Source organism: Apium graveolens, chromosome 5 (genome assembly GCF_009905375.1).
Source record: "Apium graveolens cultivar Ventura chromosome 5, ASM990537v1, whole genome shotgun sequence".
In the NCBI taxonomy this organism is placed as follows: domain Eukaryota; kingdom Viridiplantae; phylum Streptophyta; class Magnoliopsida; order Apiales; family Apiaceae; genus Apium; species Apium graveolens.
The window spans coordinates 128961605-129033693 of record NC_133651.1 but is presented as its reverse complement, the minus strand read 5'-3'; the positions used below and the strand labels follow the sequence as shown (position 1 = coordinate 129033693).

The 72089-nt window shown below is 33.6% G+C and overlaps 2 protein-coding genes across 2 annotated transcripts; both read right to left on the bottom strand.

Moving 5' to 3' along the window:
- Positions 1 to 39091: 39091 nt before the first annotated feature.
- LOC141661450 (peroxidase 4-like) lies at positions 39092 to 41121 on the bottom strand. The gene is made up of 4 exons (XM_074468461.1): positions 40844 to 41121; positions 40185 to 40376; positions 39805 to 39970; positions 39092 to 39694 (listed from the first exon to the last, which is right to left on the bottom strand). The coding sequence occupies exons 1-4, from the start codon at positions 41060 to 41062 to the stop codon at positions 39303 to 39305; spliced, it is 969 nt and encodes a 322-aa protein (XP_074324562.1). The 5' UTR covers positions 41063 to 41121; the 3' UTR covers positions 39092 to 39302.
- A 7735-nt stretch (positions 41122 to 48856) lies between these two features.
- LOC141724490 (peroxidase P7-like) lies at positions 48857 to 50548 on the bottom strand. The gene is made up of 4 exons (XM_074526649.1): positions 50259 to 50548; positions 49940 to 50131; positions 49678 to 49843; positions 48857 to 49577 (listed from the first exon to the last, which is right to left on the bottom strand). Exons 1-4 carry the CDS (start codon positions 50472 to 50474, stop codon positions 49192 to 49194), a joined length of 960 nt encoding a protein of 319 aa, XP_074382750.1. The 5' UTR covers positions 50475 to 50548; the 3' UTR covers positions 48857 to 49191.
- Between the last annotated feature and the right edge of the window lie 21541 nt (positions 50549 to 72089).

The window sequence follows — 72089 nt, the reverse complement described above, 5'->3', positions numbered from 1 at the left end:
CATACCTGAACCCCTTGTTGCTGATCCCACAATAAACATCCATGGTGAACCAATCATTCCAAAAGAGGAACCTATTGATTGGGACACTATCAAATTGCCTACCTTTCTAACCACTCTTCCACTACCAAAGAAACAGAAAAGAAAACCAAAATCTACACCTCCCATAACCTCTAAGAAATTCACTCAAAAACAAAAACCTAAGCCTAAGTCACCCATTTCTAAAGATGATTATGTTCACATCTGTGACATAAAAGAAATTTCAGACATTGAACTCTATCTGGATGAGCTGGAGGATGTAAGGGGAATAGCTGCCTACAGACAGTTACCAGAGAGATTAGTGTTCAGATATAAAGGAGCTGGGGAAAGAACATGGCCTCTCCACAGGATTCTGGATGAAGGCTACTCTACCTTGATTAGAGTCTATTCAGCTATACAAAAGGATTCTGGCTTTACCAGAACTGCCAAGACTGAAATTCTCAACAAGATAGCCAGTATAAGGAAAACTTGGAGGGAGCCCAATGCTTTACCCAGGACTTTACTCATTCAAGAAAGGGAAATGAAAATTCTCAAATCACCTCATTGGTTGATGGAATTTAGAGATGATAAAGGAGTCAGAAGATTTTTCAGACTTGAAGACCAACTCAAGATTGCCAGCAATGAAACTCTCAAAGAAATGCAATCTAAGTTGGATATCAGTGTTGAAGATGAAGCTGAATTCTTCAGACAACTCCAACTCCAAATTGAGGAAAATGACAAAAGGCTAGGAAAGAAAACCAGGGAACAAAGAAGAAAAAGATGATTTACTCAGACTAAAGGAGTGTCCTTGGAAACACTGTAAATCTTCAATTATCTCCTAGTACATACACTTTTGCAGCATTTTTAAATTTCTATTAGTTTCAATTCATATATCTGTTAAGTGTTTTGTTATCATCAAGTTAACCCTGAATTTATGCCTACAATTCTTATAGACATAAATAGGGGGAGATTGTTAGGAATGTATGTGCATTAGTTTGATGATATGTTTAACAAAATACTTAAGTAGAAATTTAGTGTCTGTAGCCTCAACGGATAAGACCACTTTGGCTATCCGTTGATGGTGTAGCTTTACTTAGAAATAAGTCTAGTGTTGTAGCATATTTCAGTCTCTGTATTTAAAATGTAATTCTTGGAAGTTGAGAGAAACTATGAGTCATGTTGACTGCTAGATGATATGCAGATAGGAAGGCCAATTGTAAATACTTCATGCCTTGTAATTTTGTATAAGTGAAGTGGTATCAACGGATGACTTAAAGACCTTCAACGGATGAGAAGCTAAGCTTCAACGGATGTCTCTAAAGCTTCAACGGATAAAGTCATCAACGGATAACATCCTTCAACGGATGAGTTCATCAACGGATGAAAGCTTCAACGGATAACATCCTTCAACGGATGAGCGCATCAACGGATGAAAGCTTCAACGGATGTTCTGATGAGTAGCCGTTGATAAGAGGTAGTTGTACCTACAAACAGAGGCACATGGGTTGATAGAGACAACTGAGATGTGGTAGCCGAATTTCAGGAACAACAGAAAAAGCAGCCGTTCTTCTCTGGTACAAAGATGCAATAGTCAACAAAGTACTGGAGTGAACAGGAAAAGAAGCAAGTGAAGATCTTATTTTATTACTGTATTTTATATTGTTCTTCACTTGTACACTTGGTAATATATAAACCAAGTAGAAGCTAGTAATTAGAAGAGAGATTTTCCAGAGCTGTTTAGAAAAATATTGAGAGAAAATTCATCTAGTTTGTACTAGGATGCAGCTGTGATCAACATTGTTTAATCACAGATTTTCTAAAATACCATCTCTGGTGGAACAACAAATCCACCAGAAAAGTTTTTAAGGTCTGTTGTGTTCTTTACATTTGTGCTTGAATATATATCTGTCTGTATTAGCTTAAAGCAATTCACACACTTGTTCTTCTTGAACACACAACTTTCATAAACTGCTCAAAACTTGAAAAAGTTTTGAGATTTACATTCAACCCCCCTTCTGTAAATCTCATTGTTAGTCCACTAGGAATAACAGAGGGGGTTTTTACCATCAGGGAGGGATGGTGAGTTGTTGCCCATGATTGCAGAGAAGGGGTGGATAGCTTTTTGTGAGTCACCCGAAGCAGTACCGATGAGCGTTGTTCGCGAGTTCTACGCGAACGCGAAGGCTGAAAAGAATGGGTTTTCTGTAGTCCGTGGGGCTGACGGTTGATTATCATCATGCGGCGATTTGCCGTGTGATTGGACAGCGAGAGAGGAAGCCCGAGGAGGAGAACTGGAATGAAAAGACTGCTGAGGATTTTGACTTGGATTTGATTTGTACGACTCTCTGTCGACCGGGCACAGTTTGGAACCGCAGTCCAGCCAATAATGAGTATCGTCACTTTCCGGCGATCGCCATGAACAGGTATGCCCGTGCATGGAATGCATTTATATGTGCTAATATTTTGCCTTCTTCACATGCACACGAGGTCACAGTTGAGAGAACACAGCTGTTGTGGGGAATTCTGAATGAGGAATACTATGTGGACCTTGGTGAGTTTATCTACCAAGGAATTCTGAAGTTTTTGAGGGGAGCAAAGCATATGAACATCCCTTATGCATCCACGATTACGAAGCTATGCCGAGCAGTGGGAGTGAACTGGCCGGCTCATGAGCAGTTGCAGTTGCCAGCAGCTCCGATAGATTCTGGCACTCTGAATGGGATTCAGGAGTGGACCGGTGGTGAGCCTGAGGAGCATGGGCTGGGTTATCGTCTTCCAGGAGGGCGTCCAGCACGAGGTGCTACTATGGCTAGGCCAGGGCGTGGTGAGGCTGGTTCGTCGAGAGCTCAGGAGGGTGCTGGGATGGGTGATGCCCAGTATAGGAGGCTTTCACGGCGGATGGATGCCATGTATGAGACGCAGAGTAGGTTTGCTCAGGAGCTCACCCTTGCGTTAGGGACTGCTTTTCGAGGACTTGGAGCTGATATCCAGTGGCCAGTTTTTGGTGAGGACTCTGCATACCCGCCGCCTGATACTCCACCCGCTGAGGGTGATGATGATGACTCCGAGTAGGTATACCTTGTGTTCCTTTCTACTACTTTCACTGAGGACAGTGAAGATTTTTAGTTTGGGGGTGGTAGTTAAAGGAATATTGTGTGTGTGTCATTTAGTTGCATATTCATGATAGTTAGTTCATATAGTTGCATAATTTATGCCATATAGTTTTTTTTTATGAATGTCATGTAGCTCATGCATTTACTATGATCCCTTTTGCAATGATTTATCGACTAAATTGTGATATTGATGCAAGTGTAGTGATAGCATTAAAGTGATATTAAGTTGTGTAGGTTGATATGCATGCTAGAAACAAATGTAAATCCACTGAGTCTTAAAGAATGCGTAAGGGCTAGATTGTTGTTATGATTTGGTTGTTTTCAAGGTCAATCTATTTATTATGCTTAGAATTCGATTATAGGTTCTTAGTGATAAAAACATGAAAAAGAAAATTGTTTTGGAGAAAAAAAAATATGGAAGTTGTTGCTAGTTGTGGCTAGGCGTCAAATGGCTAGTAGCCGGCTCGCTTATGTTGCGAGTCTAGGGTTGAGTAAGATGGAGCGAAACGCACTTGCTCAGAAGTTATGAAAAAAAAAATTGCATAATTGATCAAGAGTGGGCTCTTTGGTATTCGAGTTATTAAGTTCTTAGGGGACTTTGTGCCTAGTGACCTAAGGCTTTTAGAGTCTGGGATCCGCTAACCTAACGCTCGTTACATGGATACCATTGTATAAGTCTTTTGTGGACCTCACTCATTGCACGGTCAAATAAGCATTTGAGTTGTAAATAAAAAGCACAATTTCGTAGTAAGCTCCAGAGTTCTTGTAGTGTTGTATATCACTTTGTGCCTAGAATTTTTATTCTTTGTATAATCGTAGGATTGCCTTGAGGATAGTCTGGTCATAGTAATTGGTCTAGTTCCGAAGCATATCTGTTAAGCATTTGCACACACCACGTTTCTGGCTGTTTGTCCGGTTGCATGAGTTTATTGATCTTTAGATGTCTAACTGCATTCGTTGAGATGTGACAATTTGGTTGGTTAATTGTAGTAAGGGGGATCGTTGCATTTTCATATAGATTGCATTCATGCATATTTTTATTTGTTTTGAGTCTGTGACGCTTGAGGACAAGCATCGATTTAAGTTTGGGGGTGTGATAAGTGGCATTTTTTACCACTTAGAACGGCGTAAAATGGCTTAAATTGGTGTCTTGAAATCAAGTATTTTGTGTATTTAATGCGTTTTTCTAGTGTTTATGCATTTCAGGGTATTAGTTGCATTTCGGGGGAGGAATCATCAAGAATAAGCCTTGGCATGTGTTCACCATTGCGAGAGGAAAGGAATGGGCAGATTACGGCGAAGAAACGGAGCAAGCTTGGAATTTTTCCAGTAGGGTCCTGCGCGCCCGCGCAGCAATGCTGAGCGGCCGCGCAGCAGCCTGCGCGCCCGCGCAGAAATGCTGAGCGGCCGCGCAAGGTCGGGGAAAAAGCTGAATTATTTTAGACTTCTACTTCTGTGTGGCTTCCAACTTCTATGTAATCTGAGTTTTATGGGACTATTATATAGGTAGATTTGAGACGTTTTCATGGAGAGTATTAAGGAGATTATGTTTTAGATTGTGTTTTACGCAAGAAGCGAAGGAGATAAGGAAGAAGACCGATTTAGCACACCGCAACGAAGAGGAAGCATATATTCTTGTGATTCTTGTTTCGTTGTAACGTTGGATGCTAGTTTTCTTGCTTTGACTTATTTACTCTTGTGACGTACTCTGTTTTAATATAATTAGTTTAGTTATTATTTTCTTGTATTTGTTTATCATGATTTCATATGAACCCATGATGGCGATGAGTTCTATTATGGGCTAATCGTGATCATGGGGTTACAACGGATTTATTATGGAATTCTTTAGTTAATTGTTTAAATACTTTAGTGTGTGATGATTGCATGATATCTAGTATTGGTTGCGCATATTCGTCTTATGTGCGTCGCGAACATATAAGATAGGGTGTTAATCTCTTGTGATGCGACGGTGGATCTTGAGATTTAGAACTTGCCATGCTAGCATAGGTTCATGTACGTTGTGCATGATTAGTGGGTAACTCTAACAGTTTTATTTGCCCTATGTAATCAAAAGGGATAACTTGTGCTTAAATCGTTGTGTTGTCAATTTCTGTAGACATATAGGAACTCAACATAATTGATGACTATTCAACTTCTATCTTAATTGTGGATGCTTGGTAGAATGGTATTAGTACAATGAAAGTTGGCTTTTATCAGTTTCGTGTTATTCGATTAATGTCATCACTGTCACATGCTAAAGGTAATAACAATGGCTATAGAAGGAAGTAATAATGAAGTTGTGATCTCATGAGTGTTTTATTATTGATAATTTGAAGTGTTAGTTAAGAGGTTAATTAAGTAGTTAATTATAGTTAATATTTGATCAACAATTTTAAGTGTTATTATCTTAACATTGAGAAGTAATCATACATTGGTGAGTGAGTTTAATTAGACAATAATTTAGTCTGAGTCTTTGAGGGAATGAACTAGAAAGTATTCTATATTACTTGCGAACGCGTATACTTGCGTGAATATTAGTGCATGTTTTCGCCCTAACAGGGAGTTAGTAGTCTTTGCACCATGAGGAAGATGAAAGACCCAAGACCAACAACTAAGATCCAAGACCGGCAAAAGCTTAGAAGGACAAAGACCACACCAAGGGTTCTACATCAACTTTGAAGAAATAACGGGGAGTTATTGTCTAAGATAGGTTGTGTAGGTTTACACATTTATTTTGAGGTGGTAACCCGGAGTTACGCACAAAGACAAATATTTGTGGGGTTGTAAAGGCTTCTCCGCCTACAAAGGAACAAGGTTATTATAAGGGAAAAACTCGAGTCCGGGAGAGGAGTTCGGGGACTGGACATACGGGGTGAGCGAATCTATTAGAGGTTGCGCCATCACGAACCAGGATAAATCTCTCGTGTGATATTTTCTTTCCTTATTTTTATTTTCGCATCTATAATCTGCATAACTACTCGGTTAAATATTTAACACGGGATAAAATAATTTAAAATGACATAACAATTTTTAAATTGGTAATTAAGTTATTCAACTCCTTTCTAGCTTAAAATAGTCCTTTTACAGGACCTAACATTATGCTCAGTGTTGTAAAAGTCAGTTATCGGATCTAATCGGTTGAGGCACCGATTAACGATTAATCGGTAATTCGGGGATTAATAAGACCGATTAATACGAGTGTTAATCAGAGACATTTTTATTATTATTATTTAAATCTACATTATACTAAAACAAAGTACATCTGACATCATCCTAACTTATGTGTCAAATTCTCCTTTAAGCGCTTACATCATCAAATCCTAGGTGTCAAACTCTCATTAATTTTGTTGATGTCATCTTCCATTAACAATTCCCTCCTCATTTAATTTACCTTCAATCTCTCTATTTCATTTATTGTCTCCACTAGTTCTCTCTCTTACCAATTTCTCATTTCTCTCTTACCCATTTCTCATTCTGTTTCTTTCTAATTTTTATATTCTTAAATTGATAACCTTTAATAGTTTCATTTTCTTCACTAATTTTATTTTATTCAAAATTAATTTTAGTTACACAAATATTAAATACTATATTTTTTGTATTTAATAAAAAGTTGATAATCAATATTTATAGTTTGAGTAATGTCATTTTTTAAGTTTTTATGTTTATATTTTATTATATTCTCATTAGTATGTAATAAAAATATTCTAATAATATATATTATTCAAATTAACCTATTTCAAAATGACTTTTTAAAAACAATTATAATATAACCGGGTATCGGCCCGGGAACTAATCTAGTATTATGTATATGTTATATATAAATATACTAAGATTATTGTCTTGCATAAAATCTGGGCTGACGTGAATATGGCCCATAGGCTTGCTTCCTTATGGCCCATGTCACTAAAAGAAATAATTGTCCAGTTTGAGAGGGTCATTAGAAAAAAGGCCTCAATTGTCACTATTTGGGGGAAAATGACTCTCAATATCACTTTGTGAAAAGATGGACCCAAATGTCAATTTATAACATGGTCTCGTTCTACGTTTTCAAGTAAAATCAAAAGCGCAAATTCGGTTCATGTTTTCTAACTTTTCTTCTTCTTTTTTTATTTTTTTAAAACTTAATTCATTACTTTAAGTCAAGTTTGGAGATCCTAAACAACACTTGATATTACGTTTTTAACGATAAAACACAACTTGAAAATACATTTTCAATTATTTTTAAATAATATTTTATTTTTCATATCTTTTTATTGACTTTCAAAAACTTTAAAATTTAAAATTAATTTTTAAAAATTCAAGTGTGGGCCCCTATTTCATAATATTTAAATTTTTATGGTTCAAAATCCCCTTTCGGGTTTTAGAAATATTAAAAAATTAAATAATAACACGCCTAATTTAACAATTTTTAACATTTTAGGGTTAAAAATGGACTAGTATAATACTTAACTGGAATATTTAAAACCTTGTTATATAATATAAAAGTAGAGAGAGTAAGAAAGAATTTAAGATTTCATGTATATTGATATAACAAGATAATGTACATGCAAGCCTTTTATAGGCTTCTAAAACATAGGTTACTTGAGAAGTGAAAAGGCAAGAGTTTGTGTCAATTAATGGGTTAAAGGTGAAAGGTCAAAGGATATCTAGAAAGTTAAGAGTCATACAATAATATCATAACACTCCCCCTTGGATGACTCTTACAACTACATGCCTCATTAAAACCTTAATAGTAAAAACCCTGTGGGAAAAACCCTAGTGAAGGAAAAATAGTACATGTGTTGCTCGTGTAACAATGAGTGTATTATATCTCCCCCTCATTTTGGCATGACTATGAATATCAACATAGATCTCGAAGTTTGCGCATTCCAATTTTGTGCACCAATTTCTCGAACGAAGATGTAGGAAGTGATTTTGTAAACAAATCTGTTAGATTTTCACATAAACGAATCTAACAAACATCAATTTCTCCCATTTGCTGAAGTTCATGGGTGAAGAAGAATTTGGATCAATGTGCTTTGTCCGATCTCCTTTAATGTAGCCTTCACGTGTCTGCATGATGCAAGCTTCATTATCTTCATACAAAGTGGTTGGAATTTTTTTGTTGATTGAAAGACCACATGAATCTCGAATATGGTGTACAAGAGACCTCAGTCATACACATTCTCGACTTACTTCATGAAGGACCAATAATTCAGCATGATTTGAAGAAGTTGCTGCAAGAGTCTGTTTTGTTTAGCGCCAAGATATTACAGTCTCGCCATATGTGAATATATAACTTGTTTGTGATCTTCCTTTGTATGGATCAGACCGATATCCTGCATCTGCATAACCAACAAATTCCAAATTTGAGTCTTTAAAATAAAATAAACCTATATCCATTGTTACTCGAAGATATCTAAATATTTGTTTCACACCAGTCCAATGCCTTCGAGTTGGAGCAGAACTATGTCTTTGTTAGTGTATACTGAAAATATTTATTTGAAGTATGTACATTTATTTCTGGCCGGTTTATTTGAGAATCATTTGAATATTTACATGTTTTCTAATATTATATATTGTGAACAATCTAGTATCAAATGGGATACAGAATATTAGATTATTAAATACGGTTATATAATATAATAAGGTTCACAGCACAGGTGGTGTTGGACAATCCACTGGTATGGCTGTAGTATTATTTAGATTAGTTTATATTGACTAATAAATAATACTAGTATACTTTGTGTATATTGAACAGGATCAAATTTAGAATTGTTCCCTTAATATTGATTAAGAAGGAGAACTAAGATTCTATGTTATTATTAATGCTTAGGTTCTTAATCCGGAAATAGTAATTGACACGTGTATATTATTTACATGCTTTGATTTATATATAAAATAATTCTTTTGAATTATATCATTATATTTTGGGTGATGGAATTATATACATGATGGATATTATTTATTGAAGGAATCCATGTCCTGATAATATTCGGGTTAATGATGTCCCCTTGAAAGCTCAAAAAGATTTAATTATGTGAAGCCCTGCAGGTGGAATTTATTCTGGCATAATTAAATAAAGGTTGAGTGGATAATCAAGGATAAAAGATATTAATTAAATAAATTATCAGTAATTTATTTAATTAATGGATATATGATATTTTAAACATGGGGAATTTAATAAGCAAATAATATTGGAACCGAATTAATTAAATTACGGTATTAGGAAAGGTAGTGCAAATATTAATTCTTTAGTGGATTGAATTAATATTTAATTACATTGGGCTAGGCTCAAGATATAATTAGAAGGCCCAACCTAATTATCCATGGTCCCTATTGTAGCCTATATATATTCTTATTCTCTTCTTGCTTCGCAATTGTGTGAAAACATATTGTAGCCACCAAGGAGCAAGAAGAGAGGATAACTTGAGAAGACGGAGGCCACACTTCGCTCAAGGGAATTTGGGAATACAATAGAAGAGCGTGGAATCAACCATTAACAAGGTAATCCTCTTTTCGTAATCTTTATCGTAAAACGTAGTAACACCCTAAGTCCGTGGTTCCCAACAGTCTTGCCAAAAGGTTAACAAAAAATATAATATCAGGACATGTACAATTGGCAAGCTACATTAGTGCACCAATGGCACTAAGATATGGTACTTCTGGACCAAGAAGTTCTTCTCCCTTTTCTCTTGGACGGAATGGATCCTTGTTCTTTTCTAGTGAACGTACAACCATAGGTCTACTCACAGGATATGCTTTATCCATAATAAACCGTTTAAGAATCTTTTCAATATATGAAGACCGGTGGATAAAGATTCCTTTAGATAAATGTTCAATTTGAAAATTAAGGCATAGTTTTTTTTTACCCAAATCCTTCATTTTAAACTCTCTTTTCAAATATACAATCGTCTCATAGAGTTCATCTGGAGTTCTAATGGTGTTTAAATCATCAACATAGACAGCAATGATAGTAAACCCCAATTTTGTCCTTTTAATAAAAACACATGGACATATTACATTATAAGTATATCTATCTTTCAAAAGATATTCACTGAGACGATTGTACCACATACGACCCGATTGTTTCAATCCGTATAATGATCTTTGTAATTTAATTGTGTAAATCTCTCGGGGTCTTGAACTATATGCTTCAGGTATTTTTAATCAATCAGGGATCTTCATGTAAATGTCACTATCGAGTGACCCATACAAGTAGGCAGTCACAACATCCATTAAATTCATTCGGAGCCCTTCTAGAATTGATAAACTTATTAAAAATCTAAATGTTGTTGCATCCATTACCGGGGAATAAGTTTCTTCGTAATCGATTCCCGGTATTTGTGAGAAGCCTTGAGCAATAAGGCGTACCTTGTATCTTACAATTTCATTTTTCTCACTTCTTTTATGCACAAATACCCATCTATATTCAACGAGTTTTACACCTGCAGGTGTTTGGACAATAGGTCCAAAAACTTGGCATTTTTCAAGTGATTTCAATTCTGCTTCAATAGCTTCTTTGCACTTTGGCCAATCATTTTTTCTTTTACATTCATAGATCGATCTAGGCTCATGATCCTCGATTTCCTCAGAAATGTCAAGTATCGCTGCATATGCAAATATATCATCCATGACAATTACTTTTCTGTTCCACCTCTTTCCTGAAATGACATAATTTATCGAGATCTCTTCATTATCAACAATCTTCTTTGGGATCCCATTTTTGTTCTTTGGGGAGGGGATATTGGAACATAAACTGCACACCCAAAAATTTCAGGAAAGAGGTGGAACAGAAAAGAAATTGTCATGGATGATATATTTGCATATGCAGCTGTACTTGACAATTCTGAGAAAATTGAGGATCATGAGCCTAGATCGATCTATGAATGTAAAAGAAAAAATGATTGGCCAAAGTGGAAAGAAGCTATTGAAGCAGAATTGAAATCACTTGAAAAATGCCAAGTTTTTGGACCTATTGTCCAAACACCTGCATGTGTAAAACTCGTTGAATATAGATGGGTATTTGTGCGTAAAAGAAGTGAGAAAAATGAAATTGTAAGATACAAGGTACGCCTTATTGCTCAAGGCTTCTCACAAATACCGGGAATCGATTACGAAGAAACTTATTCCCCGGTAATGGATGCAACAACATTTAGATTTTTAATAAGTTTATCAATTCTAGAAGGGCTCCGAATGAATTTAATGGATGTTGTGACTGCCTACTTGTATGGGTCACTCGATAGTGATATTTACATGAAGATCCCTGATTGATTAAAAATGCCTGAAGCATATAGTTCAAGATCCCGAGAGATTTACTCAATTAAATTACAAAGATCATTATACGGATTGAAACAATCGGGTCGTATGTGTTAGTCCCTTAACAATGTAGCAAGAATTACAGAAGGGGGGTTGAATGGAATTCTTGAACCTTTTTCTTGAAATAAAAATGTTCAACTCGATTATTGATATATTTTTTTGATTAGCACAATGCGGAATATAAACTTAAATGAATCAAAACACAAGTAATTAAAAACAAGAGTCTTTAAAAACTTTCTGGTGGATTTAAACAATTCCACCAGAGATATATATAATATATCGAGAGGACTCTGTGTGCAGAAATGCTCACAGCTGCTTATAAAATAGAACTGCTGAGAATATAGGAAATGCTAAAGATTATGCTTACAAAGATTTCTCTATTTTGTGTTTCTCAGCTATCTTAGTTGTTTTTTCTATTTTCTACTCTCTTGGTTTATATAATACCAAGATTACAAAGTCAAAAAGACTGAACAAATATAAAATATAACAGTCTTAATCTTTGCTGCTTTTTGTCCTCTATTACCCAGTTAATGGGCTTCCACAATGTGTTTGTATACAACTCAACGGCTGTGTGTCAGCTTTCACTGTTCAACTGATGTTTGAATTCTTGATATGATCATCCGTCGACTTTCAGATCATCCGTCGATCACTCAATTGATCATCCATCGACTGCTATGTTAAACATCCGTTGATAGTCATTTGATCATCCGTCGAAGGCTTTGTTAATCATCCGTCGGTAGCTATTTTGACACTTGACTTCATTTCACTTATACAGAATTACAAGACATTACTTATGTACAATTAATCAACCTATTCTGCATATCTAGATAAAGTCAACATGACTTATATGCTACTACAGATTCTATACAAAGTTGCATACATCACTGTGCTACAAACTTATTATTATATAAGTTACTCACTCGATGGATAATAAGTTAATCATTCGTCAGGACTATAATGAGTTATCCGTCGGGACTATAATTCTTATCCGTCGAGTGCTACATTATTTCACTAAATAAAATCTACTTAGATGTTTTGTTTAAATGATCATCAAGTACACAACATATTCACAACAATCTCCCTAATTTATGTCTACTGGAATTGTAGCCATAAATTAAGAGATACTTGATGAGAATAAAACATCCTAAACATATATCTTTAAAGATAAGTAGATAAAACTGAAAGTGCTTCAATTAAACAAAATATACAAGGTTTGGCTCATAATCAGTTCAAGATGCTCCTCTAGCCTGAGCAGGTTTTTCTAGTTCCTTGAAGGTCTGGATCTTCTTCCAAGCTTTCTGTTGTTTTCTTCAATTTGATTCTGGAGCTGCCTGTGGAATTCTAGTTCATCAGATTCTGAGAGATCTAGCATTTCTTGCATCTCCAAGAGAGTCTCATTGCTAGAGATACTCAATTGGTCTTCTAGTCAAAAGAATCTTCTCACACCCTTATCATCCATAAATTCCATCAGCCAGTAAGGCCTTAGATGCACTCTTCTCCCTGTGTATGGGATGATTAGAGTCTTTGGGAGTGCATCTTTAGCTCTAACACTCCTCAGCTCTTCAATCTTCTTCAATACTAGTCTTCTTGCAGTTACATTGAACCCAAAGTTTTTCTTGAAGGATGAATAGACTTTGATCAACACAGCTTGGCTTTCTTGAAGTATCCTATGAAGAGGCCACTGAATCTCCCTTCCTCCTTTGTACTTGAACACCAACCTTTCAGGTAGGTTTCTGTATGCATCAATTGCCCTTACTTCATCCAGTTCCTCCAGATAAAGGTTTAGATCTGAGAATTCTTTGATGTCACACAAGTACAAGTAGTCTCCCCTGTTGACCTTGGGTTGAGCTTTAACTACTAACTTGGATTTGAGAGGTGACAGCTTCACTTTCTTGACTGCCCTTGATTTTGTCCTTTTTGGCTTAGTAAGGATTGGCAAATTGAAGTCAGGAATTGGTAATTTATCCCACTCTATTGGCTCATCCTTTGGCACAATAGGCTCTCCATGTATGTTCCTGTAGGGGTCCACCACCCTTATGTCTTCAAATACCACAGAGGGCTTTAATGCTTGAGTTTTAGCTTGAGTGGATTCCTTAGGAAATTGATCTTCCAATTCCTTGTCAACAACATCCTGTTTCCTTTTTGTTCTTCTAGCCAATTCTTTCTTTCTTGGGGATTTCTTCTGTTCTTCAATCTTCTTCTTTGATTCAACAGCTTCAGATGGTTGAGAGGGAATTTGTTGAGAAGAGTTTACAGCCTGTAGCTTGGCCAAGATAGCAATCTGTTCTTTCTTTTGTTTAGACTTCTTTGCATCTAGAGTAGCTTGCCTCTTTTCCTGCTTTAATCTGGCTTTTTCTTCTTTCTTTGCTTGAGCAAACTGTGGATGTCCAGCTACCACACAAATTTCCTTTCCATTTCTGAATATCTTAGCAATTCTCCTTTTTGAAGCTGAATCAACTGGATCTTTATAGAAGACAATGGATCTTGATAGAAGCTTCTTTTCATCAGGCTTGGGTGTCTCATACACAGTGTCCAAGGGATTCTTCAAAGATGACTTTGGATAATTTGCCCTTGGTTTAAGAATTGTTTCAGCCTTTTGTGATTTGATGCAGGAAGATTTTCCTTTCTCCAGATAGTTCATGCTCATCTCATTCATACTTATTGGCTTGACATGAGAGTGATGGATGGCTTAACTGGCTCCTCAACTAGTTTAAACTTTTTCTGAATTTCCTTATCAATCTCTTCCCAGTTGATTAAACTCAACTTTCCTTTTTCAGCAACTTTTAAATTTGTTGCTGCTACTTCAATTAGATCTATACCATCTGCAACTGGTGGCTTGAAGATAGTAATTGAAGGTACAATTACTTTGCTGATTTGTACTTGAAGTTTTTCCCCCTCTGTTGGTCCTTTCTCCCCCTTACTTGATTCTCTCTCCCCCTTTTTGTTATCATCAAGTTGAGGAGTTAGGCCTTGTGCTTTAGCCAGTTGCATGAGAAGATTTGTCTGAGTCTGTTGATTTTGAAGAAGAATAGCCACTGAATCTTCAATAACTTGAACTCTATTTTCCAGCTTGGCTAGCTTCTTTTCAGAGTCTGATTCTCTCCTCAATCTTAGTAGTTGATCTTGCATGGTACCATATGGCATTACTGAATCCAGCTTATCAGAGTTATAGGTCTTCAAGTCAGCTATATCTCTTTTCAATTCATCCACACTGAGATTCTGTCTTAAGTGTTGGATCTTCATTAGATGTAGAGAGTCTAGGTGAGCTTGAAGAACAACCTTGGTACCAGCATCTGAAGTTTCCTGAAGGGCCTGTTGAATAGCCATTACTTATTTGACCAAAGACACCTCAAATTGTCCTGGTGTAGATTCCTTTGCCCATGCCCATTCAGGTAAACTTAAAGCAGAACTTGGGCCTTCAGGCCCCCCTAAGTTCATGCTTCCATCCAAAGAACCAGAGTCATCATCATTTGAATTTACTCCAAATTCTTCAGATGGCTCTCCAGCTTGAGAAGGCATTATGTTAACAGCAGCTTTATCTCTTTGAAGAGATTCTGTGGTGTGCACTAAATTCAAAGTCTGCTCTGCCTCCACATTGCCCTGAGCAGCCAACAATTGATAGGCTGACACATGATGAGTAAAAGTGTCAGCATCCAATGAAATGTTATCAATTTCAACTTTGTAATGTTGCTGAAATTGTCTTCCCTTTTCAGCATCATCCACAATCATTGACTCACTAGCAATGGCTGGATCCACCCTTATTTCTCCTGTACCTGCCTTTCTCTCATATTCTCTCTTTTGTTGCATCAGGGTCACACCCTGGCTCCCCACCCTCACACCCTCACCTTCACCTACTAAGGTGGGACTCCTTTCACTCACTTTTGCCAATCCTGAATAAATGGATTGCTGAGATTCACTATTTTCCTCTCCTTTTGCCTGGGAGCAACCCAGCCTCTCACTCAAAGCACTTTCCTCTCTCAGTCCTAAGAGTGATTGTATTACCACTAAATCTTCTGCACTAGAAATAATTGAAGTTTGAAGTTGTGCAGAGACACTCGACGGATAAGTGATATCCATCGGGTGAGTGGTAAAGCTATCCGACGGATAACTGCTGTTAAGCTTATCCGTCGGGATACAATGAGGTGGGAAGAGAAACTATTGTTGATTCTGAGTTGATTGAAGTTATTTGAGGCACCGATGTCACAATAGTATCTGAAAGAATTGGCAAGTGAGCCAACAAATCATCTAAAAGATGATGCTCACTTACACTAGATTTTGGCTTCCCCAACAGAGTTAAAGAAGGGGAATCAGGAATTGAAGTGTTTATCATATCCACTTCCAGTGAGTTAGTTGGTGAGTATGGTGTTTCAGTGGCTTCTATTATAAGAGATTTTGGCTGTGACTCCACATTTATTGGAGCCACATCAATCTGAATTTGAGAAGGTGCAGGGACTGTGTCTTTAGCACCAGTTTGCACTGTGTGTGTGCCCTGTGCATCCCCGGTTGTTTTTTATTTCTTCTTTCTAGTGTAAGTTTGGGGTGAGCTTGTGTCCCTAACCCTTTTGGCCTGTGCTCTTGGATGAGAGCTTTGTTCAATAGCCACATCCTTTTGGGAGGATGCAGCTAGAAGTGAGCTTTTGTCCTTTTTAAGCACTGTAGTTTGTTGGGAAACTGCAGTGTGGCTAGGCTGGGATTCACTCAACTCTCCAACCTTATCCTTGGGGTTTCTTTGATGTTCACCCCTTCCCTCACCTATCTGACCCTCCTTCACACTCCCCTCTTTGGCTTTGGTAGATTTTTCAACTGGTACCTTTTGAGAGATACCAGAGGAGGTTTTCTTTGATTTGGATTTGGAAATTACAGTTGTTTTGGCAGCTTTGGTAGGCAACTGTTTGGTCATTGTCACAGTTGCCATAGCTATGCCTGAAGTCAAAGAAATAGAGGAGATTGGAATAGTTGAGGGTATGGATGAACTTACCTCACTTACCTGAGGTGTCAACATTACAGGGAAATAGATTATTGGCACATCCCTATGGTGGTTGGCTCTATTCAAATCTGCAATGATTCTTCTCTCTTGAACCCAACAAGCTAATTTGTTGTTTGGGTTCTCAAGTGCAATTTCTTGACAAAGATGGTTAGCAAATAGCATAAAAAATCTAGCATAATATATGTTCTTTCCCCTATTGGCTAACTCACCTAGTTTAAAACCTAACTCATATATGACAAGGTCACTGAAATTGTAAAATTTGTCTGTAACTAGCATGTATAGCATGTTAAGCATGTAAATGTTCACAGAATCAAAATTACTGATTTTTCCAGAGAAAACTTTAGTTACAACATCACACATAAAACTCCATTCCTTCCTAAGACCTAATCTCCTAATATCACTTAGCTTATTAGTAGGAAGTGCATAATGCATGGAATTAAGCATATTGATCAAATCAGTGTCAGTGTGTGGTGAAGTTACATTATCATCAGGAATCTTGAAACATGCTTTTATCACATCACTATTGATACAGAATTCATTACCTTTGATGGTCAGAGTGATGGTTTTGTCAGTAGAGTTGTAAATTGCAGAGGTCCACATCTCTTCTACAACTTCACAAAGGATTGTGGGTGATTCAAGCATGGCAAAACTTAACTTGCAGTTCTTCACGAAGTCCATTATCTTGTGATAGTCGTCTGATTGCTGAATGCCCTTGTTGACCAAAGTAGTGAAGTTGTTCTTCTCATTAATGAACCCAGTCTGAGACATAATCTTTACTACAGGTGCCATTGTTAGAGAAGGAAATCTTGAAGAGAAAGAGGATTTTTGTTTGAGAGAGAATGAAATTAACACAGTTGAATTTGAGAATGATAAAAGAAAATGATTAGAATGAAATAAGCTTTTATACTTTGCTCAAAAACAACGGATAAAAATAATAAAGAGAAGTAAATTACCCAATAAAAATTGCCTAAATTAGCCATTTTTAAGAAATAAACTGTAAAAATTTCACTCATTATCCGTCGTGTAATGCTTACAAACTGTAAGTATACTCGATGGATAATGTTCAGGGAATTAACGGTTAAGATTTAGACACTTCGACGGATGAAGATAAACTATTATCCGTCGAGTTTTAAAAGATTCCAGAAAAATAATTGATTTTTATTTGCACATTGTATATCGACGGATGACTTAACTTGATGGATAATGGTCATCCGTCGAGATGCAAATTTTGACTTAGCCAAAAATTCCATCCATGACTAAAAATCAGTTAAATTTCTGGCTACTTTTCAACTTGCAAAATAACTCAGATAGATTCAAGAGTAATTAAGCATACCTAGCTCACTTACCAACCTAGAAAAGGTGGATTCATCCAGTGGCTTGGTAAATATATCTGCAAGTTGCTTCTCACTTAGAACAAAATGTAACTCTACAGTACCACCATTACATGTTCCCTTATGAAATGGTACTTGATATCTATGTGCTTTGTCCTTGAATGTTGCACTGGATTTTCAGTGATGGCAATTGCACTTGTTTTATCACAGAAAATAGGAATCCTCTCAACTTGCAAACCATAGTCTAGCAATTGATTTTTCATCCATAAAATCTGTGCACAGCAACTTCCAGCAGCAATATATTCAGCTTCAGCTATAGAGGTAGAAACTGAATTTTGCTTTTTACTGAACCAGGACACAAGCTTGTTTCCTAGAAATTGACAAGTTCCTGTTGTGCTTTTTCTGTCAATTCTGCAACCTGCATAGTCTGCATCTGAATAACCGGTTAGATCAAAACCAGAATCTCTACGATACCAAATGCCAAGTTTTGGTGTTCCCTTGAGATATCTGAAAATTCTCTTAATAGCTATTAAGTGAGACTCTCTAGGATCAGCCTGAAATCTAGCACATAAACATGTAGCAAACATTATATCTGGCCTACTAGCTGTTAAGTACAGAAGTGAGCCAACCATGCCTCTATAGCTTGAAATATCCACAGACTTTTCAGTAGTGTTTAGTTCAAGCTTAGTTGCAGTGGCCATGGGAGTTTTTGCAGATGTGCAATCCATTAGATCAAACTTCTTTAAAAGATCAAAAATATATTTAGTTTGACTAATGAATATTCCATCACTAACTTGCTTAACTTGTAAACCAAGAAAGTAAGTTAGTTCTCCTATCATACCCATTTCATACTTACTTTGCATCAGTTTGGCAAACTTTTTACAAAGTTTCTCATCTGTAGAGCCAAAGATAATATCATCTACATAAATTTGAACAAGTATGCTAGAGCCATTAACATTTCTGAAAAATAAAGTTTTATCTACAGTACCTCTTGTGAAGTGATTTTCCAAAAGAAACTTTGATAAAGTGTCATACCAGGCTCTAGGTGCTTGCTTCAGTCCATAAAGTGCTTTCAGTAGATAATAGACATACTCTGGAAAATTTGGATCTTCAAAGCCAGGAGGTTGACTAACATACACTTCTTCCTCCAAATCTCCATTCAGAAAGGCACTTTTGACATCCATTTGATAGACCTTGAAATTGGCATGGGCTGCATAGGCTAAGAAGATTCTGATGGCTTCAAGTCTTGCAACAGGAGCAAATGTTTCATCAAAATATATTCCTTCTTGCTGGCAATATCCTTTAGCAACCAATCTGGCTTTGTTCCTTACTACTATGCCATTTTCATCCATCTTGTTTCTGAATACCCATTTGGTGTCTATTGGATTCTTTCCTTTAGGCTTGGGTACCAGCTTCCATACTTTATTCCTTTCAAATTGGTTTAGCTCCTCCTGCATAGCTAAAATCCAATCAGGATCCAATAAAGCTTCTTCTACCTTCTTTGGTTCTTCCTTTGACAGAAAGCTACTGTATAGACATTCTTCCTGAGTTGCTCTTCTTGTTTGAACTCTAGAAGACACATCACCAATAATTAGTTCCAAGGGGTGATCTTTTGTCCATTTCCTTGGTTGAGGTAGATTAGCTCTAGATGAAGAGACCTCAATGTTGTCTTGATGTGTGATTGAGTTTTGATTGCTTGAAACTCCCCCTGAGTTTGTGGATCTTTGATTTGAGAAAGGGTACTTTCTTAGGGTGACCTTCCTTGATTTCCTGCTCCTTTAGATAACCCGACGGATGGTGAATTTTGAGTACCGACGGATGAGGCAGGTTGTCTTCCGACGGATAACACAGATTGCCTTCCGACGGATGAAGCATTATGTAACTCGACGGATGTTGAGTTATGTGCTTCATTGGTGGTAGATTTGTCTGCATTATCCTTAAACACTATTTCTTGATCACTCTCATCATCACTGACCATCTCAACATTGTCGAATTTGAGGCTTTTATGGTAATCTCCATCTTTTAGTCCTTCAATCTTTTTATCATCAAACACAACATGTATAGATTCAACAACAATGTTAGTTCTTAGATTGTAGACTCTATATGCTTTACCAACAGCATATCCAACAAAAATTCCTTCATCTGCTTTAGCATCAAACTTCCCATTTTGATAAGTTTGATTTCTCAGAATATAGCATTTACAGCCAAAGACATGAAGAAAGTTTAGAGTTGGCTTCTTATTCTTGAACAATTGATAAGGTGTCATGCATCTTGCTTGATTAATCAGAGAGATGTTCTGAGTGTAGCATGCAGTGTTTACAGCTTCAGCCCAGAAATATGTTGGTAATTTTGATTCTTCAAGCATTGTCCTTGCAGCTTCAATAAGAGATCTATTCTTTATTTCCACTACTCCATTCTGTTGTGGAGTCCTTGCTGCTGAAAACTCATGCAAGATCCCATTTTCCTCACAAAATGCTCTCATGATATAGTTCCTGAACTCAGTTCCATTGTCACTCCTGATTCTTCTAACTTTGAAATCAGGATGATTGTTAACTTGCCTTATGTGATTGATGATGATTTCACTAGCCTCATCTTTAGACTTTAGGAAATATGTCCAAGAGAACTTTGAGAAATCATCTACAATTACTAGGCAAAATTTTTTCTTTGAAATTGACAATACATTGACTGGTCCAAATAAATCCATGTGAAGCAGTTGCAGAGGCTCTTCAATTGCTGAATCAAGTTTCTTCCTGAATGATGCTTTGATCTGCTTCCCTTTTTGGCAGGTATCACACAGTCCATCCTTTGTAAACTCCACTAGAGGAATGCCTCTAACTAGCTCTTTCTTTACCAGCTCATTCATGGCCTTGAAGTTTAAATGGGATAGCTTCTTGTGCCATACCAACTTTCATCTTGTTGAATTGTTTTGATCTTTAAACTCTTTGTAGATTAAGAGCTTGCTCTGATACCAATTGTTAGTCCCTTAACAATGTAGCAAGAATTACAGAAGGGGGGTTGAATGGAATTCTTGAACCTTTTTCTTGAAATAAAAATGTTCAACTCAATTATTGATATATTTGTTTTGATTAGCACAATGCGGAATATAAACTTAAATGAATCAAAACACAAGTAATTGAAAACAAGAGTCTTTAAAAACTTTCTGGTGGATTTAAACAATTCCACCAGAGATATATATAATATATCGAGAGGACTCTGTGTGCAGAAATGCTCACAGCTGCTTACAAAATAGAACTGCTGAGAATACAGGAAATGCTAAAGATTATGCTTACAAAGATTTCTCTGTTTTGTGTTTCTCAGCTATCTTAGTTGTTTTTTCTATTTGCTACTCTCTTGGTTTATATAATACCAAGATTACAAAGTCAAAAAGACTGAACAAATATAAAATCTAACAGTCTTAATCTTTGCTGCATTTTGTCCTCTATTACCCAGTTAATGGGCTTCCACAATGTGTTTGTATACAACTCGACGGTTGTGTGTCAGCTTTCACTGTTCAACTGATATTTGGATTCTTGATATGATCATCTGTCGACTTTCAGATCATCCGTCGATGACTCAATTGATCATCCATCAACTGCTATGTTAAACATCCATTGATAGTCATTTGATCATCCGTCGAAGGCTTTGTTAATCATCCGTCGGTAGCTATTTTGGCACTTGACTTCATTTCACTTATACAGAATTACAAGACATTACTTATGTACAATTAATCAACATATTCTGCATATCTAGATAAAGTCAACATGACTTATATGCTACTACAGATTCTATACAAAGGTGCATACATCACTGTGCTACAAACTTATTATTACATAAGTTACTCACTCGATGGATAATAAGTTAATCATCCGTCGGGACTATAATGAGTTATCCGTCGGGACTATAATTCTTATCCGTCGAGTGCTACATTATTTCACTAATTAAAATCTACTTAGATGTTTTGTTTAAGTGATCATCAAGTACACAACATATTCACAACAGTGTGTGGTACAATCGTCTCAGTGAATATCTTTTGGAAGATGGATATACTAATAATGTAATATGTCCATGTGTTTTTATTAAAAGGACAAAATTGGGGTTTACTATCATTGCTGTCTATGTTGATGATTTAAACACCATTGGAACTCCAGATGAACTCTATGAGACGATTGGATTGAAAAGAGAGTTTAAAATGAAGGATTTGGGTACAAAAAACTATGCCTTAATTTTTAAGTTGAACATTTATCTAAAGGAATCTTTATCCACCGGTCAAATATTCAGTTTTCAATCCTTCATCAAGGTGGTGGCGAAGAAATATCATGGCTTTTGCCTTATCTTGTTCGGAGGTTTTATTTCCCTCTTTTATAGTGTCACCGAGGCCCATTGCACTAAGATGGATTTCAGCATCAAGAATCCATGTCAAATAATTTTTTCTGGTGACATGAAGTGCGTTGAATTCAAGCTTTGTAAGATTCGACATTTTGATTACTAAAAAGAAAGGATAATACATATTAATATCAAGTTAATGATATATCTTAATTTAGAAGTTCACCAAAATTTCATATTTCACATGTATAATAAACTCGAGTTTTGTAAGATTCGACATTATCACTAATAAAATTCTATTAATTATCCAATAAACATGTATAAGTCTAGAAAATTAGCAAATATACCTTACACAGAATACGATCAAAGAAAACAAGCAATCCACACTCAAATATATAATATACTTATTTATACAAAACATGTTAATATAGTTTTAGCAATTGGCTTCCAGTTCAGGCCCTGAGAATAAGCATCAGGCCCTAAATAAACCAAAACTTTTCAGCACCTCAGGACCTGAACACGTAGCCTCAGTCCTTGAACATTGCAGAAACGTTTTCAGCATACCATCAGGTCCTGAGCTTCCAACCTCAGGCCCTGAATATTACAGAAACTTATTTCAGCACATCATCAGGCCCTGAACCTCTAGCCTCAGCACCTGAACATTGCAAGAATTTCACCCTATGCTTTTCAACTAAAACCGAAATAACTCTTACACAAATAAGCATTCTTGCTCTTATTTCTACATGGATTTTAAAAATGTCTTAGATCAAAATACGAAAGTTTATGTCCTTATAGCAAGGAACAACCTCCACTTGTTATTAACCGGAAATTACATCAAGAAACCATATTACATGTGTCCTCAAATTTTCATGATGACTTTAAAACTTATGAGTAAAAAGGCTATAATATATCTATTCTCCCTTTTTTTAAGAGATCAAAGTAATTAAGAGTACTGAATTATGTTATCATTAAGAATATAGAAGGATACTGCTTTTAAAATAATTTGATTACTAGTGCTCAATATCCTTAATATACACCAGTGCAAAAGAATATATACTAATATATTATATTGCCACAAAATAAAATAATATGGAATAATTAGCAAGTACATTTTTGTTAATCAATCATTCTAATTCACAAATAAAAGTTACAAACCTGCATAAATATATCAGTAGTCTATAGTGTTACAAAAGATGGTAAGTAATGGTATCTTATGCAGAGACAAGAAGTAATGATCACCTTGCACTTGTGTAATAAAGAAACTCTTGTAATCTGCTAAACCAACTTCTCTTTTTTGCCACACCCGGTTGATGACAGATCTTCTTAGCTTTCGTGCTGATAACGTGTTATATACTATAAAAGTAGAGACAGTAAGAAAGAACTTAAGATTTCATGTATATTGATATAACAAGATAATGTACATGCAAGCCTTTTATAGGCTTCTAAAATATAGGTTACTTGAGAAGTGAAAAGCCAAGAGTTTGTGTCAATTAATGGGGTAAAGGTGAAAGGTCAAAGGACATCTAGAAAGTTAAGAGTCATATAATAATATCATAACAAACCTCTAATTATTCACCGTTTTTAATATTTTAGGGTTCACCAATTCTCAATTTGGGTTTTTAAAAATATTAAAATAATTATAGATCCGAATAAAATATGAAAGAAAATACTCGTTTGAATAAAGTTTTAAACTTGAAAATATAACATTGTCTAACATTTTGGGTAAAAAAGCAAAAAAAACGCTGATCCAACATGCATTAACCTAAAAAATAAAGTTTGAAATTGAATTTTGCCTCCCCTAAACATGACTTGAAGCTGCGTTTTCAGTTTAAAAAAAAAATTGAAAACGAAACACGCAACTCTGTTTTTGATTAAACAGAAAAATAGAACACGAAACTCCGTATTGGAGTGAAATTTGGGGTCATTTTTTCCCAAAGTGACATTGAGGGCCATTATCTGTTAAATAGTAATATTTGGGATCAACACCCCTAACCATTTTATATTCTGTTCATCTTCTTCTTTCACGGCCTCCTATCATCACCAATTATATTCCTTTCGAGTCTCGTATAACCAAAATCATCTATTGTTGCCTCTCAAAACCACCGTTTGATTCATTTTTAACATAATCTCACTACTCCATATTAAACTCATATCATTAAACTCAATTGCGACATATATATGTACGTATGTACCAGATACACATAGTCAGCATTTAATTTGTGTTGTTTGATTATTAAGCTTCGAAGATTTGACCAGATGCGATCTGATTTTTCAAATTTTACCCGATTGTAATCGGATTTTGACCGAATTTTTTCAAAAATGATTTTCCGGTCGATTCCGCAGAAATAGATCGCTGGCCTACCGATTGCCGATTAATCGTCAAAATCGGCGATTTTTACAACACTGATTATGCTAAACCTTAAATTTTAAGTACAATATTTAAAATTAACTTTACAAATATGATCCATTAACTTCATTTGAAATTAAATAAAATATTCGCTATTTATGACAGTCACATATTATGTGTATCATTTAAAATATATGTGACAATATGTTGTAGTGGTATGAAAATGTATAAGTGAGTGAAAAGACTCAAGTTCGATTCCCACAAACGTCACTAATTTTATAGGCATGTTGGTCTATTATATATAAAAGGTTTACATACCTCATCCATCTATGTCATTTATGGTATAAAACTCTTATATCTTTGTATGTGTATCATTTATTATATAATGTTTGAAGAAATTTTTAGAGTAATGATTGTAGAGAAATTAAAAATATGAAATTAAAGTGGTCAATATTTGAAGATGAAGTTGAAGTTTTGGTTAAAAATGGCTTTATACTTGGATGGAGAAAAAATACGAAAGCACCGAGAGGAAAAAAATAGAAATGGAGAGCAAAGCAGGAGCCTGGGTGATAAGGGTCGTCAAGGAGTTGATATGCTCACGATATTTCAATGTTTTCCAAACAAAGTTTAGTTCGAGTAATTTTTGAATTACTAGTTATATATATTAATAAATATGTATAAACACATGTTTATTACATAATATTTAGTAATATTTAGTGAATATTTGTGTATAAAGACAAATGAAAATTTATTTATTTTATTTATTATTTTCTATTAATTTTATTAATTTTTTATATTTATAGGATTTTAAATTATAATACATGCTAGATGGTATATATCTAACTTATTTTTTAATTTGTGTTTATGTATTTAAATAATGAATATTTATTCGAATTGAAATAACGTAATTTTAATAAAAATTAGAATAATAAATACTCAAATTTATTTGTTTAGTGTTTAATGTTGTTAAAATTTTAATCTGATATTTAGTTATTAATAAAAAAGAGAAATAAGTAAAACTCGAGCAAAAATTTGGGAATTGTGACAAAAAGTTTGTAAACTGAGTTGTTTGTGATCAAGAATTCGTGAATAATATTTATGAATTATTCGTTAAATCATAATTTGTTATCTGTTCGTGAACATTGCTAGGCTACATAATATTGAAGCCCTTTTGGTACAAACCCGAGAAGGGTTACAAGTAAACGGTCCACAAGATCTGGATGACATAATAAGTCCGAACTACTTGATATATATGGATGGCACATAGCATCCAGACAGTATAATAAATATTGGAAAATCAGATTTGCCGAACCGTTTTAATAAAGATAGGTGTCAGAACTCCTGAAAAAGCCTGACATGACATAACAAATATTCTGCCACATACTCCAAAAAATAGCGAAAATGATTACATGTTACTGTCAGCACATTCCATCCACAGTTTTTCACACGCCAAAAGGATGTTTACACGTAGTCTCCATTAAGCGCCACATGCAAGTTTACGTCATGTGCGCTCCAAGTGTCGTGCCATCGTGTAAAGGAATTATCCAGATTATGAGGTAACACCTCAAAGCCCTAATCTTTCGTCTATAAATATACCAAGTGTTGGACAAACTTAGTATTTTAGACTAAGTTGTGAATCATTTTGAGACTCTATATGAGTGAGACACATTATGTGTTAGTGGTGTGTATTTATTGGAACGTATTCTTCTCTTCGAGGGGATTCCAACGCATATTAACACGCTCAAAATGAGTAAAAGGTGAATGAGAACTGATATTCCAAAGTTTTACCTTTTAATATGAAAAGTGGTTTTGTACCACATCGAGAGTAGCACAAACCTATTCCTTAGTTTTTCTTATAAATACCATGTACCACATCGAAAAGAAAAACAAGTCCTTTCAAGCCTCTCTTTATAAATAGAGTCTTAGGGCACCAGTTTTATTAAGTCAAGGAAATAAGAGTCATCTCTTTCATTCTTGGTCTCTTTAGTCTTAAATTTTTTCAATATTCCGGTGATAGTTCTCGGGCTCAGTTCAAGTTCGCTGAGAGTATATTCGATCTATCGATTATACTAGTATCTCGTTTTATCCTGGGAAGCAGGTCGCTAAACACGGATGGTGCGGGGCGAAACTGCTTTAAGGAGACAGTTTTCTGGACTCGAGATTAAATCCAATCTCTGTTTGTTTTCTCAAACCCTTCTCCTAATTTAATTGTTAATTCTTATATGCTTATGTGATTTAAGAATTAGCAATGTTCTTATGAATTAGTTATATATTCAATATATATAATAATGTCTTTATCGTACAAGATTGATAACAATCTTAAAGCAGTTTTCTTCAATTTTCATACTTTCTTGTGAGTAGACGCAAAGGTCAATTTGATTGTTTAAATTGGATTTATTTATGGGTATATGAGTGGCCATTATTTGCCTCATTAATTAAATTAAATTTAGTGCGTTAATTTCTTTGATCACTTGTTGCCATGTGCTTAAAATTAATATAAATTTGATTTTAAGTGGTGTTTTGTTTAAGCATAACAGGTACGAGGCAAAAGTAAGCACAAAGTTGTTGGATAATTGGTTTCTTATAAGGCTATTGATGCTTTAATGGTTATCGATTTATGATCAACTTATATTCAAGTGGACATATTTGGTGACATCTCTCTCGGGTTGATCATTATAAATTGGTAGATTAAACCCAAATTTATAATTCGTCCATGTTTTCGCTATTAATGGATAGCTTATTATGTTTTGTTAACATGGTGATTGATTTCTTAATTCTGAATTGATTTTGGAATTATTAGTACACTGATACAAGAATCGTATATGCTATAGTTTACATGCGTGTTTGCAAGTTCATAACATGATATTGCTATGCAATTAAATGATATGGCTACATAAATGTGACCCTTCATGATGGAACTTGATTATTTGGTGATTAATTTTTTAATCATTGTTGAGTGATGATAAGGCATCAATTATTATTGTTTAATCTTTAATAATGGAGTTATATCACAAATTTGTAATACTGGATAGAATGCAGTAACATGTTTGTTGTTAAATAATGTGACGAGGTGGGCAGCTGAAGTGAACCAGATTTACAATTGCTCAGGATTCTCCACATTAAAAAACCTAATGGGCCTGGAGTACAGGTTATGGGTCGGCACATAAATTATATTTTTCTGGTTGGATTTTTCCTCCAGTTAAATAGTAATTTCACGTGTTGGTGTCGGTCTGCTGCGGCAGTGACACACGAGCCTATTATAGTGATCCATATGATACTTAATACGGCGAATATTGATCTCAGTAGTTACGCTGAACTTCGGAGAGAATCCGAAAAGTTGTTAACCCTAACGCATCAGTTGATCAAGGATCACTGAATGTGGGGTTATTGAAGATTTATATTCTTCCTTGGGCCTTTTATGGTTATACCAGTAGGTGAGCCAGAAATGTAGGTTCGTGTGAACCATGTAAATATTTTAGAGAAATTCGGTAATTGAATTTTTAATGATAAGAACCACGGGAAGTTCTTTAAACATAATATTAAAATCTTATAGGTTTTAATGAATGACATAAAACCTGCTCAGATGAGAAGTAGTGACACGATACGTGTTTACTGTCTGGTTTGATAGTAAAACATTTATCACTCGTACTCGTAGTCGAGTCAATATTGAAGCTAAATAGAGAGATGTGTGCTCTATAAACTCAAGGGCAAATCCAACTTAATACAGATAATTAAGATGGTAGTGAATAAATTTGATGATGAATAATCACCGGGCAAATTATGTTTGCAACGTGAATATTCATGAGGTCGTTGCACCTTACTCGCATTAAATAAATGGAGTAGATGCAGGCTTGAGTTGCGCTCTGAGAGAGATGCAAAACGATTGTGATCAGCTTAGACTATCACTGAATTTGAGGATATTAGTTACGAAGGGCTAATCGTTCCTTAAACATGATACCACAGAAGGAAATAATTAAATTTCCTATTAGTTTTGGAATATTTTCTGACATTCTGTAAAATATTAAAATTGTGGGGGTATCTAAAATAGAAAATTATTGAATTTTCTATGAATAGTGGAATGTAATGAAACATTCTTGAAAATAATTGAAATGTGGGGGTATCTCGAAACTTGATACCAATACATCTGTTGGTAGCATGAGATCCAAAATCAATTGAGATATTTTGGATGGATACATAGACAATGGTTGAGTCTAATAATATCCGATATATGAATCTAATTTTTGAGATTCGTAAGAATACTATTACAGAGTTTAGGAATGCTTATGCGATAAGCTAGTAGATCCTAGTAGATCTGTAATTAAAAGTCATCTAAATGAACTTACGAGTTATTGGATGAATGTGATGATGAACCTGCAGAGAGCAAAAGACTTGGATAATTGCTAGTCCCGATTGTCTTGATAATTTGCTTGAAGGTGAACTCGTAAATTTAATAGAAGCAATGCGCTTCTCGTATAATTTCTTGATAAGTGAATATATCAAGAGAAAATTTGACTATTACTAAGAGTCAATAAATCAAGATTTTCTAGCACGTGTACTAGAAAATGGATTGTGCATGTTCTCTCTATGTCCTTTGTGGGGGAAAGGATGTTAAGAAATAGAGAGAGTGGTTCTGTTTGACAGAATCTTGTTTAAAAAATGTATAGATCTTCTTACGAGATAGAAGCATTAGGACCCAAATGAATTTTTAAATTGGAAAAATATATCTGGGTCTGAAGGAAGTATAAGGTCAGACTGATACAAAAAATATTACAGTCGAAAGTGATGACCTTATATAATTTATGAAATATTCTCGAGTTTTGAGAATAATGTTCATTAAGATGATACTAAAATTATCGTATTGTGAAATTTAAAAGTGCATCAATGAACATTGAGATGGTCTTTCTAAATAGATATTTGGAGAAATATCTATTTACGTGAACCCGAGAGTTGCTCTAGATAAAGCAAGAGTAGAAAATCTGTATTTTCGGTGATCATGTTGAGTGAAACAACATTGACACAAAATAATGGCATATTAAATTTGATATTGCTATGATAAGCAATGGCTTCAAATAAATGACATGGTTGCCATTTTGAGGACGCTCAAAATTGGTTGCTATGTGAATAAGGATTGCCAGTTTAAGGACACTTTAACTCGGTAATGATGCAAACTGAAATTGCTGGTTTTTTGGGACGCTAAAAGCTGGTAATATCAATAACAAGTGAAGCCTTAAGTAATAACTAGTAAAGTTATTTCATAAATGTGAAATATGTCAATATGAGATGTCAAACTGATTCAAAATCAGAGAATTGACAAGCGTGCATGTGTTATTTACACATGATATGCAAGTCATAATTGATTGCATGTGAGTGATCTGATCATTACGAGAAGTAATGACAAGAGGATCATCTCTGAAAATCTTGATGAGATTGAAAAGTTTTATTTGAAGATTACAATCTTCGTGACTTTAAAAGTTTTAGATGATACATGTCACATGTTGGTGATGTGAATTTTGAAGAGATCAACGAAGCTAAAATTGTCATAGCTGGAATGGATTTATATTTATCCAAGCGTAGATGAACAAGGATCTCTCAAGAAGGATTGTAAGTCTGTTGTACTTTTTAAAATTGTACAAAATTAGACATAGGCTATACAGTTGGTAAACTGGGTAGATGCACGAGTACAATGGAAATTGGTCACTTGGAAGTGATTGCAATGAGATTTAAGGTGTATGATATGTGCTCGTGAGCTTGGACTGCAATACGAAAGATATCTAATTGTACTATATGAATATAGTATGTAAATTAGATATCTGACTTTAAGAACTTAAAAGTCATTCGAGAATACATTTCACACTTAGCAGTCGTGTCATGGAAATCCTAAACTTAGCTCAATTCATGATGGAATACGAGTCTGGTGCATAAAATAAATGCAGTTAAAAGGCTGAGTAGCCACTTTGTAAGGATATTCCTAAATGACAAGGAAAATGTGTCTTCAATATGCATATATCGTGTAATCAATATGCAAATTGGGAGATCACATTATTGTGTATGAAATGGTATGTCTCACATCTATGATGAGGACATAATACCATTAAACAACTATTCTCAACGAGAATTATCATGATTGACTATGTAAAGTCAAATGATAATGTTTGGATCCACTGACCAGATGGTTAAACTGAGTAAATCTGTTTAAGACAAGGGAATCTAGTTAGACCGAGAGATAGTTGTCAAATCATCGAGAGGAATGAGCCTTGCCTATTGCTTAACGGCGTCATGGTGGACACCCAACCTTGCTGACTGGAGATCCCAAGAACTTGGTTCAATGGGACAACTAAATCATGATGACTAAATCACTGTGGGGGTAACCCCTGGCCTATTTCTATGATGATGAAACAGTGAGACCCGTAAGGTACGAGGTTAAGCTTTATGCTTTTAATGATCTTTGACGAATACAAGGATTTCAAGTTTGAATACATAATATTCGGTTGAGTAAACGCGGGTTACTCTATAAGATAAAGATCACCTATGTAAGAGAGAAGTATGGCCGCTTCAAAGGAGAATTGCGAGGCACAATTCTTTAGAAACTCTTGCAGAACCAGGACGATGTTCCAGGGCCAAAATGGACATAATCATGAGAACTGAATGAGTCAGGAAAGATATAGTGATGAGTATGTCATCGTTTACACAAACGGTCGAACAGTTCAAGGACATCGCGTCATACTGTCTACCAGTAAAGTCGATATACTTATTCGAGCGAAGGTTCAAGGAGCATTCTCTACCTATCGTATGCTATATCTGACCGCCGGAACTATCACCAAGTCAAGCTCCGCGTCTGTCTGTCTATGTGGTGTCTATGTGGTGCGTGCTACTGGACCATCAATCTCATTTGTGGGGGATTGTTGGACAAACTTAGTATTTTAGACTAAGTTGTGAATCATTTTGAGACTCTATATGAGTGAGACACATTATGTGTTAGTGGTGTGTATTTATTGGAACGTATTCTTCTCTTCGAGGGGATTCCAACGCATATTAACACGCTCAAAATGAGTAAAAGGTGAATGAGAATTGATATTCCAAAGTTTTACCTTTTAATATGAAAAGTGGTTTTGTACCACATCGAGAGTAGCACAAACCTATTCCTTAGTTTTTCTTATAAATACCATGTACCACATCGAAAAGAAAAACAAGTCCTTTCAAGCCTCTCTTTATAAATAGAGTCTTAGGGCACCAGTTTTATTAAGTCAAGGAAATAAGAGTCATCTCTTTCATTCTTGGTCTCTTTAGTCTTAAATTTTTCCAATATTCCGGTGATAGTTCTCGGGCTCAGTTCAAGTTCGCTGAGAGTATATTCGATCTATCGATTATACTAGTATCTCGTTTTATCCTGGGAAGCAGGTCGCTAAACACGGATGGTGCGGGGCGAAACTGCTTTAAGGAGACAGTTTTCTGGACTCGAGATTAAATCCAATCTCTGTTTGTTTTCTCAAACCCTTCTCCTAATTTAATTGTTAATTCTTATATGCTTATGTGATTTAAGAATTAGCAATGTTCTTATGAATTAGTTATATATTCAATATATATATAATAATGTCTTTATCGTACAAGATTGATAACACCAAGTACTAGAGTGTTGTGGTAAATTCAATTTTACACATGCACCCATATACATGTAGATACAATCTCTTACTTATCTTTCTTCTTCGAAATCCGTTCTCATTCTCACGTCGGAAGTGTCGTAAAACCTCCACCGACATTATTTTGCATGAGCCCACCCCGACAACTTCACCGCATCCCAACCATCTGACGAGGATCAGAGGAGAAGGAAGAAATATGGCGGACTGAGCGTTATTAAACATGTTCGTAGATAATTTTTTTGAATATGTCGATAAGCGAATAAATTTTTTGACTCGATAAAAATTCGAATTTAAATACGAGTTTAATATATTTTTAACGAGTTGAAAGATGAACACTTAAGAGATTAACTCAGTATGAATCATGTACATTAAATATCCTACTCCCTTATACATTAATGTTCAATGTTATTTTTTTTTGATTAATTTGGAAAAGGTATTCTGCTTCTGAGTAAGTGGAACATCCCTCTCAAAATAAAAATCAGTTCAATTTATTTATTTTGACGATTTTGGACCAGCAATTTTGTGACTTCTTCCCACCAATTTCCCCCGTTTATATTTTTCATTTCACGCCATCTTAATAGGGATGGCAATCGGGTCATATCGGATCGGGTATTATAGAATCTATATCCAAACCCGAAAATTTTATCCATATCCGAACCCGACCCGAACCCGAAAAATACCCGAAAATGAATACCCGAACCCGATCCATCGGATTTCGGATCGGATTCGGATATACCCGAAACCTGAAATTTTTTGAATTGGATATTCATACCCGAACCCGAAACCCGAACCCGAAATCTGAAAATTTGTATAATGATTGATATTGCAAGTGCTTGGGATCGAACACGCGACTTGTAGAGAAAGAGTTTTAATGTGTCATCTTCAACCACTCCACCACATCATTAATTTTGATATTATATGTATAGGTAATATTAAAAAAATCAACTCAATTGATACCCAGTTTTTTACATTTATTACTAAAACATATTTTGTTAACCTTATAAATCTAATCACCCATTTAAATGATTGAATAATTACATTTCATTAAACTTTATAATTAGTTAATTTTTAACATAAATATAAAAATATATGTTTAAAAAAATATATAATAATATGTATAAGGTAAACTATAGAATATATATATATTATATAATATTATAATGTGTAATATATAAAATTTTAATATTATATATATTATACATTTAATAATTCGGGTTTCTTTCGGATTTCGGGTTCGGATCGGGTTCGGATAGCGTTTCGGATTTCGGATCGGGTTTCGAATCGGTATACCTAATATCCAAATCCAAATCCAAAAAATTTCGGGTTTAAAAATTAAATCCAAATCCAAATCCAAAAAATCGGGTTCGGTATATCCAAAATTTCGATTTCGGGTTTCGGATCGGATATCCGTCGGATCGGATTATTTTGCCATCCCTACATCTTAACTTATGTGCTTATGATGATACTTTTTTTGTTTGAAGCGTTTGTGGGATATGTCATGTTGCTACCATCATTTTTAACTGAATAGAAAAAATATTATAGCATCAAAATATGTGAATACAAATAAAATAATATATTTTTATTCACATCAATTTTTTTATGTTAAATTTTCCCCAAAAAATATACACAATTACGGCTGCTGATGATCAGGGACTAGACCCAAAATTTAATAAGAATTAAAAAGTCGTTTCCTTTTATTTATTTATTTTAAATATAACTCGGAAAGTAATATATAGCATTATTATTAGATAAATTTCAAGTTTACTGAGAATAGAACATTATTTGTGTTTTTTTAAAAACTTCAATTAATTCTTAAAAAATATTATACTGGTTAGATTTTTGAATTTCGATTAATATTTATGAATTATTATTTACTTGTATATTTTATAATCAACAAGCTTACCATATTAATTAATATTAAATATAGAAATGTATCCAATTTTTGTTACGGATAATCCTCTATTTATCGGATTAATCCGTGATTAGTATCTAAATTTACAGTGCCAATTAATTAGCTATTTTTACAACCAATGTATGTTACATATATATATCTTTATTTATCGAATTATGTTACATATATATCTTTATTTATCGAATTTAAACGTCACTTTTAGTAGGAAAGATAAAAAAACAAGAATTAGCATTTTCTATTAATTTTCAATTTTTGTTAACCGAATTTCTAGTGTGTGATCAAGGCATAAATCTCTTTTATATATAATAGGAGAACAATGTATAATTTATTAAAAAGTCTTATAAAAGATGTGGTTTGTGGGAATCGAACTCAAGTTATTTCATTTAACTATACAACCTCTTACCACTACACTATATTATCACATGTGTTTTTTATCATCTATACTATATTATAATAGACGAAACATTAAAAGTTTGGTAGTCGGTCGGTCGATACTCGCTGAAATTACTTACTTACCCTTATTTAATTAGTAATAATATTACATTATTACATTATATTATATCCTATATATAATAATAAAAATAGGAGAGAACTTACATATATATAATGTACTACTAAAGATCAAAAGAGATCGAATCCTAACAATCATATATATATATATATATATATATATATAATCTATACTATTATATTAAAGATAAAACAATGAAAATTGTTTGGTAGTCGGTCTGGTCAGCGTAATTATAGTAGTATTCAAAATAAAACACTTAAATAAATAGATAAATATTCATAACAAAATTATAATATGTCTGATGGTTTTCGTTAAAACATAAATAATATATAAAATTCATCCGGTCGGGATAAACAAAATTATACCATTGATCCAATTTTAAATAAAAAATTAAAATAACTACATATGATTAGATGGATTTGAAGAATCGGGCTAAAATAAAATAATAAATATTATTGATCCCGCTAAAAACATTATATTATTGAACCAGACTATAACAAAATAAAAAATTAAAAGAAAATTTGTGGGGTCGATATAATGTCATAAAACTAAAAAAAATACATATTATTCATTCGGTATAAAATAATATAATAATCAACGTGTGCTAAAATAAAATTAAACAAAATAGTAAGTATACCTAACTGGATTTGGTTGATATAACGTGCATCAAGCTAACATAAATTTTTTGACATTCACACATAAAATTTTACATTGATCCAGATATTAAAATAATATAAATCTGAATATAGTTAGTTGGATTTGGCCGGTTAATAGACTAATGACAATTCTTATACTATTGATCTCACCTAAAATTTACCTTTTAATTAAATATAATAATATTTCATAAACATACCTATAAATATCAGTAAAAAATATAAATTTCAATCATTATATTATTTTTTAAAACTGTAGTATCACTAACTTATACACCTATGTGCATATTAATAAGTATTATCAAATCATATTATTAAAATTTCAAATAAATAAGTTTCATAACTTAAAGTTTTTACTCCAAATTAAATTCAAACAAATTATGTAATATTAAAATGAATCCGTGCATCGCACAGGTTTTAAGTTAGTACAGATAATATGTAAGTGTGCTAAATGAATATTTTATTTAACTTTAAAGATACTTACTTGAATTCCGCAAAAAAAAGATAGTTAGTTGAATATTTGTACAATTAATTTTAAAGAATTGAATTTCAGATATAAAATTAGGCATAGTACATAAATGGATTATTATCTTATTTATTAATTATTTTTTAGTTTGAAAATATATCTCATATATTTTTAACATATTTTTTATTATAAAAAGTAATTAAAATGTACATATATAATTTTTTAGAAAATATTGAATATAGAATCGCTTATATATAAATAATCCATATTGGTATTACATATTTAGATAAGTTCGAATTATAATGAGTCAATGCATTTTAGAACTTGACCCATTGTTTAAAAAATACTCGAAATTTGACTACATGACCCGGCCGAAAAACATCGTCACATTCTACGTTTAGTAAATTTAAATTACAAGTTCGGTGAGAATATCTTACCAATAATATAATTTTTTTTAATATCTTATGTTAATATAAATTAATGTGTTTGAGGTCTTTTTAGAATCAAGTCAATTGATTATTTATACTTAAAATTACTAACTTCACTGGTAACGCATTATTATTTTTGGGATTTGTCCCAATTTTAAGAATATTTGAAATTTGAAATGAGATATCACTAGATTTGTTAAAACTATGATTATATATTAAATCGATTTATTTTTCACTTAAAAAAAACTAACTTTTTAAAAAGAATTCTTTTAGATCAACAATATTCATTGATCAAGATAATATTGTACAAATATTTTGAATTATTCAAATAAAAGTTATATCTATACTATATTGTAGCATTTGAATTCATTGCATTTTATATTATTTAAGGAAAAAAACATATATTGTTCAATAATTTGAATGAATTAACCAGTTCAACTGATATTTATAAAACTTTTTCGAACTAAATTTTTTTAATTTTAGAAGAATAGTATAAAATGTTATCAAATTATTATAAGAAGAAATATTAGAGTCGTAATGAAAGAAACTTAAAAACGGTTTAAATAACGATATAAATACAATTTTTCTTTCGAATTCTTGAAAAAAATTCATGAATATCAATAATAAGTCTTAAAAATATATAATTCATTTTTATGTTACAACCATGATTGATACTCGGTTGCGTAAAAAAATAGATATGGATTGTTTGTCAGTGATAATGTGAATACCATATATAAATTATAGCAATTTATTTCTTACATTTGAATAATTATAAATGCATGTTATTTAAGTAATCAATTATCTCACTAGATGTTAATAATGATTATACATGTACATAAATCAGATATTTAACATATAAATAATTAAAACCATCATAATTTACTAAAAGATGTAACATACAATAATTTACATGCTAACACACACATACGTATAACTTAATCTTACTTTGTTAATATTAGTGTAAATAAAAAACTAACATTTTCCCATACATACATACGTTGAATTTAAAAAACTAATATTTTTCATTAAAATCAACTTTAATATTAACAATAATGTAAATTTTACATTATTGTATATTATGATTGCAAGTCATTCTGACTTCAGTTATGCATTTTTTATCTTTTAAAATTGAGTAAGTTAATTGTAAGTTAGTAGCTAACTCAATAATAATATAGAGCAGTACATATAGTTTATTTAATAAAATTCAAGATTTTGGTCAAACTCTGTATTCCAACATATATGTTAATTTGTAAACATACTAACGATATTCTAGAGATTGAGTTTAATCGTTTCGTTTTAAACGTACACTTACTACCCTGTTTATATTCATTCATTAAATATAAAATAACGGGTAAGAAAATATAATATAATAATAGTTGAGGGAATATTCACTCCTAAAAGTGAAGAAGTATTCGAAACTCCTAATATTATAAAGGGGGACATGGAGTTTGTTAGAGAGAAATTTTATTTCCATTTCTTCAAAATTTGACTAAAGAGCCTCTATACAGATATTGTTGGAGTTGCTTTACAAATACTATAATTGTATGATGCATAAATAAATTCTAGAAAATGATCCGTGGGTCACACCGGCAATAACCCGTAGTTCATAAATTACATGGCAAATATGACTGGTTTGTTTTCCTTAATAATGATGAATGATGGACCTTGTACACGAAAAGTCTCCGTTTATAACAATAAGTAATTACATCATTAAAATTGTATAAAATTTAGTGGTTAGAAAGCATATGACAAATTCTTTTTTTAATTGAGTTAAAAAATTTGGCTCATAAAAGTTATCCTCGTATATACTAAATTTTTTTAGTGATAGATTCCAGGTAGTTTAATTGAGAAAGAGGGTTCTCAAGAAATTTTCAGTTATGCGCATGGTCGTAAAATTTGGTAATCGATACTAATTATTGATTAGAGATTAATTGATAAATTGGGGATTAATCGGAATAAAAATCAGATATATTTAAATATTTTAATGATATTTAATATATTTACCTAATTTATTATGAAATATATAATTTAAAAATAATTTATAAATATTAATTGGATTTCAAAAAATAGATCGGCCACATTTTTTAAGGATTAATCGGTGATTAATCAATTTTTTTTTAAAATCGGAAATTTTTAGAATACTGGTTATGCGAGATAATTTTAATTTAATTAAAAGTAGCATTTCAGAAAAAATAGCGCTTGTTCATAAGATATTTGTAACCTCATACTATTTACAATCACCTACAAAATATTTCTGTACCCGATATGATTGTGGTATTTGCGTATTCCCTTGCTCTACTTCATGCTGGTATCCCGTCGTAAAAATCGGTAATAGGTACTAATCGTTTTAGATACCGATTATGAATTAATCGGTAAATCAGGAATTAATCGGAACAAAAATCGTGTATATTTAAATATTTTAATAATATTTAATATATCTGGCTTATTTATTATGAAATATATAATTCAAAAATAATTTATAAATATTAATCGGATTTCAAAAAATAAATTGACCAAATATTTATTAAGGATTAATCGTGGATTAATCGGGAAATTTTTTAAAAATCGAGAATTTTTAGAACACTATCCAATCGCACGTGCTAAAACTGGGTATCAATTTTTCTTGATTTCTTTACGGATCTTGTAGATGTAATAATATCCACATTTTTCACTTGGGACTGATAACAAAGTCAATTTCTTGGTAAAAGTAAGTAGATCTTTTTCTTCTTCAGTTTCCCTTGAGTTGGTTGTTTGTTATATTTTTATAAACATAAACAAAATTAAAAATGAGCCCCAATATCAAATCTAATTAAAATATTCCATATCAATTTCCATGTCATTTTGTATAAATTTTTTTATATAAAATTATATACGCCTAACACTATTTTATGTATATTGTGTTAATTCTATGAGTGCACATTAGTTATTAATATAACTTCGTGACAACGTTAAAAAATCTAATTTCAAATGGAGTTCTATATTTTGCAAAAATCCATATAGGCATTGAAATCATACTGCAAACTAGAAGATGCAAAACTGAACTAGAAGAACAAAAGAGAGCCCATATAACTTAAGCAGAGGAAGTGTGTAACAGTTCCCATTGATAATTTTGAAAGAAAATCAAGTAACAGCAGACCAAAAAAAACAGACATCTTGAAACAGAAAAGAAAATCTTTAAAAAAGAAAAATATTCAAAGCACACAGTGACAGTGTACTTAAACCCCTGCAAAATAGTGCATGCATGAGCATTGAGCATGTTCTTTTCTGGAATAAACCTCCAACTAATTTATCATCCTGCAATTCATTCTTATCTCTCCATTTGAACCAGTTAGCGGGCTAATATCACCCATCCGAATCATGGCTGCAGCAAAATCTGAAGCAAAGTTGCCTGGGTTGCTACTATATGTTGACACAATTGAATCAGTTGAGCCTCCACTGAACAGTTGTTGATCGGAGTGGAGTAGACCTTTCTTGTTCATAAGGTTGCTGAAATAGTAGTTGTCGAAAGACGTAGGGGACTGGAGTTCCAGTGGAGTCAAATTGTTGTCACCTGTGCCGTTTGTGCTTGGGCAGTTGCTTTGGATTTTTTGAGCAAATGAATCATCCAAGTTGTTTTCGTTGTATATTCGACCTCTAAAAGTGGTGCACCTTGCTTGCCCGATTGTGTGAGCACCTGATTTGGTCATAAATTTCGAATTAGTTAGCATCTGAGATTGAATAATTGCATACTCCAAAGTGGAAATTGATAGATTAGATGTATAATTTAAGAGAGTAAGAGCTAACCAGATAAAGCGACAAGGTCTTGAGTAGAAAGGCCGAGAGCATTAAATCTTGAATTGAGGGCGTTGAGGTTTGCAGTTGGAGCAGGAATGCTATTATTTGCTGCTCCTTGGCTTGCTGTTCTAGCGTCTCTTCGTCCAAGCTTTACATCCCAGTCTGGCCCTCCAAGCTACAGCATTTTTTCATCATACAGAATTAAGGATACTAGCATACAAGGCCTAAGAAACAGGCAAAAACTGCTCCTGTTTTAAAGATTTGGTAGACTGTTTACGCGGAGAACCCCAGCTTGAAATACATAAACATCTATAAAATATGGTCTTAAATTAATAGAGTAATATCAAAAAAATAGATATGCAATGAAATAAGACATGCTGGAGCCTTACGATTTTAACAGAGTCACGTGCAGTCAGAGCTAGAATGTCAGCACAAGAGACAACACCAGGACAAACATTTTCAACCGCAGATTTTATGCTGTCTACAACCTCGAATCCCCTGGCAGAATTGACGTTTGGAGCTGCTCTTTTCTCTCCTGTGAATGAAGATGTGTCATCGAGGAGAATTGATCCATCGCATCCCTGCAAAAAATATAAAGTAATGATTTAGCTTTAAGAGTTCTTAGTTCGTTCTGATTTAAAAAAGCATCTTGTGCTTGTATTCTACTTCTCTGCCCTTCCAAACGTAGTGATGGTATTTAAACTGTGTCATGATTTTAAGTATCTATCTTTGAAGTAATGTACGAATCTAGTACTTTCAAAGCAACTTTGCCGGTGAGTCTTCTACTCGATCTTCACTACTACTTCTAAGTAGATATTAAAAAATAATAATGAGGAAGGCTTCTATGCATGTATATGCCTAAATGCAATGTTCGTCTCCTCCCTAATCCCGATCAACTATAATATCATTTCTCAAGAAAAAGTATTGCAGCAAGTGATAAATGCGTGTACATGTGCTTGGTGTTTACACATACATACTATTACACAAAAACTAAACTGTATGTTTGCAGAGTCGAAAAATATGTAAAAACGAGGAAGAAGCACATTACATTGACAAAGCAATCATGGAAGAATAAGCGAAGAAGAGATGCACCCATTCGGGTTTCCTTGAGTACGGCAGAATGCACATTGTATTTCACAGTGGGTATAAGGTCAGGGCATGTTTTAGAATAGAAGTCAGGTGTAAGTTGAGCTGATGAAATGCCAATGAAGAGCAATAACAAGTTTAAAATCATATTAACCACGACTAGCGAATAAAATGTAGCCATTACTCTTTATATATGGAACGTTAAAAGCACTGATATGAATGATGATTAGCTAGAGAGAACCAAGTATATATGTTGTGAATTATAAACAACACAGAATGATGGTATTTATAGTGATCACAAAGGTGAATCATTCATTTTCTTGCAAGTTACTAGACAGGGCAGGTTAGCAACTCAAAGACTACAGGCATGGACTTTTTCACAAGAAGCTTTCTCTTCTCTTCAAATTTTCAAAAGCTAATGGAGCAGTTATATATCTCTGTGTCTTATATGGGGTTAAATGGCAGTTAGGTCACTCAACTCACTACTAACTTTCAGTTGGGTCATCCAACTCAAAAAGTTGTCAGTCAACTCACAAATCTCTTTAAAATTTTCACATAGGTCACTTGCCGTTACAGACGTTAAATCTTGGATGGAAAAATGACTCAGCAGTCTGACATGGCTGATTTGTGGCATATGGACCTCATCTAACCCGACCCAAATATTAGAGAACCCAGTATATCATCCCTCTTTTATAAACTCTCCCCCTTTTATACAAAATTAGGGTTCATATCAAGCTCAAAGCATCTGCTATGTCCAGTACGAAAAGCAGTAGTTCGTCAGTTAGAAATCCGTTCGGAAGTAGCAGTAACTCATGGGCGGGTGGTAAACATTACGACCCTGATTTTGAATATCGTTTCAATGGTATCAAATGCAAGTGCGATCTTGTGGCACCATGTCAAGAAGCTTGAAAAGAAGGGACATTGGACCCGGGAAGAAGGTTTTTCGGTTGCAGTCAATGGAAGGCAAGTGTATTTTGCATTGTTATCTTGTTTAATGCTTAAATGTATTTAGCTAACTTGGCTTATAATTTGATTAGGATTCAAGGAAAAAATGTAATTTTTTTCTATGGGCTGATCCTCCATACATCGATAGAGCAAGAGAAGTTGTTCAGGAATTGAAGGCAAAAGTGAGAGTCAAAGATGATCAACTGGAAAGAGCTATAGCAAAGTTACGTTTTGTCGAAAAAAAAATGTTGGTTTTCAACGAAGAATGTATGTCACTTCGTAAGAAAAATGGTGAATTAGCAAATAATGTTCTTAGTAACAAACTAGATGGTAGCAAAATGAAGAAGTTAGTATTGCTTATAATTATAGCTTGGTTTATTTTTAGGTTCTTCAAGTAATGGTGAACATTGGTTAGAATGTTCTTAGTGATTTCATGTAATTTGTACTTCCTTCATGTAATGGATGCTATCAATGTTATCAACATTTTGTTAGTAAAATATTCTACTCTACCCATGTTTCATAATATAAATGCACTGTGATGTGTGTTACCAATAAAAAGTTAGGCCAGAAATATGCAAATAACATAATATAGATTGAAATTGAACAATCATAAGATTCTCATTACAAAGAGTTTAGGTAGAACCTAATAAAGCTACATAATAAACTGGGAACATAAAATAATAAAGGGTCCTAAATAATAAAAGAGTCAAACTGTCAATAACAAAATGTCTCACAAGTTTCCCATTACAAAATGTCTCAAAAGTAACATAAAATAATCACTTCTTTTTTGGTCTTGGAGGTGCAAAGGACTTGACAGACTTTCTTGGAGTTTTTTTCTTGGCTGATTGTGCAACTGTTGGAGGTGTTGATGCAGGTGGTGTGCATCCAGTACCAATGTGGTTCCCTAGACTTGGAGTTGGCATCTATGAAAAAACATAAAATATAAGTACATTATTACAATATGCAGCAAAAGTTTAAAAACTAAGAATACTTACAAATTTCATCCTTTGGTTATGCCCATGTTGTGGTTCTTCCATGTTTTCCATTGTATCATTCACCAGTTCATCCTCACCAGTTAGGATTTCTTCTTGTTGCAACTGCATCTCTTGAGTTACTTCTTCCATAGCAGTCTGCTCCTTTTGTGGTCTCCCCCTCTGCTTTTTTGGTCCCTCTGGATACAAGTGTTTATCTGGGCATTTATCTCTCTTATGGCCTTCCTTCCTACAGAGACCACAATGCATTTTTCTCCCTGAAAAACTCAGTCTAGCCTTCTTACCACTAGATACAACACCCTCCCAACCCTCTCTTCTTCTCATCTTTTTGGGCCTACCTCTAAGCTGTTTCACAATCAAAGGGGGCATAACTGTGTCACCCTCAACATCTTCCCAGAAATCTTCCCCTCTTATTACATCCAAGCAGTGAGAGTAACACCTCATGTATGTCTCTTTTGAGTAGCATTTGTCAATATAGTCAAAAATATCATGTCTAGCTTTCTGAATTGCAACCACACCATGAGCACATGGTATCCCTGTCAAATCCCAGATTCTACAAGAACAGCTTCTATTTTTTAAATTCACAGAACATGAAGTACCCTTACCTTTCACTACATATGTTTCCCTCCCATCTCAAAGCACAGAATAAGCACTGCCATCTTTCACCGCCTCATCTAAATTTTTTTTAGCTTTAGGAACAATTAAGCAATCCCTTCTAGCCATTCTATCTCTATTTTCATGCACTCTGGTCATTATCATGTCATGTATTTCAATGAGCATATCAATAAGAGGCATGTACCTTGCTTTGAGAATCCAGGAGTTGAAGCATTCACTGATATTATTCTCTGTAGAATCAGTTTTTGAATGAGTCTTGAAGTAAGCCTTGGACCACACAGCGATATCCAATTGATTCATCTTCTCAAAGGCACCCTTGGAGACAGAAGCAAGTTCTTTCATGGCAGACTTAAAAGCTTGTGGGTGAGTTGCAGTAGATGCTCTCCAGAATGCATCACTAACTGCACCACTTAGATATTTTCCCTTCAAGTTAGCACCTAGATGCCGGGTGCAAAACCTGTGTTCCACCTGAGATAATAATTCCTTAATAGCCTTGTCCAACCCCTGCATCCAGTCATATAACATGTTAAAAAGTGCATAAATTAAAGTCAGAAATTGAAGATATTGAATTTGACCTTACTGCTTCTTTAAAGTCCTTTTTACAACCAAATATCTGACCAACTTTAAATTTTATATCTTTGGCAGGTGTATGCACATTAAAAACCTCATCTACATATTTCATTTTATCATATCCAGGGGGGGATTAGCATAACAAAATTCTTCATCACTCTCCTCACTACTAGGATAAAAACCCCTGTCTGATTCACTGTCTTCATTACTCTCATACATTTCATTCAAATTCGCTTCCCTCTCATGTTCATCCATCTTCTTTTTTTCTTCTCTACTGGATTTCCTAATCTCTACAAACTCATCATCACTATACTCCCTTTCCATATCAGACTCATCAGTAGGTACAATAACATGGTAGACATACAAAACAATGTTATTACCACATTCCTTACCCAACTCAATTAGTACTGGCTTCGATTCAGCATTAAGCAAATAAATCTTAAGTTCAGGAGTTCTAAAGTACAGGGAATCAAACTCACCAACAGGACCACTAAATAATTTCTTCAAATCATCAATACTAAGCTTCTCAAAATCAATACGCTTATAAAGTTTTCTCATATTACTTGTGTACGATTGATAAGGAACATGCACAAAATGACCTCCATAGTATAATATAACATTATACAAATTATCCCTGTTAAATGTAAGTAAATAATTAAAGAACCCTAATTTACACAGGTACATAACATTCTAATAAAATAGAAAAAAACAGGACGGGTTCAACCCTAATTGAAGCATCCTAATAATTAAAAAACACAAGACGGGTAATTACTTACGTTGTTTCTTCTCCGGTGGTTGCATTTTCATCCACTTCATCCTCTATGTCAGCGTCATCATCTTCAATCACAATTTCGTCTTCATCATTTGGTTCTTCAATTATACGAACTTCAACTCTTGATCGAGTTCGAACCATCTCCGAAATTAGGTTTACAATAGAATGGATTTGGGTGTGTGTACAGTTAGGGATTTTGTTATCAAGTAAGTAATTTTGGGGAATTTTGTTATAAGAGGGTGGGTTATAATAGAAACGGGTTTGTAGATGGGCTGGGTTTGCTAACTGGGCTGGGTCATTTCACTGACGTGGCATGTGATCTGGCACTCACCTGGCACTTATCTGGCAGCAATAGACGGACTTCCGTCTATTGTCAACGCGAGTTAACAGACGTGAAATTTTAAACGAGTACAATGACTTAAATGAATATTTTTAATTCACATATGACCTCAATGAGAACTTTTTGAGTTGGATGACCCAACTGAAAGTTAGTAGTGAGTTGAGTGACCTAACTGCCATTTAACCCGTCTTATATGTTATGTATGACCCTGTCTAAGAACATTTTCATTGTAGTTTTACCATCTTAGACTGTGCAAGGCTTTTTCAAATTATCTTTAATTTTTTTATGAAACGACAGCATTTTTGTATGCAGAAAAAGCTTACTAAACATCTTGTAGATGTACAAGTTAAGTTAGTACAATTAATCAACCATAATTAGATGCATGGCAGGAGTGTTGGACATGTTAAGTTAATTACCATATTTGCTTGGGCATGCCAGAACATCTTATATACAGAAGCAATGCGCTTAGTACAAATCATAAACACCCGGAGACTAAAAATAGATAGATATCTGAGTCATTCAGATAAATAAAGAAATGATTATACTTCTCTTCAGCAATTGTTCCAGTTCTTTTTCTATATATTGACCATGCATGGCAGCGTTGAGCTAGTCAAGCTAGTTCAGTAGCGAGGGAATTGTATCCTTCTATCTATAATATTTAAAAATACAATAAGTTTGACCTTGCATATACAAACGTGTGTTCACATAGTTTATGTTATTATTTACGTAACCAAAATCTCCAAAAAAATGTTGTTTAATATGTTAGATAACAAACTGCTCAGGAAACACGGTTATTCAACAGCTAACTTATATTATGGTCCCAACTGGTGTTAAAAACTGCCGTGCTGGTTAAAAAAGTGCTATCAAAAATTGAGATATAATATATAAAAATAATATTTTTGAAAAGATTTGATGATAAAACTGATATCTACTTCCTGCAAAAGTTAAAAATAGACATTTTAGAAATTACCAAACACCTAACAACTTTTGAGCGGGCTGTAGCGGTCTATAACAACAATACCAAACTGGATACGTTATAAACTACAATTAAAGGGCTAAACTGCAAACTACTACACCTTGACTTGTCAATTTTATTTTGTAGTTGTTTGTCACAAAGTCAAATTTCCACATCTCTGATTAGTTAATATGGCTTAATCATCTATCCTGACGTTAGTTAAAGGTACTCGTTTTTCATCATCTTCTGAGCCGACAATTATCTACTTGTGGTTGTGGTAGTCTACATACATGCATTTGAGCCGGATCAAAATGTTCCTCATGCTCCTTTCTAAATTTTGTTTGTTTTGTCTTAATCTTCAAAAATTTATATGTTGGAAATCCAAATGAAATTATAATTAGTCTAACGGTAGAGACATAAAAAAATTATAAAAAGTTAGTGTTAATGATGACTGATGTGGCTGGATTAATTGAATTAATGTTATTGATATGAATAAAGAGGATCCATTTTTATTTAACAAATAAAAGTATGACATATTATATTTTATAACTATTTTGAACCAATTTTATAATCTTCAATTCCTTGGATTTTTCCGAGTTTTCACCAAGCAACTATGAATAGACCTTGATTGTTCAAGTATGAGATGCATCCCCGCAAAGATGTAATAATTTATTAATCTATTGATGACCTGTTATTTCATAATTAAACATTTGGTACAAGTACTTTATCATCTACTATTACGTAACACGTCTTTTTTTTCCAAATATATCCAAAAATCATTTTCCTTGTCCAAATAAATATATACATGCAAATTTCTTTTTTGAAAGTTTGAAATACTAAATTAATTTAACTGTTTAAAGCTCGTGAGAATACATAGAAAATAAGAATAAGTCCCAATTTAAATCCATAATTATGGATTTAAATTGAGACATGTGACATGTTGTAATATTATTGACTGTCAATAACTTAATACTAGTAAATTAATGCATTCACATAAATTTTACTAATAAAAATATATCAAATCATCAATCACATGATCAAATTTCAAATTTTGGTACCTAACTAGTATTCTCTCCGTAGAAATAAAACAAAGTTAAAAAAGTAAGTAAAATGATAGGACCAATTAATATTTTATGTATAAAGTGAGTATAGTGGAGTAAATACTGAATACAATTATTATTTAAATTATAAAAATATTACTACTTTTAAAAAAATTTAAAATATAAACAACTGAAAAAAATATCCTGAAAATGAAAGTCTAAATAAATGAAAGTGAAAAACCTGGACTAGATGGAGTATGTCATCCAATCCTCCTAATTAAGTGACATTATAATTTCTAATTAAATTGCAGGTAATCAAATATGATTGGAAAAAAGTTAAGTTGATGTGCTAGCTCTTAACTATATCACTATACGTCTAAGCCTCTGCATGTGCTCACAACTCGGAAACATTAATAATATCTGGGGATTTTACACGGAATAACTAGCCTTAGGTAGCTAGTAGCAAGAAGTTTATTATGGGTAGATATTTCTTCTGTCACTGAACATGACTGAACGCGACACCAAGTTACAAAGAATTCGTCAAAATTAAATATGATGTTTATCCAAATATATTAAAAACTCTTTAAAACCTAACTAAATTGATTATATTATGCAAAAAAGTAATTCTTGCATACAAAATTAGACACCAAAAATTATTATAAAATGATATGATATTAGTAATGTGGTATTGTGAAATCTGTTTATTGATTGATATCCATGTCAATATATGTGAGTTTTTTTTTACCTAGTTTTCTACTTCTCTAATCTAGGATTCGTTTAAGCTAAGTTCCAGTCTTGTAGGCATTTATGATTGATACATGTAAAAGAATTAGTCACAACAAAGTTATAAAATAATGTTATAAGTGAGATAAGATATTTTAATTGATGATATTTATGAGAATATAGGAATTCATTTTAATAAAAGTTTATCACATGTCTGTTTGCGCAAAATTTTCAATCCCATTTTAAGGATCCAGCGGCATTTATTCTGTTTATTATAAAAAGTGCATTAAGTTTCTGTACAAATTGAAATAGTAAAAACTGGAAAATGAAAGGCATGCATATAATATCAAATAAGCATGCAGAAGGAAAGATAGAAACCAAAAGGAACAATATACTCCAAAATCTATATTAATCATAAATGGTAAGTTTCAATGTATAGAAATTTTTGGGTCCTTTTATAGGAATTTTTGTGTCTGGATCTCATTTTATTTTAATGTCTTATTATTTGTAAAATCGTTTTTCAAATAAATTATTATAGATTATAATTTTAATTAATATATTCCATATTTCATTTGTTTTTATTTTTAGCATGATTGGAAGATGTTCCAATATATACCTTTTAATTTTCAGACTTAACATCACAATTATTTAGCAAGGATCTTCAAGTACAAGACAGTTTAATTTTAATTTTGATAACATTTTTACAACTATATTAGAAGACACTAATTCTTACTCCCTCTGTACCTTCCAATTGGTGTACATTTTTTTAAAAAGTGTCCGACATAAAAAATATAGTTATGTAACCTATTTTTAAATTATTTTTTTTCTGAATAAAAATTAAATATTTTAATTTTTATTCTGAAAAATAAAATTGTAAAAAAAATATTCAGAACTATACTTTATATATATATTATGCTGTCTCTAAAAAATATAAACAATCCAAAGGACGGAGGGAGTATTAATTTTGTATAAAACCATAAAATTTTACTCTATTACCGTTTTAGTGAGACTTTTTTTAGTGAGTTTACCATTCCAGACATTAAAATTTTATTATCCAAGTGTTCAGATGCAATTTACATGATTTTCGGTTAAATAATAAATTTCACTAATAAAAAATATACTCCTATTGTGTTTCAAAATTTTATCACGGAAATTGTCCATTCTGACAAAAAAAAAGTAAAAGTAAACAAACTGAAGTATGGAATAAGAAACTGAGTTTCTTGCTGGCCACTGGCGAGTATGGTCTTACATGACCATCCTACCCTTTTTAAAAAGGAAATAATACGTGCAAACACAAAAATTACGTAAAGCACACAGATTAATTAACCCTTGAGAAATCATGCAATGAGCGTACACTCTTAATTTTTCTTCCTGCAGTTCTTTCTGATCTCTCCATTTGAGCCAGTGAGTGGGCTAATATCCCCCATTCTAATCATTGCTGCAGCAAAATCAGAAGCAAAGCTGCTTTGGCTGCTACTGTATTTTTTAACAATCGAATCAGTTGATCCGCCGTTAAACAGTACTTGGTCGGAGTGGAGAAGACCTTTATTATTCACAAGATTTTTGAAATAGCTGTTGTCGAAAGCTGTAGGGGATTGGAGGTCCAGAGGTGCCAATTTGTTGTCCCCTGAGGATGTTGGACATTTTTTCTGTCTTGTTTGAGCAAATGAAGAGTCTATGTTTGTTTCGTTGTATATTCGAGCTCTGAAGCTGGTGCACCTTGCTAGCCCAATTGTATGAGCCCCTGATCATAAGTGAATCAGTAATTAGTCTAGTAGGTCATATTTATTGTTTGTAGATAACATATATGTCTCTAAACTAAATAGATCAGAAAAGTAATTAACCAGATAAGGCGACCATATCTTTAGCAGAAAGGCCAAGAGCATTGTATCTTGAAGTAAGGGAACTGAGACTAGATGTAGGAGCAGGAATGCTGTTATTTGCAGCACCTTGGCTTGCTGTTTTCGCATCTCTTCTTCCAAGTTTTACGGTCCAGTTAGGTCCTCCTAGCTGTGAAATTATAAAAACCAGGCTATTATTAATACATGAATGACATACTCATATAACAATTAACATGTACACTGTGTACTGATTCTGAAGACTTACTATAGTAACTGAGTCTCTAGCAGTAATAGCTAGTACATCAGCGCATGACACAACGCCTGGGCACACCTTTTCAACAGCTTTCTTTATCTTGTCTACCACTTCGTATCCCCTGGCAGATTTAAAATTTGGAGCTGCAGTTTTCTCGCCTTTGGATGAAGATGTATCGTCTAGTAGAATTGATCCGTCACATCCCTATCAGGTAACAAAAATTTAGAAATGTCACTATAATTCATACAACTTACATTTTTGATTCACTTAATCATGTAACTAAGTATACAATATAATTTATTAATGTATACTAGAACAAGTTTGAAATTACATTGACAAAGCAATCATGGAAGAACAAGCGAAGAAGCGATGCTCCCATTCGGGTTTCTTTTGCGATTGCAGATTTAACTGCGGATTGCACAGTCTGCAATAGATTTGGACAAGACTTGGAGTAAAAATTAGATGAAAGTTGAGCTGAGGAATTTTCCATGAAGAGAACTAGAAAGACCAAAGCCATTACAGACAATTGAGAAGACAAGGAAGCCATTCTTTTGAAATAGAGAATAGTCCTACGATTACAATATAATCAACTACTGAGAAGTGTGTTATGATCTTAACAGTTTAGGGGCTTGGTATTTATAGGATGAAACTAGCTAGGGTCCTGTCTTAAATGTTAGCAAGGCAGGTTGCCTAACTATATTGAACCAATCTAAAGAATTACTGCATACGCGACCTAATAATCGCAAGGCAATTTTTGTTTGTTTTATTTTTTTTAATTTTACAAATAAGAAAAAGAGAGAGATCCGGAAAGAAGTTTGATTGGTTGATCAAATCAGCTATAATTAAGACATGAAAAGAATATAGCAGTAGTTCTGTAGTACACGACATGATGTGCACATAATTAATTAAAGCTAAAGACATGATTTGATTTGTTTTACCTGTTTGAAAGTTCGGGGAAATTGCTGTTTAAGTTGTGCATTGAACAGGAATTGTCAAAAATTGGGACCAGCATACTCACTTAAACAGCTAAACCATATTTGGTAATGACTTTGGAGACACTGTCAATTCTTTAATAAATTCACACTTTTCTCTCATACGAGTATATAATATAAACTACATACACAGTTTTACATAGATAATAAGCGACTCTGTCAAACGATTATCGCTGCATGCATGCATATATGCAAATTGTAGGTTTAAGTGCAGAGGGTACGTCAGGGTCGTGATTGCAGGGTTTTGAAGTTAAAATATGTATGTGCGTATTACAGAGATTTGCAATTGCCTGCATGAGTGTTGTTTAAAATGCAGAGAGAGCATGAGGCATAAGGTAAAATCCCGAAAATATATTACACCTGCATTAGTATTTATGGTTTAATATGCACAGAAAGCATGAGCTGAAAACCACAGGTCATCTTGTTCATGTTAACATGTTATATGAACGGGGCAGAGGAGGTCGGATAGCCAATTATGTATTTCCAGCATCATCCGATTATTAGTATACTATTATGTTGTCGCTTCCGAACAGTCAAGAAGACAATAACGATAGATAATCTACCATAAATAAAGACTTAATAATCCACACTGACCCCTCTCAAGTTCATGTCAAGTCAAAAATGTAGCTTTTATATCGTTTTAGGCTAGCAGGCTGACGACAGCATACTGATGAGAATGCAGATTGACATTGTCTTTACATGAATTAGGCGTAGATTTATCCCCAGACGACGCGGGCTTAAATATATAATATAATCGTTACTGATTTCGGTTTGTAATTTGAATTGTTTAACCTCTATGTCACCAAATTTTCAAAGCAACACTTGTTCAAGATTCGATACAAAATATGTATTATAGGCAGTGTAATCAATAGATATTTTATATAGATCAATTTCTTCTTTTCGGTAGAAACTGATTTTAACCACTTTCCCTACCACATTAATTTCTTTAAAAAAAATATAGAGTACGTAAGTGTCTTGGACTTTGAATTTTGAATAATATTTAAGTATAGTATGATATCGTAACATATTCTCTAAATTAACACTTTATCGTGTATATATATGCGTGTGAAATTAACTATTACTAAGTTGTGGTCAATAAGTAAATTATAAGTTGCCCGTCGCGTGTTTAAATTTTTTTAAAATAAGTAATTTATGATTTAAAATCAATAAGTGACTTAAAAGTAATAAGTAGATAAATTAGGTAAAGTATAAAAATGGCGGTCTCTCTCCAAAATTAACGGCTCTCTTAGCACTAGCAACGCGAAGAAGATTCAAATTAATCAAGCTAAGGTTAATGGAACTAAGGTGGGTGGTAAGGTTCTTCAGGCAAGAAAGAATAGAGATGAGGTTGGTGAGCAGATTCTCAAGGATTTTGTATCACACAGAGATTTGTTGGACAAAGAGATAAGTGCTAGTTTCTTCATAGGTGGGAAACAAATGGTGACGGAAGCACTTAATCAGATTAATTGGAGGTCATTGAAGGCCAGGGGAAGATTGAACTGGAGAGAGAAGGGTAAAGTAGAAAGTAAGTCCTTGGAAAGCTCGAAAACTTATGCTCAGGTGTTGAAGGATGGGGATAATAGTGTAAAAAATGATAAAGTGGTGTGTGAAGAAGGGGAGTGGCAAGTGGTTCAGAATAAGAAGAATAAGAGAAAGGTTAGCCCCTCTTCAAGTTTCATGATCTTTCTAAATGATATACCAAATAAGGCGCAAGTTTGGGAGATCTGGGAATGTTTTAAGAATACGGGTAAGGTTCTAGACATTATCTTACCTAGGAAGAGGCACAAGAAAGGAAGAAGATTTGGTTTTATTAAGACATCTTCGAAAATAGATGCTGGGACAATAATTTTAAATGCAAATGAAAAGAGGGATTTAGGTTTGAAGATTAAAATGAGTCTCAATGGAAGACAAGGTGTTGGGAGTTCAAATGCGGGAGATAGTAGATTGGAAAATCGGCAAAAGACTCTAGATAGGCATAATGAGGTTAAAGAGAGGCTCGATAACAGAATTAAGAAAGGGGTGGATTTTAAGGATAATAAGAAGAGTGAGAAGGTAAGTAAAGAATATGGGACGAAGATGTTTGAGTACATCGAAGCTGTAATTGACAAAGCTGTTGAGGAATACTTATTTGATACTAAGGTTGCCTATTCTAAAGCTGAAGATACAGCTAGGTCCTTACAGAGCAAAATAAGGGCAGAAGGAGTTTTGGAGATTAATGTGATTGCTTTAACCTCTAGGAAATTCTTGCTTGCAAATATGAGTGAGAAGAGTTGGGAGGATATTGGGATTGAGACATTCAACAAATGTTTAGTAATATAAGATATTTTGGTGAAAAAGATTTAGTTGTGCCAAGGACAGTTTGGTTGCAATCGTATGGGATTCCTATGAATGCATGGTTAAAATAAAATATAAAGGGTTATGCCAGATGGTTAGGGGAGTGGATAAGTTGGTCATATCAGAAGGATGGGGAAATTAAGTTTTTTGATCCGATTGTATGTCTTTCTACTAATAGATTAGAAAGCATTGAAGGAAAAATGAATATCTTAGTTAAGGGCAAGATTTTTCCAATTAAATTTGTTCAGGTGACAGATTTGGAGAAATTAAAGAATAAGATTCAACCTATGAATGATTCTAGCAGTGTTTTGGAAGTTGCTACTAAAGAAAAGAGTAAGAGCGTGGAATTCATGGGTAAACAATCAAAGGTGGATAAAAAGAGAGATTCTAGAGAGGTGGGAGAGTCTTACTCAGTTGTTGAAAATATTGCAGAGAAGGGTAATGTTGCTTTAAGCTTGATAGAACCGAATTTAGAAAAGACATTATTTGAACCACAGATGATGCATTCTTCACAGTCGAAGGAATTGGTTGATAATAAATTGTGTGTGATTGGTGAAGAGGCTTTGGAACTTTGGAAGGAGATCCAAGGATGGATTTTGTTCAACTTAATAGAGGAAATCCTATAAGTTCTGAGTCTTCCTGTCAGGAAGAATTAGAGGTAAGATCTTCTAGTACAGAGATTATAGGCTTAGTTGAGCAATCTCATGGAGCTCTTTTTATAGGAATTGACAAGCTTAAAGTCAAAGGAGTGGGTAGATCAAAGAAAAGATGCAAAAAATACAAGAATCTTTTTTATTTGAAAGGATGTTTTAAATTAGGCAATAGAAGGAAATTTGGTAAGAATAGGAGGTTAGGTCCTTGTTTGGGGTTTGAAGGTGGTTTGGAAAATATCTCAGAAAAAATAGAAAAATCAAAGGAAGAGGTTTCTAGAGAAATAGTGGAATGCTTGAGCAGATGGGATTAGCTGTTGCAGATGATAAGGAATTGGTACTTAAAAGAATTTGTTTAGCTGCAGCATGGGGAATTGTAAGTTATTGATTGTGTGTAAAACTTATTGCTTGTTAGTTGATAAAAGTTCAAATGTCAGTAAAAGATGTTAAAATAATTTCTGGAAGTTGTAGAGGGCTTGGTAATAGAGTGAAAAGAAGAATGGTTAAATACTTGGTTAGAGAAAAGGGGATTAATGTGTTGTGTGTTCTGGAAACAAAATGTGTAAGTTGGAATAAGTTTCGGGAGGGTGCAATTTGTAAATAGTGATCAAGTTGGTTGGTTGGTACAAAACTCGGATGATATGTCAAGAGGATTAGTCTTAACTTAGGATAAATTGTATTGTCTGGAATTAGGAGTAGCTTATAGTAAGACCTGACAGTGGGTTTAACTTAAATGCATAACTACTGGTGATATCTTAAATGTGGTGAATGTGTATGGACCATTGAACTTATAGGGTAAAAGATCCTTGTGGGGAGAGCTCGCAGAGGTTTTGAGACTTGCAGCTAGTGAAATGATTTGTATTATTGGAGATTTTAATAGTATCAAGGATGATGGGGAGAGTGTAGATTGAAAGTATAGGAGAATGAATCTTTTGGGGTTTAAGTCTTTCATTAGGGATGATATCTTTGTGATATTGGGTTTATCAATAAAAACTTTACCTGGTTTGGGCCTTTTGGAAAGTGTAGTTAGTTGGACAGGTTCTTAGTTAATGACAATTGGTTTGCTATGGAAAGATGGGAAGTGTTTGCTTTGAATAGAATGATTTCTGATCATAGACCAATTATGTTAACTGCTAAGCAAGTTAGTTGTGCTCCTAAACCTTTCAGGACATTTGATTGGTGGCTTGAGGAGGAAGGGATTAGGAAAGACATGGGGAGCTTTTGGAAGCATTATCAGGAGAGTGGATGTCAGGAAAACTTTCAACTTATGCTGAAGAATTTTAAAATTAGGTTGAAGCAATGGTGTAAGGGGGCTAGGAATAAGCTAAAAGTTGAGATTGAGCAGTTAAAAGATAAATTAGAGTTTTTTTTTATAATAATCACATTGGGGGGGGGGGTCAAAGTTCTCAAATGTAATGAAGATTTGAATGCATGTTATAATAAGAAGGAATCTATGCTAAGGCAAAAGGCAAGGATGAATTGGAACTTGGAAGGAGATAAAAATACTAAGTTTTTCCATAAGGTAATTCAGAAGAGAAAGTGCATAAATAGAATTGATGAAGTTGAGGTGGGGGGGGGGAGGTGCTAAATGATCAAAAGCAGGCTAGTTATGCTTTCTTTAAATACTTCAGAAGTATTTATAACTCCCAGAAGTTAACTTTATTTGAGCTGGACTCACTCATAGAAAAAAGATTAAGTGAGGAGGAGGTGAGTTTTTTAGGAAGAGATTTTGATTTAATGGAGTTGGATTTGGCTTTAAAGTCTTTCAGCAATGATAAAGCCCCTGGTCCTGATGGTTTCAATATGAAATATATTAAAGAATTTTGGTCTTTTCTGAGAGACAAAATTTTGGAAGGGTTCAACTTTTTTCTAATTCAGGTATTCTTCCCAAGGGTTTTAATTCCTCATTTATAGTCTTGGTTCCAAAAGTGAAGGTACCTTCCAAATAGAGTGATTTTAGACCAATAAGTCTCATTAACAGTTCTGTTAAGATTCTGACTAAAATGTTGGCTACTAGGCTTAGTTCTGTTTATAACAAGTTAATTGGATTGAGCCATTTTGATTTTGTGAAATGAAGGCAAGCAACTAAAAGTATTTTTGTAGTGAATGAGGTCTATCACTCCATAAGATTTAGGATGAGTAGAGGTCTGATTTTGAAATTAGACTTTGCAAAAGCTTTTGATACTGTGAATTGGAATTTTTTTATTTAAAACAATGGAGTTGATGAGCTAGGGAGCTGATGGGTCCAATGGATGAAAGGCCTTTTTAAAACAATTAGATTATCTATTTTGGTGAATAGTTCTCCTACCTCGGAATTCAAGATGTCAAGTGGAGTGAGGCAAAGTGATCCTTTATCACCAATGCTCTTCAATATGGCAAGAGAAGTTTTGAATAAAATGATTACCAAAGCTAGTGAATTGGAGTTGATTGAAGGTGTTCAATTGGGCAGGACATGTAAATGTATCACTCGTCTACAGTATGCTGATGATACAATAGTATTCTTGCAGGGAAATGTTAGTTCCATCTGGGGTATTAAGAGGGCTCTTCAGTGCTTTCAGCTGCTATCTGGTTTGACAATAAATTTTCAAAAAAGTGCCATTTATTCTTGTCATATTCCAGAGAAGGAATTGTTGTCTTTTGCAGGGTAGTTGGGTTGCAAAGTAGGTTCTTGGCCTCTACTGTATTTGGGGAGTCAAATTGGTGTTAGTGCTAAAAGCTATTTTCTGGAAGCCCATGGTAGATAAATTTAAAGGAAAATTAGTCAGCTGGAAGAGAGACAGTTTGAATCAAGCTGGCAGATTGTCCTTAGTTAAGGGGTTAATTATCAAGTAGGTCACTTATTACGTCCAAATATATCAAGTGAGTCACTGATTACAAAACAGACTCAAATGTGTCACTCATTTAAAAATTTGTATCAAAAATATCACTCTATCGTTAGTCGAAATTCTTAAAAGTATTATATATTGAGTTTCGCACATTTTTTATGAATGATATTACATCCAAATGAAAGGTTCCGAGTTCCACTATTTTAGATAATATTTTTAGATTTTTTAAATTTTATCAACTATTTATTTTTATTTTTTTGATTATTTTCTTTGATTTAAATAAAAATAAATAGTAGATAAATTTTTAAAAATCTAAAAATATTATTTAAAATACTAGAACTTGGAATCTTTCATTTAGATGTAATATCATTTATAAAAAATGTGTGAAACTCAATATATAATACTTTTAAGAATTTCGACTAACGATAGAGTGATCTTTTTGATACAAAATTTTAAATGAGTGACTCATTTGAGTCCGTTTTGTAATGAATGACTCACTTGATACATTTGGACGGAATAAGTGACCTAGTTGATAATTACCCCCTTAGTTAAGTCTACTATGGATAGTCTCCCAATTTATTGGTTTGCTTTGCATAAAGTTCCAGTAGGGATATGTAATCAGCTAGAGAAAATTAGAAGGGATTTCTTTCGGGGAGATCAATCAGGGTTGGAAGGAATATAATGTAGTAAGATGCACCTTAAAGCATGGAGCTCAATATGTAAATCCAAAAAGGAGGGTGGTTTGGGGTTAACCACTTTGCATAATAGAAATCTGGTGTTGTTGTGTAAATGGTGGTTGAAGTGGCAAGCAGATAGAAAGATGGGATGGAATGTGTGGGTTAGAGATAAGTATGGTTGCCATAAGGGTGAAGGATTAGAAAGTTTGTTAAATGTTAAATATAGTTCAGTGTTGATGCAAGATTCTTAAAGGCATTCTCTAGTTTTGGTGAGACATGATATTTGAGTTCAAGAAGTTTGAAATGGGTGATTGGTGATGGAGATTCAGCACTGTTTTGGGAGGATATATGGTTTTAAGACACTTCTATTATGGATAAGTTTTTGAGGATTTATGGTATTTCAAAGTTAAAGCATGAAGAAGTAAGCATTTTCAAGACTCTTTGGGACTTCTATGACAGGAGTGGAGAAGTCTTTTAGACTAGGAAGTTGGGAAGCTGGAAAATAGATGAATTGAGAGATTTGAGTTTAAAGTTGATTCGATTCAGCTGGCTTCTATGAAGGATAAGTTGATTTGGGTTCCATTAATGGAGTCTTTAAACACAAAATTGGCATATAATTTATTAAGTGGTGAAAACACTAGGTCTTCTAATGTTCACTAGGAGTTTATGTGGAAATGCAAGGTCCCTGAGATTGTAAAATTATTTATTTGGACAGTGCAGTCAAGAATAGTGCCAACCAAATTGTGGTTAGTCAATAGAATAAAGGATTTCAGTGACTGTAAGTTATGTGCTCTGTGCAGATTAGAACAGGAAAATCAGGTCCATTTATTCTGTAAGTGCATGTTTCCTAGACATATTTGGTTTCTAGTACTAAGCTGGTGGGGGTTAAATGCCAGGGTTTACATTGAAGACTTAGATTTTATGTGGAAGTCCATGAACTTTTTTAAACAGATAAATCTCAAGGAAGTTTGGTCTAGTATATTGATATCTACTCTTTGGACTATTTTGGTTGCATAGGAATCATTGTATTTTTTAGCTCAAAAGTCCATATTGTAAGCAAGTTTATATATTGATTCAAAGAAGAGCTTTGGAGTGGGGTATTGCTACAGGTGTTTTTAGTAAAAAAAGAGTTTCTTGGTGGATTCATAATCCAATGGGTGTGGTTATAACAAGTGAAAAGGATGCATGGTGGGATAAGATTAACAAGTATAAGGCTGATATTGTGGCATTCATAGATGACAATATTAAAAAAGAGGATACAGACAATGTTATGGCTGGAATTGGATGTGTGATTCAAGCTACAATAGGGGAAGTTTTACTGCAATTTGTTGGTCTTGCAACTGTGTATAATGTTTATGATGTAGAATGCTATGCATTAGAAGTGTTATTTACAATATTGAAAGACAACATCTGGTAAAAGAGTCACATTTTAGTTTTCTCGGATAATTTGAAGATGGTTAAGCAGTTGGATTTGGATGCAATTCAGATGAAGCTTTGGAATGAAATTCGGTTGGAAGTTCAGTTAAGGGTACGTTAGTAGAAACTGGAATAGTTTGGCAGATAGGAATGCAAAAAGAGGAGTTTTTCTAAATAATTTGGAGATTATTAAATAATTTTTCTTGTGGTGAAATTATAATTTTGGGAGTTTAGTGTAGTTTCTCATTTTAATAGACTTTAATAGGCATAAATAATCGGGAGGAGAGCTATAATGGTATTTGTTGGGGTTTGCTTGGGGAAACTGAAAAGATATAGATTTCCCCTCGGAAGTGTAAACGTTTTCTTGGGGAAGTAGTACTGGAGGCTGTAGAGTCATTATGGCAGTCTAGAGGATACACCTGGCAGTAGTATTTAAAGGGGATTTCTGCATGCAAATGTACATAGTAAGAGTCACATTTCAGATTAAAATTGTGCAGTCAAGGGGAGTGAGTGTTTTAGGGTTTTGTTTTAATTCTTCATAGAGGTAGATAAAATGGAAGAGGAGAATGTCAATGTCAATGCTAGGTGGATTATGCCTAGTAAAGAATTGTGCAATGCAATATGCAAAGTTTCTTCTCTCAGGAAGCTTTGCCTAATAGACAACACTCAGGTATTGGGGCTGTTTTCAGAGATTCAGTTAGAGTCATTCTGCATATGACTGGGGGGTCTTTAGGGTTTAAGGACCAGAGAGAAAACGAGTTCCATGCTATTCTGGAAGGTCTTAAAGAAGCTTACTTCTAGGGCTATAAGAAGCTAATCCTTGAGATTGATCATGTTGATACTTATTGGGAGTTGTTTAATTCGACGGTAGTAGGAGGGAGACCAAGGTATGAGCATGTGATGTGGCAACTTAATTAGAGAAAGGCGGATAAAAACTATAAGTGTGAGCTAAGGCTGGTGGATAGAGAAGCTAATGAGCTTGCTGCGTATATTGCTGAGTATGAAGCAAACCACTGGAATAGAATGGTTATAGTGGAAGAGGATTTTGGTAGAATTGAGGAACTCTGATACTTGGATATGGGCTTGGGAAGTATTGATCAGAGATTTAGAGCAGTGAGGGAGAGTAAAATTGAGCCAGCAGTGTTGGAGGATGAGGTTTTTGATTCTCAGGAAGAAGAGTTGCCTCAGAATGCAGAAGTGAATGGTGAACAAGTTCAAGGGTTAGGGCTGGGTTTGAATGATGAGGAAGCTGATGCGGAAGGGAGTGTTGCTGGTGCTGATTTGGATGGACTGGAAATTTTGGTTGGTTTGCCGGCAGTTGGAGTCCCGGATGGTGTTGGTGCAGTTTAGGGTTTGGCTGAGGAGATGGAGCTTTGATCTGGTGCTCCTAGTTTTCTTGGTTCAGAAAGAAGGAGATGAGTTGCAATGAGTTGCAGTAGGCTGTTGGGGTAACCCAACAATTGCTTTATTAATTTTAATTTCATGTTTAATTAAGTATCTAATGAATGTTTTAGTGGCTTAATTATTAGCAAATTATGTTGTAATAACCCCAAAATTTTGAACTTTTTGTAACCCTTATGAATAGTGTTTTTGCTGATATTGCTGAATAAGAAAACTGTTCATGCCACACTATGTAGGGTTTCTTTTATGGATATTCTGAGATTTTATTGGTACTCTATATGATATATAAGTGTATGTAAAGATCGTCAGAATCCAAATTTGAACCTTTTGATTTTTCCCGAAAATCCACCAGATATCGAAAGAATTGAGTATAAGGTAACAGGATAAAAAGGATTTAAATTCAAGGATTTTAATAGAGGATCATAAAAAGGAATATAATGTATTGAGAAAGGTTAAGGGAACCTAAGTAATAAGATCCCGGGTATGATCCCTCAAACGATAAACGAAAACGAAAGTTAAGCGAACCGTATAAGAGATCAATGGTCATTAGCCAAGTAATTAGAAGCTAATCAAAGAGATTAGAGGGGATGATGTCATCCAACCAATGAGAAGAGGACAAAGGAGGGAGGGTGACATCACATGATGACATAAGCATGACATAAGGGAAGGAATTGTTGGATGATTGTGAACCACACAATAATTACCATGGTAAAAAGGTAAGAAATCAAAACAAAACAAATCAAAAAATCAACCAACCAAAACAAATCAAAGCAAAACACAAAATCATTTCATTTTTTCATCCAAGGAGCTCTCGGCTTTTCCTTTTTCTTCAAAGCAAGAAAATCAAAAACCAAGTTCCAAGCTTTGTTAAATCACAAGGTAATTATCTAAGACTCCTTATGCATAGTTATGAACATCCTATAAGTTTGAGCTCCTAAATCATCCACAATCTCTTCCTAAAAATCATGGAAGAAGATGGTGAATAATGTTTTTCAAGAACTAAATTTTTTGTTTTTGAAGTTTTGTTTAGATTAAGCTTGGATAAGGACTTTAAGGGTGATTCCAAGCCATTCTCTTGATTCTCCACTCTCCAAGGAAGGTATAACCCCTCCAAACCCTAACTTTATTTGAGTAATTAGGTTTAGTTTTATTGTTATAATTCATGAGAGGTTTGCTAGTTGTAAATGTAGAGATTAGTTGATTTTGGGAAGTTTTTGGAGTGGCAGTTCTTGGATTGTTGATTAATGAACTTAAGTGTAGTTAAATTCAAGTTTAAGAATAAGTATAAATTGTTGATGTTGAGTTGTTGGGGCTGTTATGATATAGTATAGATGGAGTTTTGATTGGGTTGTGATTGTGGATTGATTGTGGGTTGAATTTGAGTGTTTTAAATTTGGGAAATCGCGTAAACATAGCCGTCGTAATGTCCGATTTACTTTAGGCTGTTTTGTTCTTAACATTGGGACCCGAGAACTCCCTGCTAGGTTTTTACCATTGCCATTATTAGATAGTTCATGTTACGAGCTTCGTTTTGATATGTGGTTCGTTTGATTCCGATGTACGGTTTAGGAGAAACGGCCGTTTTAAGTAACGACGTTTCGCGAATGAACCATTACCCCTCGCCTTACTTTGACACATAGGTTAAAGACCTTAAAGGACTAATTGGAGTATGAAACATTTATGTAAATTGTAATAGGCAGTTGGTAAGACACTCGCGAAAGAATCGCCTTAAAACTCGTAATGGTTAATTTATTAAAAATGGTGGAGCCGAAGGTACTCGAGCGACTTAAGTGAATCGTTAAGTGCAAGGCGAGCGTTATAGTCTAAATTGGTTAAAGTATAGATTTATAAGTGACTTTGGTTTAATTCCAACTTATATGTTGTTTATAGGTTACCAGACTCGTCCCGAGCCATTTGTAACCCCCAGTCGCTCAGTCAAGTTTTCTACCCGTATAACTGTTGTTGTGATGTATATGAGTATATGCATGATCTTGTGATAAATGCATAATTGTTATTAGCAAATTCTTGCGATATATTGTAGCATGTGATATGGTATATATGCATGCCTGTTTCGTATTCTTGATTTATATATCTGTTGGTTCCAATGCTTATTAGTTGCATAATACCTATGCTAGAGATAAGCGGTATTTGAGTATACCCTTAGTATAGGGGACCAAAAATATAAACTTTTTCTAAAACCGGGAGGCGAGGCTCCCGAGTATAATATATATATATATATATGAATAGTTTTTAAAACTATTAATCGAATAAGGTTTATTCGATAAGTTTATATTATTTAATGAATATTACTTGAATATTCATTCGAGGACTTATGACTCCTTTTATTTTATTTAATGAACATTATTTCGAATATTCATTCGAGGGCTTATGACTCAGTTTATTTTATTAATTGAATATTATTTGAATATTCATTCGAGGGCTTATGACTCAGTTTATATTATTTAATGAATATTATTTAAATATTCATTTGAGGACCTATGACTCCGACTATTTGCTGAGATATATACTTTATTTTATTAAAGAATAAGGTGTCGATAATCAAACTTATCTTTGATTATTCAAATAAAGATAGTACTTTTGTATAAGTATATCTTTGGTTATTTAATACTCATTTCAAGTATAAGTTTTACAACTTCTACCTCAATTATTTGTATAAAGATTATTCTTTATGGGAATATTATTTAAATAATAATATTCAGATATTTTCTAATATATTGGGACTGATTTGCTTTATTAAATCAGCATTTCTCCAAACACTCTTTAAAGTATTTTCGAGTCTTTAAAATGATTTTTTTTAAAAGTTAGAGCGGATCCCAAAACTCATTTTTATATATTTAAGATCTTCTTTTTTAAAGGGGATTTAAATACTCGCTCAAAACCAGAGAGATCCGGCTCTGTGGTGTATTTTATATTCGCAACAAGGTTGCGGTTTTGGTAAATGAATTGATTACTTACCCAACGTTCGGGAAGTAAGTCCATCTATCGAGTCGGCATAAGCAACATGGGCTCAGTGGGTGTCCATGATAGTATAAGTGGCTCAGTGGGAGTCCATCAAATGCGTAAGTGGCTGAGTGGCAGTCCAGCATAAGGTCCTATTGCGACCAGGGTGATGACCAGTGGGGAATTCGTCCATCTACTAGTAGAAAAGATTACTTATTGGTATCTTTGCCTGATCAGCAAGATATCGGGTTTATGCCACAATTCTTTTCCCTTCCAAAAATTTATTGGATGTTACAAACTCTGTTCATACTTTACATGACAGAGGTTTCCAGGAACTGTATAAAGAAGGTATATATGTGGATATATATCGGAACTTAATGAAGTATATCATAACTTCATTTCCTTCAATAATACTTCAAAGATTTAATCTATTCAAATCTTGTCTTGTAGTCTCATCTATGTGATGAAATGTTGAAAGCTCATTATACTTTGAACAGTGGTAGTTCAAGTAGCTTTATAAATGATATAAGTATAGTGAAGTAATTGGTAACTTCATCCCTTGTTTTTACTTATATCCAGTAAGTAATTATCTTCCACTTGATAAAGGACTCTAGTAAGTTATCCTTTTAGATACTTGCATTATGGTTTACACTATATATTATCTTGCGAGCTGTAATGCTCACTCTTGCTTTATTTCTTCATCACACAACAACAGTTAGGAATGATGGCCAGACTCAAGCAGACCCAGCGCAAGAGCGTGGGAAGCGCCCCGCGCCTTCCCGTTGAGATCATAGCTGCTATAGCTGCAGATGTAGATCTATCTGTAGATCAAACCTTCTACTTTTGGGAATCAATTATGTATAATTATAACTTGTGGCAGATAATGGTAATTAATTGTAAACTTATAATCATTTTGGGTTGTAATAACTTTTAAATTGTGGATTCAAAGACTTGTACTTATTTCAATTTCATCTCTGAGACTATAACGGGTTGTGGTGTGTGTTAGTGTGGGGTCACAGCATAAGGTTAACTATCATTTAATTAAGTGAAGTGATATTGTGGAAAGAAAGACCGTGACGACCCGGATCCCTGACCCCGGATCTGGGGGTGTTACATATGTTTAGTGGTAACGGATGATTGGAGTTGTATGGTTTGCTCTATGGCCCATTTTCAATTGGGTTTGTAATTGGATTGGGCTTGTCCCTTTATATATTTTTGCCTTTAAAAAAAATAAGTAGATGAATCATTATAAGTTATACAAGTGTTTGGATAATCTTACTTATAAGTCATAATTTTTTTACTTGAATAAATTAAATTAAATAATTTTTGAATATAATTATCTTAATTCGTGAATTTTAGAGCTGATTAATATTTAAAAATATTTTTTTTAAACTAAAGTTAATAAAAAGGCGAAAAATCAAAATAAATTGAGAAAAAGTACGTCATTACTAACATTCAACTTATCATCTTATAAGTTGAAAATTCGACTTATAAGTTGGGTCGACAAATACCATCGATAAGTATTTACGGGCATATAAGTCAATAAGTTACTTTTCATATTTGTGGTCAAACACGCACATAGTAAATAGTAACACGTTATTATATATTACTTTGAAAAATTCTACGGAGACCACATTTTTATCGGAGACCACATATGTTCTACAATCAAAACACTATCAAATATATTATTTTGTGAAGTATGTTTTACGAATATCACAAATTTATTAAAATTGTTGAAGATCATTTAAGTTTAACTAGGGACCTTTGCCCGCGCGCTACACGTTCTAGCCAAAATAAATAAATTTTATTAATTTTTACGATTCACAACAAATAATTTTTTTTACCATTTTTTTAATAATTTGAATAGTTTATTTTTCGCTGAAAAATAATGGTGTCGAGTTTCGGTAAAAATCTGTCAAATAATATTGCCATGAATAGTTTAGACAATACCATAATTTACTAATGTGATTTAATTTAATGAAAAAAGGTATACATACAATACAACAGTCACATTCATTCTTAGATGACACCACATATTCCGCATCTAAAAAAGTATGTATAGCGACAAGTTATTAAAGATTTTCCAAACGTATGTACTGTATTGATATAAAACATAATTATAGAATTATTTGATTTTAATAAAAATACGTTAATAGAGCATTTATATTTCCATATAATTTATAAGGAAAAGTATAATATGAAATTAACATTTAAAAGTAGGTTTTTAGGATGGACAAAATACTTGAATAATACCCAAACATATTCCAAAACCAAAAATAAAAAGCAAATCAACATAGGTTGGACAAAACTCAGTTACAATTCATACACTCTCTCTTTCAATTTGAATCAGACAAAACTCACTTACAATTCATACACTCTCTCTTTCAATTTGAATCAGATAAAACTCACTTATAATTCATATACTCTCTCTTTTAATTTGATGCTTATTCAAGGAATTTATGCTTAGAGTTTGAAGTGCTGCATTCACTACTATAACTAATCCATACCATTTCATCGGGGTTACTCATTCCGAAAGAAGTAAGTTGTTCAATTCTGTTTTATGTATTCTCATTGTTAGAATAAGAATTTGATGTTAGATTGATCGTTGAATGTAAATTGATGCAGAAATGGATCTAAAAGAAGTTCAGATATGTTTTGTTTGTACAAATATTGGTGATATTTATAGAAAAGGGGAATTGGTATGTATTAGCATGTATCTTTGTACTTTGTTAATGCTCAATTACTCATTATATGATAATTGTAATTGTTACATATTAGAGTATCTGTTTTGCTTACTTTGTTCAAATTATGCAGTTTCCGCCATTGCCATTTTATGTAAACTATAGTCACCTCCCTGCCGAGGTTAAGTTGTTATGACCCTTGAATATTGTTAGGACGGGAAAATATCCGAGAAACTCTAAGAGCATCCAAGATCTGTCTGATATGATGAATTTCTACCTAATGAAGCCCTACCACATGGTTCTACTGGAATATGAAGGAGGAGCGCAGTTCAAATTTCAAGTTTATAATCCGTTTGCGGTGGAAATGAAATATACAGAAGTGGCATGAGTTTCCGACTTGACTTGGACTGATACCGAGCTAGAAAGACTGAGTACCACTTATTGTTATAATGCTACAACTAATTTCCGCACTGTTCAGCACATACTTATTGAAGGCAAACATTTGTCGGGCACATCGTTTACAGAGGTAACAAATAGACGTCCATATTTACATATGTATTTTAGAACATTATGATTTTTTTAATGTGTTGTCTCTAATATTTTTGTACCTTCTAGGTTATCAATTCATATACTTGCGACAAATTTGGGTTATGTGAAAAGTCTCCAGTTATTACATTTTGTTTTGAGGATCAAGAATGGCTTATCCATGTAAAATGGATTCCTGACGCAGTCCTTTTTACTAATGAGTGGAATTGGTTCATTTGAGATACATAAATTAAAATTGGTAATACCATTGCTCTCTACCATACTGACGAAGCACTGAAGTTTAAAATATGTGTTTGTGATGAATCTGTCATTCCAAAAGATGGAACTTATGGAGGTATCTTGTCATTAACCGCTTCTATTGAAAAACCTGAGATTTTGAAATTGTTTCCCATGCTGGATTTTAACAGGTGAGGCAGAGGATGTTCAGCATTATGCCAAGTTTTTTAAGGTTATTACAGATCATACATTAGAATTCGGGGGAACTGGTATGTTTGTACTTTGTTCTTGTTTTATAAGGAGTCAATCACTAAAACGAGGTCTTGCATTAATTGATAACCTTACTATGCAGGAAGTACCACATGTGTTTTACTATCATCATGGTACAAAACTTGCCAATAACTTAAAGTTTTTTCTCGGTGGTGGAATGAGTGCAAATTTTAAATTCTATTTTGCGGAGAAGAAGATTTATGGGATGAATAAGTTTTTACAGAAGTATGTTGTACGTGAGGGTTATATTATATTTTTTTAATATTGCGATAATTCAGACTTTCAGATTTCTATTTATGATACGGGATGCATGAATCACCTTCGTAATTATTGTGGAACATATACTTTAAAGATTTCATGTTTCCTTCATGTTCTGAAGAAGTAATTGAGATTGATGATAGTTTCGATATAAAATTATAAGTATTTAATATTTTCTCTGTATGATACTAATAAGATACGAAAGTTTTATGCATTTGTGTCATGGTACTTTGAGTGATAGTATTCAAGGGAATTCCCGAAATACGTTTCTTTATAAAAGTCTTTTTGTGTTTCATATTTGAACCTGTTTACATTTGGTCATAAATTTGTATATTTGGGAGTATTTTGATGATGAATTGGGGAGAGACTATTGGTTGTCAAAGACTCACTCCCAGATCAATGCTTATGATGAGAGATATATAGACTTGCAGTTACCAAAGTTTTTGGTAACTAACCTGCAGTTATTTAACTGCACATTATAGAACATGCAGTTATCAACGTTTGGTGCTTATATAAGGGAAAGGTACATGACCTCACACATACAATCACATTAAAAGAAACACCCTCTCTTACTCCTTCTCTTATATAGCGTCAAAAATGACTTCACGCAGTGCAAAAAGGAAATGATGGTCATGGATAAAAAATGTGGCAATGGAAGAGTTGAACCGATTGGCTGTCACTTGCGCAGATTTCAACACGGATTTGGAAGATGCAAATGTTTTCTTCTCAAAGTTGTATGCATCCATGGAAAGTAGGCAATCTAATTCGTTTGCTCGTTCAGTTGGCCTCCAGGATTAGTTAAAGTATTCTTTACATGTCTATTTATTTTCATGTCTTACCAATTTCTGGACGTGTGCTTAATAATTTTATCTCTCTCCTTTACAGTAACATAAAATATATTTTGCATAATGGATCAAGGAAAAAATGTGGAGAATCATCCCAAAGCAGTGACGGAATACCACCATCTTATATGGGAAATCCACTCAGATTCCTAGGGGATACGTCCACCTCTCTGCGTGGTTATGGATAACCTTGAAACTAAACGCTGCAGAAATGATGAATGGCTTTCAAAAGTTTGGCGATGGGTGGAAGGAACATCTTGCTAATTTGAATGGTCAGGCTGATCAGTTGATTGAAACAATTAGTAGAATTCGCATATTTATGGATGATTATAGTCGCAATATATGATTCATATTTTAGTAGATTATTAGAAGATTGTTAGTATGTTATTGTGTAATCAACGTTACTATAAATTAGTAACAATGTTATTCTACAAAAAGTATTTGTAAGATTATTGGATCAAAATGAGCATTGTTGTTATATATATTCAAATTACATCATTTTCTTCCAATTTACATGGAAAAGACTCTTATTTATTTTGTATATTATTTCCATTTGTAATAGCAAGATGTAAAATTATATTTATATGTCATAAGTAAACATTGATTTCGGCAATGACATATAACAAATGATTAGATGAGTAAAACATTCATATGAGTCTACATTCAAATTAATTTCAATTCATAAGAGAAAGTTTGGCTGAATACTAAAATCTCAAAACAATCATCTTTAAAATGATAAAAACTCAAATGTAATGCAAAATAACATATATTACAAAATACAATCTGGCTAAATCTTATTATGAATAAATTGATTGCAAATGTATAGAGAACACTTCACGCTAAAAGTAGTTTATTTAGACTGCTCCACCAAGTATCCTATAAACACAATAGTACACAACATGTTCATTAGAGTTTATACAACTCAATTATGTTTATATCTCTCCCAATAGTAATAATTTACATTACCCAAAAAGTGTTTTTACCTTTGCCTCAATACTTCAACAGCCGGATGATTAATATTGAAATAAATCTGTGAACATGATGAATTTCTTATCTGCAGAGAACCTAATAGAAGCAATTTACCAATAATCTTTAGTTTACACCATGAAAAATAATTATAGTTTCTAGTAAAGATATGTAGATTGACAGTAAATGGAACCATTATGGATTAGTGGCCTCATTGTTGTTAAGATCACTATTGGAGGATACACAACATTTCCTTCTAGCGTCATTGCTACATCATCAGTAAATTGATCCCAAGCACAAATCTTAACCACATTGCTGATATGGAAACAAAGATAAACAATCATATCAACATTGGAAAACACTGATCCAAACTACATTTATTAGTGAAATCTTGGTCTTACCTGCCATCAAATAACTCAAAACAAAGAAACTTTTTCTCACCAAATCGTGTAAAAACTTACTTTACTGGTTCAATGTTTTGAGCCATGCCAATAATATCTATGCAATGTCATATAATTAGATTTTTTAAAGGACCATTTAAAATAAAAACAATTGTATGATAAGATGCAAAAATACCTATAGCATGTACATGGGGCACATGTTCAGAAAGTGACATTGTAAGTTCAGAAATCTCAGAAATAGTCTTAAGCTCAAACTTGTGCCTTGGAATGATATTTACTTCAAAAGGAACCAGATGGACAATGGTATCATGTGCGAAAATAATAATCTTATCAGAATATACAGGTCTCAAAAGTCCTGCAGGCTCCATTACTATAAAGTTGTGAATATCATATGCGTTTTCTTCAAGTATAATATTGCTAACATCATGCCAAATCACACGATTCACAAATGCAAAGACATGACAATCCTGCATAACATTGGGTCATTAAGAAACTCTTCTAAATGGGAACATCAACGACCAAGTGGATTGCTTCAATCACTAGACATACCTGAATGGAAATGGGAACATATCGCGATGGATTTTGTGGTAGGTTTGCCAAAGACCAAGTCTAACCATGATGCGATTTGGGTAATAGTTGATCGATTGATGAAGTCAGCGCATTTCTTTCCTATCAACGAAAGATTTTCATTGGAAAAGTTGGTCAAAATATATTTGGACGAGATTGTGATGCGTCACAAAGTTCCAGTATCTATCGTGTCTGATAGAGACCCGAGATTTAACTCGAGATTTTGGTGACAATTTCATGATCATTTGGGAACTAAATTGAAAATGAGTACGACGTATCATCTCCAGACCGACAGACAAAATAAAAGGACAATCCAAACGATCGATGATATGTTGCGAACCTGTGCAATAAATTTTAAAGGAAATTGGGATGATCATTTGCCATTGATTGAGTTTTCCTACAACAACAGTTATCACGCGAGTATTGGCATGCCACCTTATGAAGCGTTGTATGGAAGAAAATGCAGATCCCCTACATATTGGGACAAGGTTGGTGAGCGCAAACTAATTGGCCCAGAACTAGTTCAACAAACGAAAGAGAAAGTGGAAATGATTCGTAAAAGGTTAATTACTGCTCAAGATCGACAAAAGAAGTATGCGAATTGAGAATGAAAGGATATGCAATTCGAGCCCGGAGACAAAGTGTTGTTAAAGATATCTCCGTGGAAAGGTTTATCCAGATCCGTAAAGAAAGGGAAGTTGAGTCCTAGGTATATTGGACCATTCGAAGTATTACGACAAGTTGGAAAAATGGCTTATGAATTAGCGTTACCTCCGCAGATGCAACATCTTCATAACATATTTCACGTTTCTCTTCTAAAGAAATATATTGCTGATGCAAGCCATGTGATCGAATTGGAACCAGTAGAAATATAACAAAATTTGTTTTATGTGGAACAACCAGTTCGAATCATAGATCGAAAAGAGAGAACGCTCAGAAATAAAGTTGTACCTCTAGTTAGAGTGTTGTGGAGAAATCCTATAGTAGAAGAGTCAACTTGGGAATTAGAAAGTGAAATTGTAAGAAAAGTATCCCCATCTATTTGCCTAGATTCTGGGGACAGAATCCTTTTAAGAGGGTAGATTGTGACGACTGGGAATTTTGTGACGTGATTAAGTGAATAAAGTATAATTCTGTGGTGTAATTATAAATTATGTGATTAAATAAGGGTTAAATGATTTTTATGTTTAATTGTCTTTATTGTATATTCGTAACTGGGAACGTAAAATGACATGTTCTAGATTGACGAGTCAGCTTAGGGGATAAGCTGTGTTGTCGGGCTGTCAGGTAGAACGGGACCCGTTTTAAAGGAGATTGAAAGTATTTAAATGTGAACTATGTGTTGTTATGTGAAATGGAAATGTTTAAGTAAGTATTATATTCTAGTGATGTGTCAGTTGGTATAAAGGATTGATTGTGAAGAGTAATTGAAACGCTTAGCGTCGGGCCGTCAAGCAGAACGCAACCCATTACGCGAAAAGGGGAATAATAATAAAAAAAAAAGGGAAATTGTGTGATTGAGTATGAGTCGTAATATGTGAATATGTGCTATTTCTTGGAAATATGCTTGATTATGTGCTCTGTTGATTTTTAAATGATTTTAAGGGATTTATTTGATTTAAAATAATATTTATTGAACCTTTAAATGTTTTTATAAAATTATCTGAGTATGTTCAATGCGTGAAATTTGGTTTGGTTATCTTCAAAATAGTTCTAGAGACTTTACAAAAATGATAGACGGATTTATTTCGTGATCGGTGTAATTTTAAAATGATTTTATTGAGTAATAATTCTATTTTGAGCGCAATCTTGTAAAATCCATAACAAATAAACCGTACGCTCAAAAATATTTTAAAAATATGGATGAAAAGCTAATTTTGAGATATATATTCTAAAAATGTTATTCGTGGTATTTTCATCTTTTTTGAATAAATTATCTATTAATCAAATTCATTTTTTTTATTTAAGCATAAAAGGAAATTGGAAGTTTAAATTACAAATTACCAAATTGTCCTCCTTGGTGGCTATATAAGAGAGCACACCCTCCCCATTTCTTTCTCTTCAACCCCACTTCTCTTTTTTCTCTATCTTTTCTCTCTTCTCTCACTCCCGAACTCTCTCCCTCTCGGCTCTCTCTCTCTCATACACTCCCTCCTTCT

Bases quoted from the DNA above. Each gene is read 5' to 3' on its own strand.
- LOC141661450 (XM_074468461.1), bottom strand. From the start codon at position 41,062: ATGGCTACATTTTATTCGCTAGTCGTGGTTAATATGATTTTAAACTTG. The intron at 40,377-40,843 runs GTAATGTGCTTC...TATTTTTTGCAG, and splicing joins TCCATGATTGCTTTGTCAAT to GGATGCGATGGATCAATTCT. The intron at 39,695-39,804 runs GTTAGCTCTTAC...TGACCAAATCAG, and splicing joins AGACCTTGTCGCTTTATCTG to GTGCTCACACAATCGGGCAA.
- LOC141724490 (XM_074526649.1), bottom strand. From the start codon at position 50,474: ATGGCTTCCTTGTCTTCTCAATTGTCTGTAATGGCTTTGGTCTTTCTA. The intron at 49,844-49,939 runs GTAAGTCTTCAG...ATAATTTCACAG, and splicing joins CTAGAGACTCAGTTACTATA to CTAGGAGGACCTAACTGGAC. The intron at 49,578-49,677 runs GTTAATTACTTT...ACTTATGATCAG, and splicing joins AGATATGGTCGCCTTATCTG to GGGCTCATACAATTGGGCTA.